General features: G+C 36.2%; 2 protein-coding genes across 3 annotated transcripts; one reads left to right on the top strand and one right to left on the bottom strand.

Annotated features, from left to right (window-relative positions):
- The first annotated feature begins 17427 nt into the window (after positions 1-17427).
- On the top strand, positions 17428-41753 carry POU1F1 (POU class 1 homeobox 1). The gene is made up of 7 exons (XM_007439729.4): positions 17428-17569; positions 22816-22822; positions 24317-24462; positions 37040-37285; positions 37452-37616; positions 38926-38986; positions 41517-41753. Exons 1-7 carry the CDS (start codon positions 17428-17430, stop codon positions 41728-41730), a joined length of 981 nt encoding a protein of 326 aa, XP_007439791.1. The 3' UTR covers positions 41731-41753.
- On the bottom strand, positions 35544-60158 carry CHMP2B (charged multivesicular body protein 2B). 2 transcript variants are annotated; one of them, XR_015796760.1, is made up of 7 exons: positions 59955-60158; positions 47878-47969; positions 47432-47626; positions 45774-45876; positions 45221-45327; positions 41450-45087; positions 35544-36769 (listed from the first exon to the last, which is right to left on the bottom strand). XR_015796760.1 is itself a non-coding variant. In XM_007439727.4 (6 exons), the coding sequence occupies exons 1-6, from the start codon at positions 59986-59988 to the stop codon at positions 44974-44976; spliced, it is 645 nt and encodes a 214-aa protein (XP_007439789.1). In that variant the 5' UTR covers positions 59989-60158; the 3' UTR covers positions 35544-44973. The 2 variants fall into 2 exon arrangements, 1 of the variants encoding a protein (XP_007439789.1); XM_007439727.4 differs by having other exon boundaries at positions 35544-45087.
- Between the last annotated feature and the right edge of the window lie 5935 nt (positions 60159-66093).

Genomic DNA, 66093 nt, shown 5'->3' on the forward strand with positions numbered 1-66093 from the left:
TGAGAAGACAGCAACAGACAGCAAATGCTGACTCTGCAAAGAAGCTGAAGAAACAGTGGACCACCCAGTTAGCTGCTGCAAGAAGATTGCACAGACTGACTACAAACAATGGCATGACAAAGTAGCAAAATGGTGCATTGGAATATCTGCAAAAAATACCATTGCCTGCAAGCAAGAACTGGTGGGACCACAAAACAGACCAAGTGATAGAAAATGAAGAAGCTAAAGTGCTCTGGGACTTTAGAATTCAAACAGACAAGCACCTGCCACATAGCGTCCCAGACCTAACAATTGTTGATGAGAAAGACAAAAAAGCCTGGACAGGGGAGATTGCAATACCTGGAGACAGCAGAATAGAACAGAAAGAACTGAGGAAAATCACAAAATGCAAAGACCTGCAAATAGAAATAGAATGACTGTGCAAAAGAAAGCAAAGATAGTGCCAATAGTAATAGGCATCTTAGGTGCAATCCCAAAACATCTGGAGCACTTGTTGAACACCATCGGCATTGACAAAATCACCATCAGTCAACTGGAACAGCTTACATCCTACGACAATACCTTTAACACCATCAAACAACATCAGCCTATCCCAGGTCCTTGGGAAGGACTCAATAGGTGGATAAAAATGCCAAATCCAGTCTAAACCTCTGGCTGACTGTGTGACCAACAATAATTGAAATGGTGAAACTGTCAAGCTGCCATTCTGTGGTTGCTTTTAAGAGCTTACATTTAAGTCTCTTGAAAGTGGTGATGGTGAAAGGTAGCAATATGACCATTTTACAACAAATACTTTCTCCAGGGGCTGTGATCATGATTGCATGTTGCAGTATCTACATGACTACATGACACAGGCGAGAGGTTATAATTTCTTACTGTTGACTTTCTCACTTGGTGTAATGAAGTCATCCTTACACCTTTGTGTTGAGATCAGATAGCAACATTTGGAAAAATCTTATCTCTGAGTTCAGAAATCAACAGTCTGGAAAAGCCTTATCCTGAAGAAATTCTAATTCAGCCTTCAGAATTAGAATGCCTATATACACTTCATTCATTTTGCTGGCATTCCCAAACGTAGGACTCCAACACTGAACAAACCCACCAAAAACTTACTATGTCATGAGGCCAAAGCACAGGGATGAAAGCAAAGAAGCAATACTGGTTTGGGATCAGGGTCTTTGGCATCTGTTCAGCTAGGACAAGAACGAAATCCAACACATCTTCATATTTTATATCTTCTCTGTCAGTTTTAAGATTAAAGTTGTAAAGGTGGGGAGGCCATGAGGTTTTGGGGGTTTTTTGTCATAGAAGTGTGCTATTACTGTACTTTATTGTTTAGTCCATTAGATTTAGAATGAAAGATTGAAAAATATGAATGAGGCTACATAGGATAATTTATATGTGTGTGTGTGTGTGCGCGTGCATGTGCACACAATATCATTTATACAAATGAAACCTTTTAAAAAGAAATACAGGAACATATTTATATATTTAAATATTAATTACTTTCCAGCATAGCTCAGCATTGGATTTCCTTCTGCCCCCACCAATGTGTATTTCTAAAGACTATATTATAATGCCATCTGCAGGTGAAAAGATAAATTGCCATATTCTTTAGAGTTATCCACTCTAGTATGTAAATTACACTTAGTAAATACCAATATCCTTGTGCTGAACTGAATGAGTTCTTTGTATATAATAATATTTCCTATTTCTATTAAAATAGTTTTTTCCATGCAGTTTACAAAGTTATTAAGACCTAAAAATGCAATATTAATACTGCAGCTTGAAATTCTAAAACTACTTTGTCTTTTTTTTAAAAAGCCTCATTAAACTTTTAATCATTGGCAGTACAATTCTGATGTTAAACATGGAATGCTCCAGTGTTAGAGACTCTGCACCTATTTTGGGCTAGGGCAAAAGTGAAGGCAGAGTGCTGTTCTCTTATTTTGTCCTTTCCTTATTTTTGCTTTGCTCTGTTTCAGACTTTTCAAAGCAATAAAAGAGAGGAGGGGGTTTTAAAACTAAAACTAAAGCTAAATATTCCCTGATGAGAAAGTGTTGAAGATCCTCCAGAATCACAACTCAGTCTTACACAATACCTCTTACCCAGTCTTTAGAACTTCAGAGGAAGCCAATATCTGGAACAGCAGACCTGTTCACCAACAATGAGGTAATGGAGAACCAATGCATCTGATTCCTCCTGGAAACTGTGCTTTTGGTCATAGGATGACTGCATACCTCTATGCCCATGCATGTTAAGTAAATAGCAGGGAAATCAATTAATGCCATAGAGATAAATTCTGGATACTGAATTTGGTCATAGTTAAATCATTAACAGCAGGGACACAGCTGATTCTTACTGTTGTACTAGTTACAGTATAAGACTTTAAAAAAAAGAAAAAAAGCAAACCACTCAGCCTAATTGCAGTACTCGGAATAATTGCTACACTCAGAACAGTGGCTCTTGAAACTGCCAAGTTTTGCTCCACATTTAAGATGCAGCACTAAGTAACTGTATTGTAAACTTGCTTTGCTATCACTAGATTCACTGAGGAATGTTATCTTCTGATATGGATTGACATGACTCATAGCTCCCAGACTGTTGATTGCAGTAAAATTACCTTTGGATTTTCTGAATTTTACAGTGCTGAAATAATATGCATGCAATGTTGATTTGGATTAAAAGTATGCTAATCTATCCTTCTCTATATCAGGACAACTTGTATTATTGATAGTTTGCAGTTCATATATTATCCACAAGATGGCTTTATACAACATTTGAATGGAAAGCTTGCAGTGATAAAAGATATACTGTAGGTGTGTGTGAACTTTTTATGTAAACAAGCACGAGTATTTATATTGAAAGATTCTAGAATATGCAATATGAGTATTATGAGGGAAACTTCTTTAAATAGGTTTCTATAAATCCTATATAATTTACCTACAACTATGACCTCTATACCCAATAGGATTTGTATCTGAGCATAATATTGTCCTGTTAATATTGCTTGATAAATATTAGTTTAAACTAGAATATTCTTTGAACAGGTATTTATGTTCTATTTTGTTGTAATTTTATCTTAAGTGAATTTATTTAAGTAGAATTTTGAAGAAGTTAAGAAGTTTTAATATATACAATTTGGCACTGTATTTAAAAGGATCATTTAAACTTTTAGAGTTGTAAAACTTTTCATGATATTGTCTGGAATAATTTTGTTGCTGTTATCATTATTAAGTTTTCCATAATAAGTTTTTGTAACAGCTATAAGTTCCAAGCAAATCTTGAAGGATAATTATGTACAGTACATAGGTTTTTAAGATGCTGTAGGTAAATAAATGACACATCTTGGTTTCTCCCAGTGAATCTTTATTTTAATGTTAACATTATTTGTAGCAGCAGAATTAGAGATGTAATCAGTGCTTACTGCTTACATCTTGAAAATGTGGCCAGTTTGGGTTCAGGTTATCCTTTGTGGAAGCTGTTTCTCAATCATTTGTACATGGTGTCTGCTATTTTTCTCATTTGGGATTCAACAATTTTCACTAAGTATAAATTCCCTGCATTTATGCAAAATAAACCCTATTGGCTGGGATACATGTATATATACATTATGAAACAAGCCTTATGGCCAGAATGACAGGTAGAAAATGCTTGCAGGGGGTGCCCACAATTATTATAAATCTGCTAATTCCTATTATTTAGCACATAGCAAGTCTTGAGTTTCAGTGAGAAAACATTTACATTCTTACCATTAGGTTTGATTTTCCAGTAAGAATGTATTGTGTTAGAGCTCAAGATATTTTACTAAACAACTGCTAAGCTTATATTTGTGCAATAGTTCATAAACTAATGAGTGATTTTATTATTGCATATTATTTTGTGCATCTTTCTTAGTTTGTAAATGACTTTTTTTTTTGCAAAGTTTATTTGCAATTTTTAACAATCTGTTAAAAGAAAACATTCTGAGTCCTAGTAATTTGAAGTATGCTAACTTGATTAGGAAGTATAGTAGGCAAAATAGCTCCATGATGAAATAATTGGATGCAGAATGCATATGAAGGTGTGGAAAGATTAGTTATAGTGATGACATAAAAGAGAGAAAGAATGATACTAAAGAGCAGCAGTGAACAAGCCAATGCTGTGATGTTTGGGATTTTTCCATATTTTTATTTAGCAAGATAGTGCCCACTTTTTGCCACATATATAAAGGTCTGCCTAGATCCATATATCTTGCAAAAAAGGAAAATAATTTCCCACAGCTGAAGTTAATCTCAATCAACAAGAGTGAAATGGATTTCACATTTATTAACATGCTAAGAAGACACACTATGCAACTTTGACTAACATAATTTCCTCATGAGTCTCCCCTTCAACTTTTATAGTGTTCATTGAAAAACATCAGCATATCTATGAATCAGATGCAGTTTGAGTTGACCTTGAACATCCATCTTAATGTGTCTCTCTTAATAGTGAATGTAAATTGCTTTTGGAAGATTTGCAAAAATATGCTGCTATACAGATAAATTCAGACCTTGAAATTCAAGTTTCCATAACCTGTTGCTAATAATTATTTGAGTGGGAAAAGTGGCAATGAAAATGGCTGAAATGTTGTGAACATGGATGTGTCTAAACTTTCTGTAATCTAACTTTGCATGCTTGTACACCTTTAGTCATTCACAGTTCATTTTTATGTCTATCTGTGAAGTGTAGAAGAATCAAAATGTTGTAAAATGTATTGAGTTAAGAATTAATGCTGTTAACTATTTCTGTAAACCATGGGCAAATGTTATTATAACAGTCTTTATTACATTTTTATTGGTAAATTGTTGTATTTCATAAACAGTCATTATTGAAGATTCTCTGCACTGTTTACATGTGTATATGCATGTGATGAATACAGGTAGTCCTTGTTTGCCATTCCTCATATTTATGACCTTCACAGGTCTGTAAACAAAGGAAAGCTGAAGTAAGATATAAGCACAGTCACGGTTTCACTTAGTGACCTCTTTGCTTAACAACTGAGTTGCTGGACCCAATTGTTTTTGCTAAACAAGGACTACCTGTATATATAAATTTAATTGTGGCTGGAACAGTTACTCACTGCTTTATGTCTTAACATTTCAAAATTTCTTTTGCATCATTTTGCCATTACATTCATAAGACCTTAGTAGGGAAAGAACAGCAAGTTTGTTACCATTCCTTACTTTTCATTAAGATTCTGATTACCATTTTGAAGCCTTTTTTGCCACCCTTAGGTGGCACAAGCTAGGCTCTAACGAAAGCCCTTACCTGTGTCTAGTCAGATTTGTTTCTATTTTTCTGTCAGTGGTGCCTTAGGCATCTATTCTGTCACTTCATCTCCTTCAGGCCCGCTGAAAACCAAGTGGCATACTGGGTCTGTGCCCAGAGAGGGTCTGCATAGGCACAATCCAATCTAAAGCTGCTGTCACCACCTCATTCCAGGCAGCAACCAAGGCTTCAGTTGAAAGGTGTACCAAAAAATCAAGAAAAACACTAAGCTCCCTCTGAAACCCCATGGGGTCCATTAGCAGCCTGGGACAGGCCAATCAAATACGTCTTATCTTCCTGAAAGGGTAGGAGTGGGAGCAGAGGGTGCTGCAATAAACTTCAGTCACCAGTTAGTGATCTGCCCCTGAGAAGGGACAGATGGCAATATCCCCCAACTCCAAATCATATAGCCACTGTCCCTAAACAAAAGCCAGGTCCAAAGTGTGCCCCTGCTGTGGATCAGAGCCACAATAAGCTGGGTCAGGTCCATGGTTATCATAGTTTCCATGAACTCCCACTCCATCTCTGAGTCTACTCCCAAAGAAGGCAGATTGAATTCACCCAGAGTTGTAAGTCTGGGGAACTCCACCACCAGCCTCGATGAATTGTTGCAATGCAAACAAAATGAAATAAATGAATCTTTTTTGATCAAAATAAAAAAAAAAGAATCTGCATTATCAGGTATTCAGGTGTAGTGAATTGGATATTTTTATTAAAGGAAGAGTACCTAAGGCCTTTTTTTTTTTTTTTTTGGAGGTTAGATACTAAAAGCTTTGGGCTAGAGTTCTGGTATCTTTACAGTTGATAGAGACTATAAAGCTCTTTACAGACTTTACACAACAAACTATTCTTTTCCCTAAAGAATACTGTTTTTACCAACAGAAGCAAGGTATTTTTAAAAAGCATAATGAACGCTGGTAATGAGATGGCTTAGATCTCTTATGTTATGTTCTGGGAATCGTTTTATTTAACACTAAACACTCAATAAAAAAATTCTCTGGCAGGTGGTGACTCTAAGTAATATCAAGTAGTCTTCCATTCAATTATGAAAATATTCATTTAATAAATTTATTTATTTTCTATTTAGAGTTTGTTAACTGCTCAAAAGCCATGACATGCATAGAGCTGTACACCTTATGACAGCTCTGATACTCTGCATGTCCTCCGTGCAAAAAGTTTCAACTGGTTTGGAAAGAAATTTTAAAATGGTGATATTTAGACGATATAGAGAGGAGGTTTCCAAATGTTGGATGAAGAACAAGACTAAGTGTTGGATTTTGAGACCACTTCTGTCCAGGTATAATTTTTTCATGTATGAGCAAAGGTTGCAGTGTATTGCCAACAGCTAGTGTATTTCCTATCTTTATCTTCTTATTAGGGTATCTGTTAGAGCAACTGCATGCCTCCTGAATTTAGCTATATCACATTCACTAGCAACTTATTAGAATAACAGTGCGAGAAGCTAATTCACAAAGCAGAATTATTTTGTTTTTATTTGATAGTCCGTCTGAGAACTGTATAGCATGCTACATGCTTGTATAAATGACATGAGGATGATCATATAAATGGTGGAACAGTAAATCAACTGTGTCCTGGGAAATTGATTACATATCTAGTTTCTAAGATGTTATTATTATTTAACACACACACACACAATCTTCCTGCTAAGTTTTTATATCTGTACAAATAAAAACAATATTTGCAGTTGTGGTCAGAGATCAACATATTAAATATCACGAGGACATATTCCCTTTAGGCAACTCAAGTATACATTAATGAAGTGGAGCTTCAAATGCCAAAAACGTTGCCTTTTTTTAGCAACTCCATCATCCTGATCTGACAGCAAACTATTAAATGCTGCTCTTGAATGTTTGCTTTGAAACAAAGGCATCAGAATCTTCATTTCTCCATATAGGGGGCAGTGCAAGAGACATGACCAGCCATATCAATTGTTCAAGATCCATAGGGATCACTGTATGACAATTATCCTTCCAAAACTGCCAATGGCAAAAGTTACAATGAGCCAAGATAAGGGGTCTTTTGGTATGGTTATACAGTAGAGATATCTTGCTGGAGCACAACCTTTCTTTCCCATAAAGACTATTAAATACAGATGCTAAGCTCAGATGTCTTTGCCACTTATCTTTTGTTTAACAACACATTAGCTTTGTCCATCCCAAGCAAATTAAAAAAAAAAAAAAAGTTGAATGAGCTTAGTTTTGGAAATCCTGCTCTAAAGATTTCTATAGCATAAAATGAAATGTCTTGTACAGAACCAGAGACACCAAGCAATTCTAAGAAAATTTATTTCTCTGTATTGCGCTGTAAATCAATATATATAGCAATACAGAGGCCTTAAGAGTGACCACTCTTGTCTCCAAAGGAAGATACACAAGATCAGATCAGATATACAATAGGACATTGCAAGGTTATTGCTTAGAAATTTAGACTGGGAATTCTCTTTATACATGCAGTTTGTAAGCCACATATCATGTGATTTTGGGGAGGTGAATTTTGCTTCAGATTTTCAAAATCTGAACTCTTCATGACCAGGGTCCAATGTGATTATTGAGGCTTGACATACTATCTGTGGACTCTGATCAAATGGATAATGTGCTATCCATTCCATTTGTAGACTAGAACCATGATCATTCTGGCTCCTCCAAGTGATGGCATGATTAGTTGGATTCAAGAAATGGTTAGTGCCTCACTTTAGGAGAGAGTTATGCCAGAAGACTTGAAGAAAGCTGTGGTCTGCTCCCTCTGTAAGAAGACTTTCCTGGATCTGGTCATTCTTGCCCACTATTGTGCTGGCTCCAACCTCCTCTTTTTAGAGAAGGTTGTTGAGATGATTATGGGGAAACAGCTGAAAAGCACCCTAGGAAAAGTGAATTATAAAGAATTTGCTCAATCAGTGTCAAGCTTGGGCAGGACTGTGTTCTCCAACTGAAATCAACCCAGTTGATAAAAGTATCTGGCTGTAGTTTCTCTTTTGTGGGGTGAGGGCAGCTGAGGCTTGGAGGGACTGTTTTTAAGTGAGCATGCCTACTCTACAGAATAGTTTTCCTCTGAATATTAGACTATAATGTTCTTTGGTAGTATTATGGACATTGGTTAAGAAGTTCTTCCAAAGAGCATTATGGGATAACATGGATGATAACTCTCTATGGGTATTATTGCTCCATAGTTTTATTCTATGCATATTTGTTTTCTTAACTTGGAAGTTTTAAATTGTATAATTATGTGGATGTTTTATTGTTGTAAACTTATAATTACTTGTAACTTACAAGTTAGCTTCCTATACATTACCCAAAGCATATCTCATGATTTATTTTTGTATAAATTGAATTGATTGTAGGCAAGCACGAAGTTTTGATATGGATACTTAACCTAAATAAGTTTTAGTGAACATTTACTTGTAAGGGACACAGGCAACAGTAATGATAACAATTATGCAGGGTATTGCTGACTGGATGAACTCTTAAATTCTGTGTCACCTTAGAGAATTAACTACTGTATGTAAATCATCCAGAGTTTTCTAGCAATGTCTAGGGAGTCAGGCAGCCCTACAAATTGAATGAATGAATGAAAATGAAGAGAGAGAGGGATGGATGGATGGATGGATGGATGGATGGATGGATGGATAGATAGATAGAGTAAAATACACAGCAACTGACAGCACTTTCTCAACAAAAAAGTAATATATTTTTTGTTAAAGATTTGTAGCCATCTAATCCGGACCTTGACAAGAGTCATTTTGGATATTTTAATAGTCATACCATTTATGATCCTATAGTTTTCACTTTGAAATTCCATTTTAAATTTATATTTCCTTTATATGTACATAATTATGTACATAAGCTAGAGATGTTCTGGAAAACACAGCACATGTGCATGCAGACACAAGCAAACATATACACACACACAGAAATAATAAATCAAAGTACTTCTGATAAAGCATGACATCCCAAAAGTAGTTGAATCACTAATTATTGTTCTATTTTGTGAGGACTCCTCTTTTATCTCTGAATCCTCGGCAATCTATGGTTTCGGAGGCTTGATGAACCAGTTCTAGATCAGATTCAACTTCCATAACTCCTGGTGCTTCTAAGGGAATTCTGCGCTGTCTTCTGAAAAGCCTTGGGTTAACAAGTGTTTGGGGCTTTGCTTCATCAGAATGCCTCCTTCTGTGGTGCTCAACTTATTTAAATACAGAATGAGACAAAAAAGAATTGTGATATGTAACTGAGTACTTCTAATTTGTAGAAAATGACCTGAGAAATAGGGAACATAGAATGCTGCTTGATATCAAATCAGACATTGGTGAATTCAGTCCAGTATTTTTGATGCTGGCTGACTAAATTCCATATAGATTTTTTTTTCAATTGTATCTGAGAATTTCAAATACAGTACAAGTGGTCCTTGACTTACTATGTCAATCGGGACTAGAATTTTCATTGCTAAGTAATGCGGTCGTAAAGAGAGATGCCATGTGACAACATTGCTTAGCAATTGCAATCCCAGCACCCCTGGTTGCCATCAGTATCTGAGAATTGCAGGTCATTAAGCTGAGGGAGTGCCAAGTAAGGCGCACAGGGGTGCCACAGGGGGGTGGGGGAGGCCCTGGGAGGCCCAGCACATGCTGCACATGAGTTGGGAGGGTGCTGCAGTGTGGTGCAAAGCTGCAGCATCCCTGGAAGCCTCAGCTGCCCCAGCCTGGCCCAGCAGCACTTACGACTGCAAGGGTGCTGCAACTCCCCCCACCTGCCTATTTTCTCCCATCTATGCTCTTTTGGCCTCCCTGCACAGTGGCACATGGCACCAGCAGCACCAGGGTTGGGGCTGAAGTAGAGGCCCAGGGCCTTCAACAGTGTCAGCCAGCTGCTACTGCCCCCAGGCCTCTACTTCAGGCCCAGTACAGCTGCTGTCACTGAGAAATGCCGTCTCAAGCCCCACACTGGAGCCAGCCACTCCAGCACCACTGTGCAAAGCCCCAGTTGCCCCTGCTGCCCTGCGATCCACAGGCTTTGCCATGCCCAGCTGACCTTTGCTGTTTTCCTCCTGCTGCTGACGAGGCATGCCCGGCCTGACCCTACTGTATGCAAGGCAGCTTCTGGCCATGCCAGGCCTTCTTCCTGAGGCTGCTTGCGCCATTCCTTCTCCAAATTGTGCACCTCATTCCTTCTCCAAATCATGTGCCCCATTCTTTCCATCCTTTGGAAACCTTCTGGTCTTCCTCAGGTCTCGCAAGAACAAGCAATTTGGAGAAGGAATGGGGTGCACATTTGGAGAATGAGGTCTTCCAAAACACCATGAGAATGGCATGAAGAAGGCCTGGTGTGGCCAGCAGCTGCCTCACATACAGTAGGGTCAGACTGGGCATGCCTGGTCAGCAGCAGGAGGAAAACGGCGAAGGTCAGCTGGACGTGGCAGAGCCTGTGGAGTGCAGGGTAGCAGGGGCAACTGGGGCTTTGTGCAATGGTGCTGGGGTGGCTGGCTGCAGCACGGGGCTTGAGGTGGCATTTTTCAGTGGCAGTGGCAGTGCTGGGGCTGAAGTAGAGGCCTGGAGGCAGTGGCAGCTGGCTGACACTGCTGAAGGCCCCTGGCTCTACTTCAGCTCCTGCCCCAGCACAGCAGGGCAGCCAAAAGGTCATAGATCAGGGGGAGATAGGTGGGTGGGGGGAGTTGCATCCCCCCTGCAGTTGGGTGGGTGGATTGCCAAATGCCTGAATATTTGTCATGTGATTGCAGGGGCACTGCAACAGCTGCAACTTTGAGCACAGATCATAAGTCCATTTTTTTCAGCACTGTCGTAATTTTGAACGGTTCCTGAACAGAGGATCATAAGTTTAGGAGTAGCTGTAGATGTTTTGCATGCAAATCACTTGCTTTGCTTATAAGGTATCCCATAGCCATAAATTATTCCAAAGCCATCAACTTTCAAATTGTGAACTCTTCATGGGTGAGCACAACAACTGTGAAAACAGTAGTTATGTACTATGGAAATCTATACAAGAGCTTTTTTCTTATTCTTAATATCAAAGCAAATGTGTTCAATGTATTCTGTTTAGCTGTTAATATTTTGAAAGATGGAGGAGGTCATATGTTTCTGGTCATCTTAATGATAAAAGTAGAAAGGCACTGAAAGTATATACAGGGGCATTAAAAATGAGTCTTAAAATTAAAAATGCCCTGAAAAATCTGAAAATCATTGGTTTTTGCTGCCTGTTTCCTCCAGTAGGAAAAAGAAGAAAGAAAGCATGCAGTACAAATTCTAAAAGAAAAAAAAAGCACACTCATCTATAAGTAAAATATATGATTGCAAAGTTTTATTTTATTGCCAACCCTTGAAAAGTTCATTAACAGAACTTTATCCTTTTTTCAGATGAGTTATTACTCCTACAGGAAAATTAAAAAAAAAACATTATTTTTTGAAGAAATTTCAGTGACCTTCAAACTAAGCTGGTTTGGAGCTTGAATATGCTGATGAAATCACTTATGTTGAAAGTTGTTTTGTTTTCTAATGAAACACTAAACGACCAGCCATGCTGAACAGATGATGTTTTCTTCATTATAATCTAATATTCATTAATACACTCTGTAACCAAAGTTCAAATATGAATATAAATGAACAATAGGATTTGCAGGGCGCTCATATGATAATCTCCATTCGGTCTTTAACTTTCTATTGTTGGTGTTTTTCTAAAACCAGCATGACCTTTATTTCATGCTGATTTTTGAAAAGAGAAAACAATATCTTACCATGGCAAATACTGTAGCAATTTCTTTCTCCTCTGATTACTGCCAATTTATAATAATTATTTATAATTATAAGTTAGCCTCCTATAGGTTACCCAAAGCATATCTCATGATTTGTTATTGTATAAATTGAATTCATTGTAGGCAAGCATGAAGTTTTGATATGGGTACTATTTTCTTCTCTCCCTCTCCCTCTCCCTCTCCGTCTCTCTCTCTTTTTCTCTTTCTCTCTCTGGTTGTGGTAAATACATTCTGCCAGAACTATCTGATGATAAATTGAGACAAAGGGTAGGCATTCAAGACTATACTTCCTTGATGAGTCAAAGGGAAGATAGAGGACATGGGGTAGACTAGCTAATAGAGATGTTTTTTCCATAAGCATTGAAAAATAAATGATACACACACATACAAAACAAACAAAGTAACAAATAGGGTCTTTGGATAGTAAGGGATCCATGTTTTTCAAAACAGAGTTTCACTGTTTGATGCTCTCTCTCCTCATTCTTCTCCATCTGCATGTATTCCAAATTTGGAATAGACTTCAGAGGACAGAGTCCTCTGGAGAAGGAGTCTGTTCATCTGGCCAAAGCCATTTGGTCATCAGATGAACATCATTTGATAAAACCTGATACATCTACTACATTACATGAATTGAGCTGCTGTATATGTGTTTGCACTTATATGTACATTTCTTCAAGAAAACCATTCATTTTTCAGTAGACATCTATTTTGAATGTTCATGAATATTATTTGTTAACATTTTCAAATGGCTATTCTTTCTTTATTCAACATAGTTTGGTCTCTTTATTTGTGGGGGAGAGGGTTGTTTCCTTTTCCATCACTTATTCAGAACAAATCGGATAGCATATTAATTGCAAGATAGGGAGATGCCACAAATGATACTTTTATTATCACTTTCCATAAAAGTAAGTATATTAGCATTGTATCCACTGTGGATTGTCAATAACATTGAAACTTGTATTCAAAGCATAATAAGTTTCATATTAATTAGGGGTAATTCTATTTTTCCCCCTGTAGTAAACAAAAGTATGGCACATACTTTATAGAGACATATTATTAGCTTTCTAGGGATTCTGCAAGATGAGGTAAATGAATAAGCAAGGTTCCTAATAATCTGAATTTTAAAAATTAGTTGGGCTGCTTGGTTATCTATATACAATGTATTTGAAAAAAAAATGGTGTATGCCATTTCCAAACATAGAATTTATGGAAACTAGTATTTTACCTAATACACTTGTTTCCCATTCATTTGTGTTGTGAGAAGCGTGGGAACATCCTTTTCTTGACTACCTGATATTGAAGCTGTGATATACATTCAAAGGTTGTTTTTCAGCAATCTTGTGTGAAGCAGGTGTCCCAGGAAAACAAATTATCTTACATTTTTATCCTTCAGCAAGTAGGCCACAGCTTACCTCAATCAGGCTTTAAAACTATTGTCAACTATAATGCAATTATCCTGGTTATAGTCCAAACCAAATGAACCAAGGCTTGGCAACAGGAGTTAATATGCCTTCTATATGGTTTTAAAAGCTATCTACGCTGCTTTCATCCATGGGAAAGTGTTTTCTCATAAAATCTCTTAATCCTATCTCTTTATCAGTTTTCTTGGCTACACTGGAGGTGCCCGTCTTTGATATGGCTTGTTAAGAAAATCATTCTTTTTGTCCCAGTAATGTAAACTGTTAATTACAGTATTCTTCATGCATATAAATAAACTACCAGATTTTTCTTTTAGACTAATTTGAATATATTCTGGTGATTCATGACTACTGTTTTACTATTGCTTGATCAAGGCTTCTCATCTTAATACACTATTCGTATTCTAGATGGCTACAATCCTTGGCTCCATGACAGGCTTTCTGAATTCTGCTTCTACCCCCTCAAACTCCACATCCCCCCATCTCAATAATAATGTGCTTGCATTCCTATCTGATGCTCCATCTTCAGACCTGGTTTTGTCCATTTCTAACCTGATATAATTATTCCATATTGACATTGTCTTTTATCCTGATTTCAGATTGGAACAATGAAGTTATGGTAAATATCCATCAGTTTTGCTTGCAATTCTCTTATAATGTAGGGTAAGCTTCTGTGCAATGAAGGAAACTCTTCTGTTCATAACACTTAGGTATGAATCTAAAGATTTTCATTAGGTTTAAAACCTTTAAAAGAAACTTTAAATTTAATAGAATTTATGTTCACATAGGAGAAGATTCATAACAGATATCTTATCTGTGTAGACTGTTTGGCACAATCCTAATTTTATATTCTTGGTAACATGAAGCTTGATGCTGTGGGGTGTTTTTTTGGTGAAGAGATGTAGACATGCAGCAGAGAATGTCCGTCTGTGTGTGTGTGTGTGTTTGTGAGTGTGTGTGTATACATTCATCTGAAGGTTTGTCTATATGATTGGTAAGAGTTGACAACGATATGATGGCACATTATCTCTCCATCTCTCCCTCCCTCCCTCTCCCTCTCCCTCTCCTCCCTCCCTCCCTCCCTCCCTCTCTCTCTCTCTCTCTCGTAGGTATAACATTTTTTAACTTTTCCCAAAACCACATAGGTGGAGTTTATCATACATGCACCAGAGTGGTATGACTACAATTCCCATTTATGTTACCCACTAGTCCATATTTGGAATGACTTCACCTTTACCTTCACCCTTCATAAGCATTTTCTTGACATTCCTGTAACTGCCATATGGGGCTTGGAAATAAGGAATAGATATTTTCTATACTTACTAACATTTATTGTAAAGTAGAAATTATCCATGAATGTAAACCTACTGCTTTGAATTCCAAATGGGAGAAAGCCATGAGAGAACTGTAAATATTTATTCTGGAATAATTTGATCCTCAGCTGAATTCAGCTGACCCATAAGGGAACAGGTAGGTAACATGTATATATAAGGAAAATCAGTTGTATATCCTGTTGATAGTATTATATTCTAATTGGTGACAGTATTTTTAATTCATATTTAATACATTTGTCAACACAATATTTTATGCATAAAGAATGTAAATATTATCTGATACTTCTAAATATGGTTTATCAAAACAAAGTCCTGTAATAACCATACAAAATGGATATATCCATTTAAGTAAATGGGAAAATTCCTTGTTGGTGGTCATAAAACAATGTTAAACTCCGAAACACAGTTTTTGAGCATTGGTTTTACTTAAACTGCTTTTGAGGTAATATCCTGAGGATTAGTAGTGATTAAGTGATTTGTCTAGGAGTGGGGAGACTCAGGTTCAAGTCCATGGCTATGGAAGCACACTGTGTATCTTTTGGCCAGTCACTCACTAAACTTTCTCATAGGGTGTTGTGGGAAAAACAGAGAAAGAACTCAAAGACAGCCACTCAGAAGTCCTAATGAAAGGCAGACTATACATCAGTCAGTCAGTCAGTCAGTCAGTCAGTCAGTCAGTCAGTCAGTCAATCAATACATACATGCATACATACATACATGCATACATACATGCATACATGCATACATACTCCCTAGACTCTTTACCATCCCTTTGAAACCAACATAAAAGTACATCTTTATCAGGAGCTATGTTTGCAACATTTCACAGGACCTTTTTGGCATGAATCTGGTTTTTTTTTTTCCTTAAAAAAAAAAAGAGGTGGAAGGAGAGAAAGAGTGCTGCAATCTTATGGTTCTGTAACAGTATTCTAGAGGGCACAGGATTATTTATGTCTCTTCCTCCATGATTGGAGATTAAGCTGACAAGATGTGGGAACCATCAACAATATTACTTGCATCATTTGGGTTATATAAATATATTTTCTCTCTTTGTTTGCAAGCATTGTTTTTACTGGCAGAATTTTTGGTCTGTGGTCATGCACTGGCCAAGACATAATTTTATTAAGTGAAATTAAATGTGCACAAAAAATTGATCAAGAGAACAGCTGATATTGTTCCAGTAAGACCTTAATGTAGCAATTCTGCTCTTCAGTTGGAGCATTCCAGAAGTAGAGTGATATGAAAAATCCCACACTTTTGCCACCAGAGAGGGAGGGAGAAAGGAGAAATATTCATTGTGGTGGGATATTTTAAAGAAAACAAAATCCCTCTGATTGCTTGGTTGGTTGCTAGATTCATTCACAATATTTTTTCCTCCAGTTCTATCCCTACAAGAACTGTGAGATGATGACAATGATGACAATGATGATAATAATATATTTGATGTATAAGGCTGTGAAATAAGAAAGAGTAAAGGCAGCATCCAGAGTTAAAAGCTCATGCATTGAAAAAATATACAAACATAATTCCAATCACCCATCATCAATCAGGTAGCTATGATGAAAGAGTGATTGATCCAAAGTCACCACTGAGCTTTCATGGCTAAAGCAAATCCAAATCCAAATTGCCCCAGTTCTAGTGCTGTAGTCTAAATAGTCCACCATCTGGATATCCTGTTGGCAAGGGGAATATAAAATGTAGTCCAGCAAACTAGATAGTCTAATCTTGGAACATGGATTAGATTGTTATTATTAGGATTGGATGGATTTGGATCTAAATTTCCCCCCTTTCTTGCCTCTCTGCCCTGGCCTGTTCTCAGCATGCTTCTTTTGAGATTTTCTGAAGTTGGGATTTTGTGATTTCTAAAAAAGTGAGATGTACAAGCTGGCAGGACTGGGAAATCTTATGTTTTCTTGTGTCCTAAAATAATAAAAACTGATACATAAAACTATATATCCTATATACCTGTTTTTTTCCCCCAGACTCTAGAGTATATATAATATTCTTTCAATTTAATTATTCATATTTATATTCCACAACTATAAAGGAATAAATCAGATCTCTACAGTCTGGGATTTAATATCATGTATAACATTTCAGTTTCTCAGCATTTCCTGGGGATGGGGGAATCCTAGACAGGTGTTCATAAGAATAGATAACACTGAGGAGCTTTCCTCCCCATCAAGAGCAGAAATTGGGGTAAAATGACTCCTTCCTACAGCTTTATCCAACATTGTTCCTTCACAAAAGCCAGCTTGGAAGAATCTGCAAAACTCGGTCTCTTGTTTCCCCTCTTTAATTGGGTGTCTGTTGCCTTTGGGTGGGAAAGAAGGAGTTTCCAGAGTGATCAAGCAACACAGCCTAGCAAAGCCCATTAACATGGATAAAAAGATTTCCTGGTGGTATAAATGCCTGCACACAACTCACTGTGCACCATAACCCAGATTATGTATATATGCAAGTAATGAAGTTGGCCAACTGAATTTGAGCTGCTGTGAACTGTATAGGACAATCTTGGGAGAAAAGCAAGGCAAGGCATATCTTCATTCCTTTCTTTTGCTCTCACTCTTTCTTCTTGTTTTTTTGTTTATTTTTGGTGGGAATGAGTTGTCAAGTCTTTTCTTCAGCTGACACCTTCATCCCTTTGACTTCTGACTCGTCTCCCACTCTGCCTCTGATAATGCATCATAGTGCTGCAGAGTGTCTACCCGTCTCCAATCATGCCACTAATGTGGTGTCTACAGGTACCTTTTCTCTTATTATAAAATTGCTACTTTTATCAATGTGCCATTTTACTGGCTTCAACTTAGCATCTTTGCTATGCTATACAAATACTTTAAGAAATTACTTAAGCAAAATCTGTATATAACTACTACTGTATTTAATTAGCTTATGGTATCTTTTAATTACCACATTGATTTCACATTACAGTTTGAGGTTAATCTTGTGATCAATATTTGAATGACCATCAAATTCATGTCATTCTATGCAATATTTAATGATTTGAACTGAATGAGGTAATGAAAATAATGCAAACTTTCTGCCTTATTACCTTTCTAAAAACTCCTGGCACAGAATGGAAAAAATGGAATCTTTACATTTTATGAAATGACAAGTAATGACTTAAATGACTGGTAGATATCCATGAGTGCTTCAGTCCTGAACTAATCTATTCTGATGCTAATTATGCAAAACTGGTTTATTTCAAGTGATGTGAAATGACCTTGCACCTGCATATGATTTTGATTATGCTTCTTTTCTAAAATGGATGAAATTAATTCAATCCATAAAATATAGAACACACTATAAATCCATTGGTATAGAAAGCAAACTGTCTTGCTATTCATGTAAAAACATTGAATTTTTTTCATGAAAGACTATACATTAATTGCAATGGAATGAAAATTTCACTCTCCACCTTCTTCTATCCTGTCTTACGATGGTTTTTTAATATTTTAGTGTTTTTCAGTGTTAACTTTCTATCCATGTATACCTAATTTACAAGCATGGATAAAAGATAAAACTTGAGCAATGCCTTAAAATAATAATACCAATGCCAGTAATTACTTCTAGAACAATATTTTAAAATATTAAACAATAAAAATTATATACAAATTTAACAGTTTTTATATTTTAGTATGTTTATTCAGAAAAATGTTTTTCATTTCTATCGTCTACTGATTCTTCAAAAGGAATGTGAGAGACGTGCTGATATATGATTTTAATATATTTTATATAATACTTCACATCAATTTAATCTCTGGAAGCAATGACTGCATCTGAAATAAGTGTTCAGAAGTTCAGAAGTTCTAGTTGCATTGGAACTACAAATTTTGAAATTCTTGAATGCATCTGAGAACTTGGAAAAGTAGGAATTGTTACCCAATACCTCTTATTGGTACAAAGCTGGAGATCGTGCCTTAATGTAGTGTTCAACATTGATTCACATATTGGTATATAAACTGCCTTTTATAATTAAAAATCTTCAGAAAATAATGTTTAAATGATTCTTAGAGAAGCGATACAAAGTATTTTCTTGCTGGAAGATTTTAATTTAGTCTGTATTTTATTTTATTAAACAATACCTTTACTTCTCAGTGCTATGCTTGTTTACTTAAACTAAATCCCAATGTATTCAAAGAGATTTAATTCCAAGCAAGCATACATAGACTATAGCCTTAATTGTTTTCCTTCTAGTACAGTTTTCATCATGCCATTGAAAAATTAATCTGTAGATGATTTTTTTTGCTGTGTTCATCAAGATAGCAAGATATTTTACACATTTTGAATTGTGTTTGTCAGTGCACATTCATGGAAGGGAGTGCTACTGAAATTGCTTCCATGTAATGAAGTTCATGAGCAGGATGCTGAAATGAATGAATAGAAACTATCCACACTAACAATTTAATCAATTTGAATAAGTGATTTTAACCATTTAAAACAACAACAACAACAAGATAAGTTTCCTAGAATAATTTCTAAACTCTGTCTTTTGTTTAACTTAAAACACCAAAATTTGCTGTGATAGCTTTTTGGAACTGGTAAATGATGCAAAGGGTCAGGATCATTCTCAAGGTGTTAGAAAATACGTAGGAATTGAGGTTTGGGGTATCTTTTAATCAAAACTTAGATTAGAATTCTGCACTAAGCTTGGAAGCAAATCAAGAGTTATCTCTCTACTGATAAGGAAATCTATATTGATAAGGAAATTGATAAGGAAATTGCTGAATTAACATTTAAACACATTTACATAGTTTAACATATAATCTGCTACAGAGTTGTATCCTGTAGAACCAGTTTTCAAAATAATATGCTCAAGGAGAACCAATAGGTTTGAGACCTGTTGAAAGGTGGTTGTCTGTCTGTCTGTCTGTCTGTCTGTCTGTCTGTCTGTCTATCTATCTATCTATCTATCTATCTATCTATCTATCTATCTATCTATCTATCAAATTATCACTCCAGGAGAATTACTTATGGCATTAGTTGGTGGAAATGTCCTGATGTCCTGATATGCAACATGTGGGTGAATTGTCCTCAGCCGGGCAGTAGCAACAATGCCCCATCTTAGGAGCATTCTGATACTTTCTGTGATTCTCGTCAATATAGATTGGTTAGGGAGGCTTAAGCATAGTGTTCTTATTACCTTAATTCTGCAATTCCCAGTTTGGCTCAAATCATCATCACTGTCAGAACTTATTATTTCCTTTAATTCCTCTTTAACAATAATAGTACAGAAGACATAGTAAGTCAAAATGATTTAAGAAATCAGTGGGAATCATAATAACATTAAGTCTAGGACAGATTCCCCACCCCACAAAATCTAGCAGTTTCCAGCCATGTTGAGACTGAAACACACATCATTCCAAGTTCAAATGGCCAAAGTCTTTTTCGCTAAAATTGTGATCAAAGCACAAATGGATGGTGGCAGTGTGGAAAAGGTTAATCAGTGCTATAATTCTGTTATAATAATAATAATAATAATAATAATAGTAACAACAACAACTAATTACCTGATCACTACTAAACTAGTAGCCCAGTGATTCTTTCCAGACAGGGGTGTGTTCTGACCAGAGACAAAAGCTTCTTATATATACAAACAGCTACTACACTTCTTAATTAGGGGCATATGAGAAAGGCTAAATCTCACCATCTTGGCTGTCCTGCCAAGCAAGACCTTTAAGTATGCAGTCAGTTCTCCCTGAAAATCCATGGGAAAAAAAAAGTCCAGCCCAATAAAATGTCACTGATAAATGATTCCCTTATCTTATAACTCCCCCCTGAATTATTTCAATGGTGCATGAAAGTTACTATAGCTAGAAAAAACATGCTTCTCCTTTTCTGTGAAGACAAATTAAATGCTGCTTCTTGAAAATTGTATTTGATTCTTAGATTTCTAGCTTTTAATTTTAAGGTAGTATTAAGACTTATGAAGCAGACAAACCTTTTTTAAAAAATAATTTTATTAAAGATTATATTATACAGATAAAACTAGTACAAACTACAAGATAAAAATATGAAAAAAGAAAATTAAAAAAATTAAAAAGTGCAGAAAAAGATGAATTAAGAATAAAGAAAAAGAAAATAATCTTCCCCTTCATTTGCAGCAAGTATAAATATCTTTAACAACTTATCACCATATCTTAAAATGCCACAAACCGTCTCTTCATCTCATATCCCACCCCATTCTCTATAAACAAATTTTTAAAGCCTCATCGTCTTAATCAGTAAAAGTCCATTAAAGGTTATCAGAAATAACATATCTATACAAACTAAATCTAATAAACCAACTTAAAATACTTCCTTTTACATTCATATCTCACTTTATATCTTTATCATTCAAACCTGGTAATTAAAAATCAAATAAAAATTACCAGAAATAACCACGTTATTTTAGCACTATATTGATCTTAAATAAATAAACTTAAAATGCGACTGACAAACTTTCTTTCCCATATCTCATGTCTTATAGATAAACAAAACCTGTAAAATATCATCATCCAGTTCTAGTCAGCAAAAATCCATTAAAAATTACCAGAGATAACAACCCATCTCTTTTAACCTTGATCAAATAAACCAACTTTATATTATTTCCCTTTTCTCCCCACAGTATTTAATCTCTTCAGATAATGTCTTAGCATCTGCTTTCTTTTCATATTCTCTTTATCTCTTTTCACAAAATCATTAAGAACTTTAACAAGTCCCTTTTGTAACCCACTAAGAAGATTATCCATTTTGCTCTTCTGGTTTAGTATTTGTATGTCTTTTCCAGCTGATTTCATTTGTATATCCAGTATTACATTTTTTTGTATATCCAGTATTTCATCTTTTTCATCTCCTTCTTATAGCCTGCCATTTTAAAATCCACATTCAGATAAATTTCAGTCTTTTCCAATAAAATTTGTTCCCCTTCCATAACATCATCCATATCAATAAAAGTGGATAACTTTGAAATTACATTCTGAGCCCACTGTTCATAGATCTCTCTTAATGTATCCAATTGATGCATTTATTTCCTTCTAGTGCGTTCTAGTGTCCAACCTTCAAAGTCATAATTTCTTATCAGTTGTTTACAAATATAAACATAGCCAATTTCCTATGGGAAAGATTTTTTAAATTAAATTCAAAGTCTTAATTCAAATCCTTCTGAGCCCTTAATTCATTTAAAACTTTCTAAATCAACACGCTGATCACCCTTTTGTTGTATATTCTGATTTTTTATTTTTATTTTTTGCAAATCTTTAAACTCATAATTAAAGCTTCTTTCTTAAAGGAGTGAATAAAACTCACCCAGGGAATTCAATGAAAGTTGCCATTCTGAAGGTTCTCAATCTTTAAAAAGCAGTTAAATAAATACATAAATAAATAAATAAATGATTAAGAGGTGAACTTGGTTGAACCTTGAGTCCTTATAGGCTACATTAACAGCTCTAAGCTCAATGGAATCCCGCAACTCCCAGCCATTTGTGAGTTGACAAAAACATAGGTTCTTGTCAACTCACAAAAAAAAAAACAGCTTTCCAGGGTACATCTGTGTAATATTGAGATCTCTCCTTTCTCTGGAGAGATTTCAGTGGTCTGGATCCAGCATCCAGATGCTGTTTTCAGCCGAAATGTTGTCCCTCTCTTCCAGGAACATCAGTTTGCCATAGCACTCACTGGAAGACCCCTTATATTATACCTTTTAAACATTAAGTTCTGGTTTGTAGTTACAGCAGAAAACTCATTTTGAAATCAAAAGAAATAAAGAAGCAAGTAAAGCATTGCATGGATATTTTGATTTACTGAGCTCTTCCAGGAGTATAATTTATTCTGTTTTAATTATTTAAAACCTGCTTCATATATGTAATAATTGAAATCAAGAGTAGCCTACCATAGAATTGTTTATTTTCAGTTGGTGATTTGTTAATTATCATATGCATTCTTTTTGAATAGTGCAGTGTATATTTGGATTGTAGATACAAATATTCTTTAATAATTTTACTTTTTGAAGTTCCCAGGATAGGATCAGCCCTTAAACTGAACATATCTGTTTGCAAATTTGCACAAATGATTTTAACTAAGAATGTTGGTTTAAAATAAGATGTAATGAATAAAAAAGGATGATTGATGTATTCAGGAAGACATTAGCCCAATTAATTCTTAACACAGCCCATAATATATTTTTTATTTATTTTGTTTTATATTATATGCTTAATTTGTTATAGATCACAGTACTGTCCTGTCTTAAACTTGCCCTATTATTATGCTTCAATGCATAATCTTGAATGATTCCTGGTATTGCTTTTGCTCAGCATTTCAATATGTAGTAGTAGAAGAAGTGGAGGGAAAACTAGCAGGAACTGGCTGTGGTTACCTGCAAGATCAAGTCTGGAATAATCAAACAACTTGTCATTCATTATACAATTGACATATGTTAAAGAAAGAATAGAGTTATACTCATCATGACCATTCCTAATCTTTACATTTTCAAGGTGCCATTTATACTGAAAACAATATATTTAGACTGAAACATGTAATCAAAACCTTCCAGTTTTGTAGGATACAGATTGCTCAGATGTTTCCATGCAGGTATACTTATTATCCTATTTGCAAAAAGGATCTTCAAGTCAAAGAGGCTATGGGCAATTAGTCAGTTGATTCCAATCATTTTTCTATATGCAGATGCATACTTTCAGTGATTTTATCTTCATTGTATTTTAGAGTAAATCATTCTTTCAAAGTGTTTTACAGATAAAATAATAACATAATTTAAATTTAATCTTAGAGGAGTATGATTTAAAGCAAATTACTGTGACCAAAAGTTCATCACAGAGAACTAAATACAGCTGTCATGGTATTGATCTTTGTCATATAGTAAAATACTTATTTTATGTTACATATTTGAAAAGTAACTGATTATTTTTTAAAATGTTTACAATGTGCTGAATAATAATAGTAATAATTATAATAATAATTTATTAAATTTATATGCCGGCTGACTCCCAGCAACTCAGTACTACTACTACTACTACTACTACTACTACTACTATAAAAATGCCAAAGCCAAATCCAGTCTAAATATCTGGCTGACTGTGCAGCCAACAATGTTACATTTATTGTTTAGATTATAACTTTTTTTTTTTTGGTATAAGTCATGTGGAAACCAGTTCCCTAAATTGATATCTAAATATATGACATTAATGGAAATGTACATAATTCAACATGTGGTAAATGTTACTTTCATTGTTTCACCATCTGTCCAGTTTCAACTTATTCCATGTCCTAGCCTACAACTTTAACTGGGCAGAGCAAATGTAATTGAAATGAAAACTGGGTCTGTAGTCATTAAATTGGATGACTGAATTGCTGCATGTACAAATCAAACAATATCATATTCTTAAGATGTTCAGTGAGTAGAGTTCAGACTCATGACAGATCCAATATCTAATTTTCATATATTTTGATAGAGATAATATTTTATGAATCAATGAATATATTCTTACTGGTCTCATCTGTTTGTCTTTGAACCCAACCCCCCTTAAATGTGCCCATACATGCTTTTCCATGCCAACTATGGGAAATATGCCATCAGGTCTTCATTATTCCGTTCCTTCTTGCCATTATGGAAACCAGCAAACCGCATATGGGATGATGGCAGGTAAGAAATACTTTCTGAAGCATACATACCGTAGCAAATAAATCTGTTACATTTTGGATCTGTGTGGAATAATAAAGACTATTCCAAGAGATTACTCATTTAAGCTATGGCTTACCTGTTGCATTTAGAACACTGTATAGACCAGTGTTTTTTCAACCTTGGCAACTAAGATGTGTGGACTTCAACTGAGAATTCCCCAGCCAGCACTGAAATGCACATATCTTAAAATTGCCAAGGTTGAAAAATACTGATGTAGACCTTTACAGAATGGTTCATAGTTCTTCTGATTATTCAGCTACTCTGCATATCATGGCAATTCTCCATGTGGAAAAATAATTAAGCTTCCTAAAAAGAATCTTGGCATCCATTAAAAAAAAAATGCTTCCAGCTGTAGCTAAAGTTAAAATAAATATGTAGATAAGAAAAGAAATGTCAGTGCACTAGCTGAATTATGTTCCTGGTAATCAGAATCTGGGTCTTCAGTTCCTCACTAGAGCTTTTTACATCTCTCCATGACTAGCAGAAAGAAAGTAAAGGTAAAGAAAGTAAATATATTACATTTATGCCACATATTTCTCCAAGCGTCTGAAAGCATCATGGTTACTGATAGTTGGATGGTTTGATTTGATCTATATTCCACTTTTTTACTGATTAAAGCTGTTTTTCTTCCCATTTTATCCACAACAGCCAGTGAAGAAGGGGGGACTCTATAGCAGGACTCAGATCACCATTACCCTGCTCATTAAATTCCTGCTCACTGCTGAGCAAGAATTTGAACCAGATTTTGGCAAACCTCTAATCATGCTGTTTGATACAAAATAGTAAATAGAATGTGTGAATTTTATTGGTCTCAGACTGGGAGTTATCTTGATGTAGTAGGACTGTTTAGTAACTTCAGTGACACTGAGAACAATGCCAGTGGGAGAAGGAACTTCTGGTAGGGTCAGGTTAGCCAGTAAAATCTAAGAAACTAAGAAGAATCCACAGTGGAGAAGAGGGAGGAAATATGTCCCAGGTATAAGAGACTTCAACAACCTTAGAAGAAGGAACTGCAAAATTAAACCCAGAAGAAGAGAGTTAGATCTGGAGGTGATAATGTGGCCAAACTAGTGTTGAAAGGAATCCTGGTCATTAATGGCATCAGTATTGAAAAATGAGTTCTTAAAAGAACACATTCAATTGGAACTTGGAATGTGAGCAAAATGACTCAAGAAAAATTAAAATTATCAGAGCATAAATTAAGCATACTGAACTGAAAGTTTTAGGAATAAGCCAATTTGGATGGATAAGAATGGGCATTTAAAAAAAAATATCTAATGATTACTTGATAACATTTCATCATGATTCCATGCTTCAAGGTATGCATGAGACCATATGAACATATGGGATGGCAATGATATTCAAAATGACCATTAGTAAGTACTTGGCTTTAGCTCAATAAATGGTAGGATCATGTATATTAGAATTATTGAATATTCAGTGAATATGAATGTTATGCATGGGTATATTCACCTAGTACAGACACAGTGGCAGAAGGCTTTGAAGAATTCAGTGGAAAACTGGAAGAGGTGCTAAATAAAACCAGAAAAACACATATTACTAATAGGTGATTGGAATGCAAAAGCTGTAGAAATGTAGGAATAGGAAATTATAGAAAGATTTGGATGAGATTATTGTCAACATCTATGTCAAGCATCATGAATATAGATAGACCTTACCTATGGACATATCCAGATATTCAATCCAGTCAGTCCCAATACTTTCAGATGCAGATTATGGAAAAGATAATGACTTATTAGTATCAAATATATAGGATAAATTTATAAAATTAAGAAAGTATAAGTTCTTCCTCACTGCAGCACAAAAGTGATGTTATCAATTGTACCAACTGGCACAAAATATGCTATCTCAGATGTGCTAACTGCACTTTGGAATCCTATTCTGCCTCCTGAGAGAAGAAGAATAGGAATACTGTCCATACTAAGAGCCCCAGGGGAGTAGATGGGTGGAATGGGGAGTGCTTCATTTGTTGACAGTTACTCAGAGCAGAAGATCAATCTGTCTTTTGCTGTCAGTTCTCCATTCCTCTGTGTGGATTGGAAACCTGGCACCAAAGAAGCCATTTTCTGGTGCTTCTCTCCCCTCCCTACTTCTCCACCCTCATTTTTCCTGCTGCCCATGGCAAGAGAAGTGGGGAGAAGAAAACCAGCCAACCTTCTCTTGATATGGATGGCCACTGAAGTGTGGGGGAGAAGAAGGGGAAATAGGTCTTCTCACCATTTCACACAAAAGTGCAGGTGCAGGCTGCACATGTTGGAAAACTGGTCTGCCACCTGACTTCCCTACTTGAAGAAGGGTAGGCAGAGAGTTTGGGAAGTGGTTCTGCCACCTGCACTCCCGTATTCCCCAACTGTGCAAGTACCAGAATCACTTTTCATGGCGTAAATGACCCCCTAAGCATTGGGCATGATTGTGCTTAAGTTGCAAAGAGTATTTTAAACATGTACCCAATAGCATACCAGCTCATTGCTGGAACATCATGGTGACAAGTGTCTCTCATATGCAAAATAACCATATCATAGACTAGTAAAAATAACTGTTGTTTGCAGGATTGAGGGTAGTAGAGGAAGGGGAAGAAAATGCATTATCTGGGTGGCTGAGATGAAAGAAATACAGGATTGTTCTTGGAAGAGCACAATATGTTCTCTTTCTGTACAGAAAACATCTATTCCTTATTTCCAGGCCCCATATGACAGTTACAGGAATGCCAAGAATATGCTTATGAAGGGTGAAGGTAAAGGTGAAGTCATTCCAAATATGGACTAGTGGGTAACATAAATGGGAATTGTAGTCATACAACTCTGGTACGTGTATGGTAAACTCCACCTATGTGGTTTTGGGTGGAGATAGGAAAAAGAAGAAAGAAAGCACATTTGCTGGAGATAAGTCAAGATGGCAAGCATTTGTCACACAGTGATGGAGAATTTAGCCTGACTCAGTGGCACCTAATTCTCTCTCTACACCTCACTTTTCTAAATTTACCTACAGAATAAGAGAGGGTATTTTAAACTGAAATATGCCTGAAGTACTATGTTAAATTTCTAGGGGGTTTCAGACTGACAAATGATGCACTAGATGGATACAATATAATACATTTAAAAAAAAAAGTTGCAGGAATGTTTCTTATTTATTAATTCTACCATGGGCTAGGACTAAGGTGAAATTCTTCATCTATCAATTGCTATTCTTGCAGTCTCCTCTCCCCCCCGCCCTTCTCTAATAGGCCTCAAGCCTACAGCTCCAGATATGCTGGCAGCAAGCCTCTCTCAAAGCCGTATTTTGCAGACCTGCAGTATGTCTCATCCCAATGTTGTGAATGGAGTTGGCACTTTACAAGGCAAGTCTCTCTCTTCTAGTGAAGTTGTGCATATCTTATTCTACTTACTTACTTACTTACTTACTTACTTACTTATTTAATAAATTTATATGGCTGCCCATCTCATATACATGATTCTAGGTGGCTAACAAAACAAAATAGGGACAAAATAAAGACAACTAGGGGTTAAAAACGTAAATAACATAAGACAGCATAAAAGAACAGCCAAGAATAATCAAACATTGCACAATTAATATAACAAGACAACTGGCTAACCCACACTACCAGGGCCCCTGGCTTGATGTTAAAGCCAAGTTTTTAATGTCTTGTGAAAGGCCAGCAGGTTTGGGGCAAGTCTGATCTCAGGGGGATGATATTCCAGAGTGAGCACCATGGCAGAAAAAGCCCTCCTACTGGATCCTGCTAGATGACATTCTCTTGTGGATAGGACTTGGAGCATGCCTTTCTTGTTGGATCTAACAGGATAGGTAGATACCACTGGGGAGAGATGGCCCCATAAGTAACCCAGCACCAAGCCATGAAGGGCTTTAAAGGTAACCACCAGCATCTTGAATTGTGCCTGGAAGCATACTGGCAGCCAATGCAGCTTGCAGAACAGAGGAGTCACATCTGTCAAGCAACTAGCACCCATAACAGCCCACACCACTGCCACATGTTTACTATTTATCTGATTAATTTTTTTGCTCAGGGATTACATATGCTACATATCTACATTTGTAATCAGGACCAGCCCTATGTAGACAGCATGAGCAAAGAATGTGAAGTGACAGATACTGAGTAGAAGATCATTATCTCTAAAACTGTTCAGGGTGGGGAAGCAAAGTTGTGTATATCACAGAATCTCCTCAGGACTCCCTAACCTAACCTGCTGTTTTAGGTGCAATAGAGGATTACTCATCTGTGATAAAGCTAGCTAATTTGTACAAATGGGGAGAAGGCCTCCTCTTATCTTTTGCCTCAGGAAGCAAAATACTTTTAACTAGCTCTTCCTGGAATCACTTATATTATGAATTTAGCTATAGTAACTCTGCATATCTTGGAATCAAAATTCATAAATTGTGATTTTGTTGATCATCAAGTAATGATTTCATTAGTTCTTGCTCTTTCAGCATTACACAGCTCATGAATTGACTGTTCTCATGACTGGCTATTTTTGGTAGTTAGCTAAAATATCAGTGAAACTATATTTAAGATGTAGCTTTAAGATGTAGCTAACTTTGCATCTAACCCCAGCCAGTTAAGTTTTTAAAGTCCTATTGATTTTTTTTTAATGTGCCTTTTGTCTCAACTCTGTATAGAATCAATACAATAAAGTATTCTATGGGGGGTGGGGAAACTAGTTTGGTGCTTTTTAGTTACAGTAAAATAACCATCTGTATATTGAAGTCCAAATAACCATCTGCTACATCCTATACTTATCCATCCTACACTGTTTTATCAAAAGAGAAGGTATAGTTAACTTTTTCATATGCCATACTGAGGTCTAGGTATATTGCATCCACAGCATTCCCTTGGTCTACTAATCTAATCATTTGGCTAAAAAAGCAGTAAGATTTGTCTGGGATGATTTATTTTTAACACACCCAAGCTGGCTTCTAGTAACCAACATGTTTCTTTCTAAATGCTTGCAAACCCATTGCATGCAGATCTTTTCTAGGATTTTCCCAGGTATGGATATAAAGCTGATTGGTCTATAGTTTTCTGTGTGATTTATAGTTTCCCTTCTTATATTTAATCAAGTCCATCAACCTTGTTGCTGGTTGTTCTCTTTTTCTATTTCCTTCTACCTTTCCCAGTATTATAAGCTTCTCATTAAAGCTAGGTCCTTTTCATAATGTGCTGAAAATATAATTTTGAGCCTGGTCATTTGGGCCTTAAGTGAGAAATCTGAATTGATTTATTCTATGATCCATTTATTGTTATTTGGCTATCTATGATATTTTCAGAAGCCTTCTTCAATACCAACATTCAAAGGAGTCAATATTCTTTTTAACCTGTTTCTTCAAAAGTCTTTCGCGTTCACTTCCATACAATATCACAAGGAAAACCATTGCCTGAATGATACTGATCTTTGTATGGATAAACTCATCATGGCATCTAAATATCTTTCCAAGGCCTTTATTGCTACCCTACCAAGTGCTAGTCTATAGCATATTTCTTGACTGCTTGTTCCTTTACAGTTGATAGTAGATCTTATTGACTAGTGTGGATAAGCAAAAACTATCTTTATATTTCGTTATCTTCATTGTCAATTCTAAGGCTGATTGCTGCATTTATTGCTATTAATTTGGTGTTTGTTATATTTTATATTTAATATATTTTTATTTATATTTTTTACATTTAATCTTAGTCCCATTTTTTCACTGCGTTTCTTGATTTTCATTAGTAGAGCTTCCAGGTCATTTGCATTATCAGAATATTGTTATAGGCATAGTGCAGGTTGCTGATGTTTCTTTCTCCAGTTTTAAAAGCATGGTCATCTTTATACTGGTATAGGCTTTCACAGCCAGTATCTGTTGGGCAATGTTGGGCTTCAGGGTTTAGTGACCATGGTCTAGACAACAGATTTGGCTTGGCTAAAATCCAATCAGAAGTTAGGACACATGGCTATAAAGACAGGATCCCAGTCAGTCTCTGCTCAGTTACCTGTAGTTTATGTAGCAGATCACCTTGCCTCTGAAGATGCCAGCCATAGTTGCCGGTGAAACATCAGGAAATCTGTTGTCTAGACTATGGTCACTAAACCCCGAAGCCCAACACTGCCCAACATGCTCATTATCTTTCAATCCAGTCTTGCTCAATATATATTCCGCATACAGATTGAATAAATAAGAGAGTACACAGATCTGTCTCAATCTTGCCAACCTGGAGGTAGTGTATTTCACCATGTTCTGTTTGGAATGTGGTTTCTTGTCCTATGTATAAAATTTTCATCATGACAATGAGATGTTCTGGGATTCCCATTCTCCTAAGCACACTTGGTTGACACAATCAAAGGCTTTTCTATAATCAGTGAAGCACATATTGACTTCTTTGCTGGATTTCTCAATTATCCAGTATGAATCAGCAATGATGTTTCTTCTAATACCAGCTTGAACATCTGGTATTTTCCTTTCATGTAAGGCTCTAATCTGTGTTAGATGATCCTAAGCATTGTTTTGCAAGCATGTGAAATTAAGCATATTGTATGATAATTTGTTAAATCTCCTTTCTGATAGCTGCCGTGTCGTTCTCCAGATTTGCTAGCATAGCTTGATTAGAACTTTTACTTTTCTTCTTCTGTTGCTAACCATATTTCTGTGAGTAATACATCAATTCCTGTAGCCTTCCAACTTGAGAAGGACCACAGTGCTGATTTACCTTCATATTCTAGTACTAGAGGTTCTTGTAATTAGGGAATATCTACTAATATATCTCGGATATCAACATCTCTACTGTATAGTATTTCTCTTTCCATCTTAAATAAAGATAGACTTTCTTTGAATCAGTTACTATATGTCCATTGTTGGCTTTCCAATTTGAGGTTGCAACATCCTTCTGAGTTCAGAGATCTTTTGAAAATCTTCACTTCTTTTTTCATGTCTGTTTCTATCTTCAATGTCTTTACAGATGTCATTATAATACTGCTTCTTGACTCTTCTAACAGTTCTCTGAAAAAGTTCTTTCCTAAAACCTTGGCTTTCTTAGCTTTAGCTTCTCTTGGCAATTTCCAGAGTTTGTTCTGACTTCTAGTTTGCTTTCTTCTGTTGCTTGCCTTTGCCTATTTTCATATTCATCCTCAACAATTTCTTTGATTTCAGTTCAAGACCTCAAAGCTATTCCTGATTTTCTCTTTGAAAATGGTGGATATATATACAAGATCATATTTTGAAAACTGGTTAAAGTTTAACTTAAAGTTAACTTGGAATTTGCAAATGGACAGTTTGTGATCTGTTCCATGCTTAGCCTCTGACCATGTCTTTGTTGTTATAATTGAATTCTTCAATCTCCTTATGCCAATAATACACACAATTTGATTTCTGAGTACTCTATCTGGTGATGTCCATGTACATAGGTACTAATTTAATTGTTTGAAAACTGTATTAGCAATGAAGAAATCAATGAATTGACAGAGGTTTTCCTGCTTCATTTCTGTTTCCTAGACAATGCTCTTCAACTAGATTTTCCTTATTATTTCAAGATTTGGCATTCCAGTCTTCAACCACAAGTAGCACATACTGCTTGCATGTTCTGTCAATTTAAAGATTGAACTTGACTATGTAATTTATCAACCTCCTCTTTTTCTGAATCACTAGTTGGAGCATAAACTTGGATAATTGTCATTTGATAGTCCATAAAGTCTAATTAATATCAATTGGTCATTGGCTGCATTGTACCCATGTATTGCTTTTGCTCTACCCTTTTTAATTAGGAAAGCAATGTCATTTGTTTTTCATGTTCTGAGTAGCAAAAAAAAAAAAAAAAATCTTCCAACTGAAAGCATCCAATTCCAGTCCATTTCAATTTGCTAATGCCTAAGATATCAATGTGTAGTTGATTCATTTCATCTTTCATTGTGCTGAGCTTTCCCATATTCATGCTTCTTACACTGTCTTTACAGTTTTGGATTTTCTTTTCCTGCATAGCAACATAAGCAACTATACACTTTCAAAGTTTTAATCTAGTTACGAGGGAGGACCTAACCCCCCCCCCAGAATTTATTTATAAAAGATTGTGTATTTTTACATGTTCAAACTTCAGTCGCCTTCAAAGTACTCTCCATTTGATGCAATACACCTATCAAGGCGTTTTTACCACTGCTCAAAACAAGTTTTGAACTCATTGATTCTGATGCCTTTTAGTGCTTCTGCCATTTTTTGTTTCATCTCCTCCACATCGGCAAAATGTTTCCCTTTGAGGACTTTTTTCATCTGATGAAACAAGAAAAAGTCTCATGGGGCAAGATCGGGTGAATAGGGAGGGTGGGGCACAAGGGTCATGCTGTTTTTGGTTAAAAACTGCTGAACACTCAGTGTGGTTTGGGCAGGTGCGTTGTCATGCTGGAAGAACCAGTCACCTGTTTGCCACAACTCGGGATGTTTCTTCCGCAAATCATGATGCAACCTTCTCAAAACTTCCAGATAAAAACTTCGGTTGACCATTTCACCTGGAGGAACAAATTCCAAGTGCACAATCCCTCTCACATCAAAGAAACAATTATCATTGTTTTCACGTTCAACTTCACTTGTGCTTTTTTGGGTCGGGGGGATGCGGTAGTTTTCCATTGGCTGGATTGCTCTTTCGTTTCGGGGTCGTAGGTGTAGCACCAAGATTCATCTCTGGTTATGACTTTCGAAAAAAAATCAGGGTCAGCCTCTAACTGCTCCTTCAAAGCACGGCACGCAGTGAAGCAACTGTCTCTTTGTTCAGGCATGACCAAGCGAGGCATGAATCACCCACCACGAAATAGGCAAAAGCATTGAAAGAGTCTCTAAAAAAAAAACCCTCACTGAAACTGAACACAGCCTCTCACAACAACCCAGCTGGTATGCTGATGCAGATGGGTTCCTAGAACACTCACCTAGCGGGGGAAGCCTGTACTACAAGGGGCCCGCCCTCCAGAAGATAATTCAGGTTATTTTTTAGTCCCCCTTCGTATGTCATAAATACTTTTAGGAGTTCAAAAGATCAACTCTTCCTCAGTAGCATGCGGAATGCCATCAAACATGTGAGGCCCATCATCCAACTGTATATTGCCATTACTTTATCTTGTGGGGTTTTTTTTTTTTTGATAAAGGGATGTTTATGATTACCTTCCCCTACACAGTATGAATTTGTGCCTTTGCCTTTATCACTAAAGTGATTAGCCATCTCTTCCTTTATTGTTGCTTCCCAATTTAGGTGCCTTTTTAGGTGGGCAGCTGGGATGACCTTCATGCTTTGGGTGACCATTCTGGGAGTATAAAGTATACTTTTGGCATACACTCTTGGCATTCTTCTCTCATCTCTTCCAGGAACACACATGTACACCTTTGCCATGATGAAGTAGCACTGCAGGATTTGAGAGGGATATACAGTATATCCATCGGACCTTGTCAAAATGATGACAGCAGCATTGTATCATCGTACTGAAAAGTTCTACCCTTTCATATGTATATGTGATGTCACAATGCACATACAAGACTCAGTACTTGCAGTACCATGCTGCTTTTTTCACTGCCCATCCCCTCCTGCAGATGTCTCTGTATTAAAATAATTTTATTGTTATTAAAAGAACTTAATAACATAATAGAATCTCATTAGCTGAATTTAATGTTTTTATCATTTCCCTGTAGGTTGTGCACTACATACAATTATTTTAATTATGCACAGTTAAGAAAGAGTGATAAAAACTTCTGTAAGCTTATATTCATCAGTATACATTAGTTTAACTTAACAATTTCAACAGATGTCCAATTTATCATATTTCTCAACTTTATTCATTTGAAAATTATTGATCCCAGGAAGTAAAGGTATGAATCATATATTTTTTCAATATGGTATAGTGTTTAAGGCAGTTAGATTAGGGACTGGGGGGACTCACAGTTAATCCAACAATTAGCCATGGAAGCTCGCTGGTGACTTTGGACCAGTGTTTCTCAGTCAAACCTACTTCACTGGGTTTTTGTAGGGAAAAATTAGAGAACGAATGCTATGTATACTAACTTGAAGTCCTGGAGGCTGGATATGCATCTAACACACACACACCTACACCTACATATACTGTATATACATACACATTCACAGACCATATAGTTAACTATGATCTTGGCAGTTGTGACAATGCTTTTTATAGAATTGGCTGTAAGTATTCTGGAGATCACATCATTTCTTTGCACCTATGAACCTATTTGAGTACAAGGGCAACTGGCAAGAGATGGATGAGGATAAGCATCTTCACATGCTTTCTTTTTATCTGTTTCTCACCTTGCCTATTATTAGTTAAATGAGCCCTGTATTTAAGAAACAAAGAAACTTTCTGTTTCTTTCTCTCTTGTGCTTCCTTCTCATTAAGATGAAATTTGGATAGAAGTGTGCTTCATATATTTCTTAATACCTCTAGCTTTTACTACAGATATATTGAATATCTGCTGGTATTGATCGATAGCTGGACTAAACCAATGTTCTGCATCCAAGACAACTGTTATGAATGTTTTTCATTTTCTTTTTTTAAAATAATTTTGTTAAAGTTTACAAATACAAAGATAAAAGACTAATGCAAACTAAGAGAAATATAAAAAGTGAAGAGAAATAAAAGTGTAAAGAGAGAGAAAAAAGAAAAGAAAAAGGAGGAAAAAAAAAGAGAAATATAAAAAATTACTCCCTCCTCCCTCCAGGCAAGTATAAACAACTCAGTAACTTAACACCTTCTCTAGTATTTCAATAATAATAAAAAAGATCTCTTCTTCCCATATCTCATCTATTATCAATAAACAAATTGTAAAAACTCATCTTCTGTCCTATTCAGCAAAAGTTTATTGAGAACTACCAGAAACAATAACATATATATTTTAACCTTAATCAAATAAATCCATTTTGTATTCCAATTATTACTTTCTTTGAGGAATAAAGCAAAAAAACAAAACAAAACAAAAAACCTCTACCCATTTATAAACAAAACTTCAAACCCTCGTCATTCAATCCTGGTCAAGAAGAAATTCCAGTAATAGCTACCAGAAACCACAACATATATATTTTAACCCATATCAAATAAATTCATTTTTTAGTCCTTCTGTTTATTTTTAAAAAGCTTAGTCTTTAATCCAATCAAGTAATATCCCACAAGATGATTTATCATGTTCTCTTTATCTCTTTTCAGGAACAGCTTCAGTAGTTTAACATGAACCTTTTGTAAATCCAAGATAAGGCGGCTATCCAAGTCATTCTTCTGATTATTTCTATGTCCCCTTTAGTTAAAACATCAGGCAGTTTCATCTGTAAATCAATTGTGGCATCTTTTTCTATATCACTATTATAATCTGTCATTTTTAAATCTGTTTTCAAATCCACATCATCTTTTCCACATAACTCTTGTAGTCTGGCATTTTTTAAAAAATCCATTTTCAAATCCAGCCTCAGTCTCTATTTTGTCCAGTAAAATCTGTTCTTTTGTAACCTCTGTTAGATCCAGTTTTATAGTGGCAGACAATCTTGAAAATAATTTCTAAGTCCATTGTTCCCAGGCAGCCTTAATTTCTTCTGTAGTCAGATAATGTTCCATTGTATTAATGGGTCTCTTCTCCCTTAATTATAATCTTTAGTTCTCTCTGGTTCCCTCTAGTCGACCTTCAAAGTCCCCTCTTATCATGTTTGTTTTCCAATCAACAAAACTTTCCCATGAGAGGATTTCTTACAGTTAATTTCAAAATCTTCATATATACCTTTATAAAATTTTAAACAATCCACAGGAAATATTCTTTCATTTCTCTCTGTCCCCTTAACTTTCCAAAATCAACATTCTAGTCTGTTTTGCTGTTTTCCATTTTTTTTCCTTTTTAATCCTTAAATTTACATGAAACTTCTTTCATCCAGAATAGATCTTAGTGTAATGAAATTTGCCCTTCAAAAGGTTCTTAACATCCAAAAGATCAACAACAAGCAATTTCCTAAGAGAGGAAGTGAGCGAACCCAGTGTTTGTTTGAAGACACCAAGACATGGCTTAGTCAGGATGATTTTCCCCTGGCTCCCAGAGCTCTCAAACCCACTGGAGATTGCTATTTTGCGGTCTCTTTGTGGACTAGCCTCTATATGGAGCAAACTTGTGGGTGTTCCTAGTCCTCTCCTTGATCCGGAGTGGGGTTCTGATGGGCTGATCCATTCACTGGCTCCTCTTTCCACTGTGGCTGTCGGCTCTACTCTCGCGGAGCCATCTTCAGTCCACCATTGCTTCCCTGGAAGTCCAAAATTTTGCATTTTCAATGGGATGTTTTGCTATGTACTTACTATTTTTTCAGCACTTTGTTCAGGCACAAGTTCTGACTGACAAGAATTGTTACAAGAACTCTTAATTAATTAATTCAAATCACCGACCAAGTAAGTTCCCATTAACCATTCTTTACCAATATTTGATATACTTTTAACAAAATTAATACAATAAAGTATTTTATCTCCTTAAAATTGGTTCTTAATCAGAAAGCTGTACATATTTTGTTTCTGGACAGGTGGTCTCACTCCTTGCCTGTATAAATTCCCTGAGCATGCTCTAAGTGCCACTTCATGTGCTCTAGGCCACAGCTTTACTTCCATGCATCCATCTCTACTTGGAGCTGATCCTACAACCACTGATTTTAAGCAGGAATTTCGGAAGAAGACCAAGTCACTTGAAGAACCAATAGATATGGATTCCCCAGAAATTAGAGAGCTGGAAAAATTTGCCAATGAGTTCAAGTTGAGAAGAATTAAGTTGGGTATGTGACTCATGCAAGTAAAGAACTGAAATATATTTTGGTTTATTCTAAAGCATTGCATCCAATGATTGAAAATAACAGCAACTATACCTATATAGCGAACTCTGTCTCTTCTTTGCCCTTGGATTTTTTTGTTTGACTCTTTAGGCCTATTTTCTTTTGGCAGGTTATACACAAACAAATGTTGGAGAAGCTCTGGCTGCAGTGCATGGCTCTGAATTCAGCCAGACAACTATTTGCCGGTTTGAAAACTTGCAGTTGAGTTTCAAGAATGCCTGCAAACTAAAATCAATATTAACTAAGTGGTTGGAGGAAGCAGAACAAGTAGGAGGTATCAGACTCTTTTTAAAATTTTGTCAACGCTATTTTTATTCATGTGCGTATTGAGACTGTTCAGCATTCTGAATCTGAAGAGGAAAAGATGGTTCAGAACACACATGGGCACGCATGTAGCACCCTTCAGCAACTTTCTAAACCAAATGCATATTTTCCCAGGATAGTGCTATAGTTGTGTAGTGCAGCAATTTAAGGGAAAGATGCAGCTATTTTAAGGAGTTGCTGACAGGAGCAACAAGAATATCCCATTGTGCTCCAGAGAACCTCTTTCCTTTCAAAACTGAAACACCACACAGTTCTATTGCATTTTTAAAAATACACATGGAACAGTGAAAATATACAAGCAGCATTGTTCTGTTCAGACAATAATTGGCTTATTTCTTAAATGAAGAGCTGGATTATTCTCACAAACCATGTCCCAATCTAGTGCCAATATACCAAGCCTGTAGAAAAATGTCATCTTTCAGCTAAGATGTTGTATGTTTGCATTATACCAAATCTTGTGTTTGTACATAGTTATATATATAGATTGCCTTCACATTGATATAGAGCTTGCATTGTTAATGGGGGGCAGATAAGAGGGCACATGAGTGTAATTCCTCTTGCATCAAACACGTTCACTGAATGTATGGGAAAGGTTCATAAAAACATAATCAGATGACATTTCTGCAATAAGCCTCTGTGTGGCATCGCTGACAGATATAGTAAAGTCCAATCTATAGCTTATAGACAGTAATGTTAAACATGTTCCTGAACTCTATCACCTCAGGGAATTAAAAGCTTCTTTAAGAATAGTGTTTCCACATTCTTAAGAGTGGTTGCAGATAACACTGTTTATTTGCTTGACAACATATGTGAAGGCAAATTGTGAAGCATTTCCTCAGAAGACTATGAATGCGTAAAGCCTAGATTTCCATAACTGTAAGGTTTCAAAATAGGTTGCTGAAATAATGTCAGTAGAGCAAATGTTCCTGGCCAAATATATAAACTTGTTATATGCTCCTGATCTATTCACATGGGTTCTCCTCTTATGTTCATAATACACAAAATAATTCTAAACAATTTAACCTTTATTATACAAGATCATAGCAGCCTGCCAATTGCTGTATAATGTTTGTTATAAGAAAATAGTTTAGTCTGAATTTTAACACTTTATTGCCCTTATCTCTCACTATCACTTATAAGCATGTATTGTTAGTTATTGAACACAACAATTAAATATGGTACAGGTTGCACAAGATGTTTTACAATATTGTCATTAACTACTGCGAGTTAATTATTTTTGTTAATGTTCCACTGTATAGCATTATACAATGAAAAAGTTGGTGTGAATGAACGGAAAAGAAAGCGTAGAACAACCATAAGGTAATAAGCAATGCACCTTTTTTACATGTACTCATGACTGATAGGGATTCTGTCTCCATGATTTATTGTATTGTATTTCCTTGTATTTTGTATATTGTATTGTATTTAATATATTATATTTCCTTATAATGATCTACAACTTGTAGGCAAATATTTGGGCATCCCTGATTAAATCGTATGTTTCAGTGAATTTCTAATTGAACAGATGCTGACACAACTTCTATGTGGTATGAAAATAAACCCCACAAGTTTCTGCAAATTTGAAAAAAGTGAAACAATTGAAGTTGAAAGGAGGTTGGATTTTACAGGAGTACAAGAATCCAAAATATACCTCCAAATCAGTTATGAAGTACTCAATAGGGAAGGAGGGAGGGGCTTGGAACTATCCTAGACCTGAATATTATTAAAAATCTGTGGGGAAATCTCAATCATGCAATACATGTGAAGAAACCTAAGAATATTTCTGACCTAGAAGACTTCCGCAGGGCAGAGTGGGAAAAATTCCAAAGAAAGAATGGAAAGACTCTTAGCTGGTTACAGGAAATGTTTGGAAACTATTATTTCTGCCAAAGGAGGTCTTACAAAGTACTGACTGGCAGGATGTCCTAACTTCTGCACCTACCATATTTTTCTTATTCTGAATCTTTAAACAACTGCACTTAAATATTGGTTCATATTCTTAGAAAAGTATCTTGTTTATACCTTGTAGAGATTTTATCAGCTTCTGTTCACTGAAGGATCTATTAAAACACATATTTTGATCAGGGGTCTCTAAACAACTGAATCTTTTCAACAATCAAAACAACAGCCACAAGTGTTGCTTATACTATATTCTACATCATCATTAATTTTCACAATATCTGTACTGATTGAAAAAAACATATATTATTTACAATTTTATCAGAGGAGGCATACAAAATGGATGCAGTTTACAGAATTCCCTCAAACTCTTCAACATCATTATCATCAATATTTAGCAGAACACTGCTTTCATATCAAAACTGAAGTACAGTGCTGTCCTCTTGTGGTCAGAATTATTGGTTACAGTTATATTATCTTGCCTCTGAAAGTACATTAACTTACATTCTCAGTTAAAACTGAAAAGAACAATAAATGTATTATAGAAAATTTTATAGCATTTATAAGTCAAATCAAGACAATTATAATTAGAGCAGAAAAGAATGGTGATCCTTGTGAAAAACATGGACCAAACTGCTACAAAAGGAAGCAAAAGTATTTGCCCACAGAAATTGAGAGAAAGGCAGAGACATTGTCATTCTCATTTGTTCTTAGTGTTTCCTGGATGACTGGAATTGTTCATATTCATTGTTCCCAGGAAGTTAACTCACTGAAAGTGTCAATAATGACATCAAAGCAAAAGTAGAGGGAAAGAACAACAGCAAAGAATGATGATCTAAATACACACAAGCACCGATTTAGAAGTACTGAGAGAACCATGAGCATTGTCTCCTCAGACTCCTTTAATTCATTATTTTTTCTCCGTAGAGGAAGAGCATAAGGCAAATGAAAGAGATGGCTCTTCTCACTATTGTTACTGAAGTCTGGTAAACAAGCACTGACAATAAGGTCAAGCAGCAGTCAAGGGCAGAGCAGCAGTAGGTCCCTTTGTGGTATGGCTTTCAGCTATGCCCAATAATGCTTATAATTACCATCACTCCTAAGAATCTTCTATAAAATTTGGGCAGTAGTAATATAAGCACAAAATTATCCATCTCTAATGAATCTTTTATTCAATCTTATATTCTAGAATTTTTGTTCTTTGAGGACATTTTCTGGAAAAACTGCCTCAAGTGTTCTGAATTAAGTTTAAATCTGATACCACTCTAAATGACTATGTAGATAAACAGTAAGGGGACCAACAGCAACATAGCATATTAGAGTTGTACCAATTGTGCTTCACTAAAGTAACAGGGGATAATAATGCACAAATTTAATATCCATCTGGCTTATCTGGACTAGACATGTATACCATGTCCATGTTATTACTCAGTAGTGCTGAATGCTGCCTGAGAATATTTTTATAAATATTGAATTCTGACTCAAGTGTGATATAGTAACCATAGTACTTTTGTCGTTGCAAGTGTGCCATTTAAGAGTGTCATAGATCAAAAGGGAGATGTGGTTGGTGATGAAACTGTTTTTCCTAAGGAAATTTTTCAACAAAATATGTTGACCACCTTGCTTTTCTATTAAAGTGTGCTCATTTTTCAGTATCATTTTGAGACCTGCTATATGCCCTTTTCTTTTGCACATGGTTCAACACTCCCTCACTAATCTCTCTTTATGCTACTTTAGGCACTGAATGGGGTGAACATTAAAGTGTACTTCTCCAGAAGTCTTGTTCTAGTCTATCTGCTCTGTACACAGACATGTAAAAATTACATATGATTTCGTGCTTTTTTTTAACACTGAAATACTGATTACATATGAGAAGCCACCCACTGTTTTCACGTAGCATGAAGAAAGCTCTGTTACGGCTTTGATTGCAATGTGATATTTTTCTTTCCAGTATTGCTGCTAAAGAAGCTTTGGAAAGCCATTTTTCAGAACAGAGCAAGCCTTCATCTCAGGAGATCATGAGGATGGCAGAGGGGCTCAATCTGGAAAAGGAAGTGGTGAGAGTTTGGTTCTGCAATCGAAGACAAAGAGAAAAGAGAGTGAAGACAAGTTTACACCAGAACACCTTTAATTCCATTATTAAGGACCATCAAGAATGCCAGTAGAATTCATTCCACAGACAAATGGATTGCTTAACTTTAACTGCATGAAAAACTTTTTGCCCCACCTCACCAACAAAGAAAACAAAATAGCACATTACCTTTATAAATGTATTTAATAATGAAATAATTTTAAAGTTATGCACTTCCATAAGTACCTTTACTTAAAAGAAGGCATTAGAACTGTATGCTTCAAAAATTATTCAGAAGCGCTTCACACCTCTCTGCTATTCATTAAGGTAGCTCCTTTCTCCTCAGGATTCTACACCAGCCTGAAAAAAAGAGGTCCAGCTGCTTAAGAGCCACATCAGCTTTAACATATCAAGGCTTGTGCAACTTCTAAGCCCTTCTTCAAAACAATTTGTGAAGGGTCTATAGCCCTGGAAGACCCGGCAGTCTGTTGCATTATCATTTTAGTGCAGAAAGACGAGATATTTGGAAAGCTCATAGAACATGCATTTTTAAAGATTCCTGGAAACTGTATTTCCTGCTATGAAGACTACTTGGCCATTTTAGTGCCTGCATTTTTAGTTTTTGCAAGGAGTAATTCTTGGTGCTGAAAAGGTAAACATCTCTAACATCCTTTTAAAAAATCAATTAAATATAGAAATCAAATATACCAATAAAAAGCTCTCTGTATTTTTTACAAACGCTTTTTGCAAATTATATATTGGTATTTAAATAGGAGGCATTATGCAGGGTCCTATTTGGAATTTTGAGAACCAGTTGTTGGCACATGGCTACCCTGAGTGTGCATATTTCATTCACAAAATGGCTATCACAGTAGCACGGCCAGTCACAAAACAATCCCACCCTGATCCCTAACCCCAAATCAGGTGGAATCTGTAGCCTGGATGTGGCAAAAGAGAATTCCATAAGCACATCGATACCCATGTTCACTATGTGAGGACTCCAGCATTATAAACAAAACAGGGAACTTCTTTTGCCAAAGGGCTGCATTTCCCAACTTCAGCTAAACTGTATGCAGGGCTCAGGGAAAGAGATGATGGAGTCTGTATGCTGTAGTTGTTTAATCCAATACTCTATTAGCACCATTTATATTAAACTGAATTAGTAAAATAAACAACAACAAAGTCTTTCTCTCTCCTATAAGAATGAGATTTTGAAGGAGAGGTAGAAAAATTGCAGAAATTAAAGAGATTCCCAAAGCAGGAAGTGAGGGATGAGAAAAAAAAATCTGAAATTGAAAGGTTGCTAAGTTAAATTCTGCCTCATACTGGGTGCATTCTTCCTGTCTACTTCTCCTTTTAGATGTTCCCTTCCAGAAATCTGCAATTACAGTATAATTAATTTTCAAAGATAATTTTCAATATTTCAGCTGAGGTAGTATTTTCAATACTTTCCTACCAGATGAATTATTTATCCTAGTAACTAAGTTTATTCTGTTCAGATTATTAGAGATTTTTTTGCAAGCAAAAAGAACCACTTAAGAGATTTTTAAAAATTGGAAATGGGCTAAAAATTATTTTTTTCAAAAATTCATATATTTTTAATTTAACTAACATCAAGGATCCAAATATAGGAAAGTACAGATGAGATGATTAACACAATATATCTTTTTTTTTTTTAAAAAAAGGTCACATCTAGTTCTCACATGCCATACAACACAATTCTGCACATGCCTGCACAGAAGTCCCATTAAGTTTAGGTATTAGCATGTATAAAATCGCAGTCTAAGTTACTGGCTGATAAATGATTTTAGATTTTTTTCAGTAATAACAAATTAAATATATCAAATTTAAGTGGTAATGAGGTCAAAAACCTTTTACTTCATTTTTACAAAATGAAAACTTACCCAACCTAAGCACAGTGACACATACTGAATATTTTTGTAGCTATAAAATCCAATTCCATAAATACTTGAGAGTGAGTTGACCCTATGCATAATCACATAAAATAATTGCTTCCTTTTAAAACTGAATCCTAGACTCTCAATTGCTGCTGACATTCTATTTTCATGTAGTATATGGTCAAATGATACAGCCATAGCAGTTATTTTGTTATGTCATTCACTGGCTCTTCATCCTTTGCACTTACAAGATCATTGCCAATTGTACAATGCAGTTTGAAAAGATACAAAATTTTCTCTTACAACCTGCTGTTCTATTGCTATACAGTTAAAGTGAGTTATTTTTTCTATAGCACATCAAATATGTACTGCTTAACCATATTAGGTGGAATTTAATAAATCCATTAACTTCAGAAAAGCCAGTGTACAACATTCAAGTGGGTGTAAAAATGGATATGGAACATATTATATTGGACAATAAAGTATATTTTGAAAGGTAACACTTGTTTAGTGAAAAATGCTGCACGGTATCATGTACAAATGCTATTTCAGGAAAAAGACTATATTTTTCAGGTGTTACATACTCCACACCAATCATGGAGTTCACATAATTTCAGTGCTAAAGTAAGTTGAGACAATGGCTTAATATTACTTTTCTCACAATTCGAAACTTACTTAAAAGAAACCAAGCACTATATACAAAAAGGCACAGACTTCTCTTCAAGTCAGCTATATTACAGTACAATGAAATTATTCAATATTTTCCCTTCAAACATTTTTGCTAACACAAAATAATTTTAGACCACAGCTCTGCCTCCAGAAGTTTCACTGAGTATCAGTACTCTATCAGAACCTATAATGAAAACATATGTATCATTTTAACATTAGACTGAACTGATTAAATGGTTAAAAGGTGTTTAATGAAAGACTGCCTACATTTTTACTGAAATTTTTATAATCATTCTGCTGAAGATGACAACTGTCCAACTTTCAACTCAGAAAAACACGGTTTCATTTTAAGTCATGTTATTTCTTAAGAAGTGTGTTTACAATTAAAACAGCTGAAATGCCTTTAGAAAGGCTGCCTGAAAAAATTTACTAAGTGTAGAAATCTAAAGACAAATGGAATAGTTGTCAAGCTAAGTACTTTTTGTCCAAAGACTAAACTGAAGAAATCAAAATTTAGAACTTATGTAACAAATGCCCCATCAACAAAAGATCCCAATTTCTTAAAAGGTATACCAATTCTTCATCAGACATATATGTACTGTTCTCTCTCAAATTTAGTTCTTCCAGCTGTCTTTAGAAATTACTGTCACCAATAATGGTTTAGGCAAGATTTGCAATGAAATCTGGTTTTTATTGAAACCTGTACTGGAAGTTTGTGCATATGCCAATGTTGGAGCAACTGCAGAGGCAGGCTTCATATTAGCATAAAGCTAATCTACTCCCAAGGCTTTAAGCTGCCGTTCAATCTCTTCATCTGAAATTGTAGCACTTTTTGATGTAGATGCAGATGGCACGCCTCTTGCAGCTGAAGGAGCCTTCGCCATCTAATAAGAAGAAAAATAATATGGAAAAGTTTAATTTAGGTAACCAAGATAACATCTATCAACTGTAAGCCTATAGCCAAAAAGCTATTACAAAGGAGATTAAAATGAGCAGGGGAAGGACATTTCTTCATACCTTTCCAGATATTTCAATTCCAATTTCATCAAGGACTTGGTTAACAATATCCTGACTTTCTTGTTCTTCATCAGAATCATTGAAGATGTCATCTAGGGTATCGTTGACTTGAAAGAGAAATGAAAACCAATATTTAGTATACTAACTCGACAACTTCAGCACAGTCTTTCACTTTTATGTCATAGAATTTTTAAAGCATAGCACTAATGTCAGGAAATACCTAGTAAATGTTTCAACCAGTCTCACACATTCTCCTAAATGGACAGTGAAAGGTTTCACTTCAATGTGCTGCATAAATCTTTCCCAGAATGTTGTCATTCTTTCCCAAGCCATTTCCTCACTATTGCCACTTGTACTTTTTGTTTTTGCTTGTTTGAATCATAATTTTTAAAAGTGAATAAAATTAAATTATTCACCCATATTAAATTAAGGACACTCATGAGTTTAATAACTTCAATCAAAATTAGTTTGGAATCCATGCATCAGTTATATGACAGGCCTCACATAGAACTAAGAAAAAGGTTTAGCATAATATGGAAAAAAAATAGCTTACTCATTTCTTCTGTCATTTCCATTTTCATGTTTTCTTTCTGGAAGTTCTGCATAGTTTGCAGGGTCTTCTGTGGATCCATTTTTTTATTGACAGCTAGCATTGTCTACCAGTATACAGAAAGGTTGTTTTATATTCAAAAGACACTCTAGTCAAATACTATATAAAGATCATACCACCATTACAATTTTATGATGTTTAAAAGAAGAAAAATTTTATCTTGGTTGAAATCCAAGTTTCAACATCATAAAGGGTTGTTAGCAAGTAAGCTAGTTGTTAGCAACAAACTAGATATCAATAATAGCCATTTCTAATTTTGATCTGGCTTGGTCGAACAAGTTAGAATTACAGATTCACAGATTTAGAATAGGCTATTTAGAGCAGGAAGTCCAATCTTTACTCAGTGGGCAAATTCAGACTAAAATATCCCCAACAAATATCTACCCAAGCCTCTTACCCATGCTACCTCCTTAAGTAACTGGTTTTCTGCTCTTACTGACAGGAAGTTTCCCTAGCATTCAGTTGGAATCTGCTGCCCTGAATGTATGACTATCATTCCATATCCTAGTGGGATGTTTGAGAACAGGTCATGGCCTTTTTCCTTGTGACATCACTTCAGGCATATAAGAATGTTAGCATATTCTCATACAATCACCCTTTTTCATGGGAAAAAACACACCTTTCCTTCATTCTCTTTTTTTAAACAGGGTTTTGTTTCCAGATCCTAACTATTTTCATTGGCCTCCTCTAAGCATGGCCAAGTTTGTCAGAATCATTTTTAAAGTATTGTGCTTTAATCAATGCTGCAGTGTAGCATTACCTGATCAAATCTTAGATTCATAAACTGTTTCCTTCCTGTATTCTTTCTGGGACAGAGGTTTTCACTTTGATTGTAATTAACTGCAGTTTAGTATTATATCCAAACACTTAATTATGGTTATTGAAATGAGTCAGCTTCAAACAATGGCTGACAGTTGGCTTGTTTCATTTGAATATGTGTAAGAGTAACTATGATTTGTTCAGGAGCCAGAAAGTGGCAAGTCCAAGAATCACTTATAGCTAACCCACAATTAACTATTATATATTGAGACATTGTGGGATAAGTAAAACTATGAAAATCAGGTGAAACCTTAACCATATATTTATAATATACAGTTCTTACAATTTTTTAATTTATTTTTATTTTTTTATTATTTAATGGAACAGCAAGGAATCAGGAAAGTTTTAGATTTTTAGTTAGTTGCCAACTTTGAAATTGCCTTATACTGATTATTAGGTCATTGTTTCTGTACCATTTAATTCTAATCAAGAAATGCTCTAGATCAGCAGTTTCCAACTGCTGTGCCATGGCACATTTGTGTGCTGTGAAAGGTCCACTGGTATGCTGCATCAGCAAGCCAAATAAATGATAGGAAGTGGTGTGCAGCCGTGCAGCCAGAATCCCACTTCTGTGACATCACTGGGGTGACTGCCTCCATTTCTTCTCCCAAGTCCCAGCAACCTGTGACGTCATGGAACTTCCGGTTTTGTTACCTGGAAGCCGTGCCTATTACATGTGTGAGATGAAAAAGGTTGAAAACCACTGCTCTAGATTTTCAGGCAGTGGTTTTCCCTAACTATCTGACTCTGAGCACTTGGGTAAGTGAGGCTTAATTGCCTACCTTTGCTGTTGTTGACATTGCTCCTGCCATCTTCATCTGGGAATTCATCAGTTTTGTCTGAGTTGACATGGATGTAACTTTTGAGCTAACAGCATAAGTTCGAGTTTTCTGTTTTCTCAACTGCACAAGCTGTTTTGCTAGAACTTTACAGGCTTCTTTGTTTCCTGTTTTAGCCATTTTCTTTATTTCCAATTCCTATTTATTGAAAAGAAAGCTGATTTTAGTTTTTTTTTTAATTTTGCCATTAATATTATAATAAATAGCCACAGACACATAACCAGTAATTGATTAATTTCTATTTGAACATCTTTAGGTAAAAGGAGAAAATGCTGTTTTACAAATTAAAATCTATAAAATATTGATATTACAATGAAATGCTTTTTTTTCCACAATACATTTGAGTTTCTTACCGTGAATGATGAACTACAGTTATCTGATTTACTTACCAGTTGCTTTTCTTGTCTCTCCAAAGCTGCTCGATCTCTTCCTATAGCCCTCTGTGTACCTCTTAATTCCTTATTTTGTTCTTTAATTATATCTAAAACATAAAACATTTACAGTTAATTACATAGATATGAAAAACATGAATAAGACACAGATTTTCCAACAGTGAAAGAGAGTATCCTTAGCTGGGTTGCTCCTACTTGTTCCAGAATGTGAACATTTTTTCTTGAGGTCCCTAGAAAGGGAAAGAGACCAACTTCCCACCCAATTTCTGGTCCTATTTGCTCTGGAATGAAAGTCACCACAAAAACTGTTCTGCCTCTCCCTTTTAAATTTTAATTTGCTGCTACATTTATGCTCACTGATCTCTAAAGGTTCAAATAGCCGTGTATTCTTTCTGACATATCAAGAGAAAATTCAGTTGGGTGGGGGGTCACCATTATTAAAACTTTGTCTTGTGATCAATTGCTATCTTCTGTCTTCTGCCTATCAGATAAATAGAAGCAGTAATCCAAATAAGGTTTTCCAGGGGAGATAAAAGACATTCATGTTGTCCAATGTTCACATTTGTTAGATAGGAGCACATGTATATTCCCATCATAGTATTACTGGTGATATTAAGGTAGGTATATTTCTACCTAATGCAATTTATTTAAAATATGCATAGTCTATCCCAATAAGCAAGGATTTTGGGTGGGATACAGACAAAAAGGGAAAGAAAAAAATACAGCATACAATTATTCAAAACCCCAGTAAACAATAAAAAACCTCACAGGCACCGAATAACTTAAACTACCCTAAAGACCAAACAACTGCTGAAATGGCACTGCTTTGATTAGTTTGTGAAATAGCACTGGGACCAGCTAGACCTCTGTGGGGGAAAGTATTCAATAGAATGGGGGCCACTACTGTTGACTATTCCATACCTCATGTACCTTACAAAGTGCTACATGGACTCTTTTCATGACCAGATTGGATGGGTAGATTTGACCTGGCATAGTATTGCCCGTTATATCCTAGCACTGCACCATAAAGGACTTTAAAAGTAATGACCCACAGTCTAACTTGAGTCTGGAGGCCTACTGGCAACCAATGTAGCAATTTCAAAATCACTTTTATTCTAGCTTGAGAGGGTTGTCCCATCAGGAGTCTGGCTGCCACATTTTGTACCAGCTGCAGCTTCCAGTTGCCTGCAATAACGGTCCTGAGTATTACAGTAGTGCAACTGAGTGCTGATCAAGGCATGAGTTACTGTTGCCAGAAAACAAGTTCTGATGTTCTATAATCCTTGACATACACTTTTATCAGTATAGATATCTTTTAAAGAAAGTGAACATATAATTAAAATTAATTTTAAAATTACATACATATCATTTTGGATTCAGAGGAAGGGAGAGGGTTCCACTCAGTCTATCCCAGGATGCCCTTTTTTTAAAAAAATTGAATTATATATGTATACTGCAGGAAAAAAAGTAAATGCAATTCAATCAACTATCTGGCTACTCATTTTATTCTGTTGTTGCTCAAGGACAATTACATGTACAAATAATAATAACCTCACTGAAATATTATCTGTATTCACCTTAATTGTCATTATTAGTCTAATTTCTGTAAATAAATAATTCTATCACCAGAATATTCAGACTATAAGTCACAGACAGATTAAACAGTGATTTAGGTAAGAACAGTATTTTGGCAACTAACTTTAGAATGGTACATACAGTCCACCTTCCTTTTCTTAAGCTGCAGGGATTGAGGCTTCTCAATTTTTACACAGTGTACAGTCAGGTCCAGAAATATTGGGACATCGACACAATTCTAACATCTTTGGCTCTATACACCACCACAATGGATTTGGAATGAAACAAACACAATGTGTGTTAACTGCAGACTGTCAGCTTTAATTTGAGGGTATGTACATCCAACTCAGGTGAACGGTGTAGGAATTACAACAGTTTGCACATGTGCCTCCCACTTGTTAAGGGACCAAAAGTAATGGGACAATTGGCTTCTCAGCTGTTCCATGGCCAGGTGTGTGATATCCCCTCAGTACCCCAATTACAATGTGCAGATAAAAGGCCCAGAGTTCAGTTCAAGTGTGCTATTTGCATTTGGAATCTGTTGCTGTCAACTCTCAAGATGAGATCCAAAGAGCTGTCACTATCAGTGAAGCAAGCCATCATTAGGCTGAAGAAACAAAACAAACCCATCAGAGAGATAGCAAGAACATTAGGCGTGGCCAAAACAACTGTTTGGAACATTCTCAAAAAGAAGGAACGCACCAGTGAGCTCAGCAACACCAAAAGACCCGGGAGACAACGGAAAACAACTGTGGTGGATGACCGAAGAATTCGTTCCCTGGTGAAGAAAGCACCCTTCACAACAGTTGGCCAGATCAAGAACACTCTCCAGGAGGTAGGTGTATGTGTGTCAAAGTCAACAATCAAAAGAAGACTTCACCAGAGTGAATACAGAGGGTTCACCACAAGATGTAAACCATTGGTGAGCCTCAAAAACAGGAAGGCCAGATTAGAGTTTGCCAAACGACATCTAAAAAGCCTTCACAGTTCTGGAACAACATCCTATGGACAGATGAGACCAAGATCAACTTGTACCAGAGTGATGGGAAGAGAAGAGTATGGAGAAGTAAAGGAACTGCTCATGATCCTAAGCATACCACCTCATCAGTGAAGCATGGTGGTGGTAGTGTCATGGCGTGGGCATGTATGGCTGCCAATGGAACTGGTTCTCTTGTATTTATTGATGATGTGACTGCTGACAAAAGCAGCAGGATGAATTCTGCAGTGTTTTGGGCAATATTATCTGCTCACATTCAGCCAAATGCTGCAGAACTCATTGGACGGTGCTTCACAGTACAGATGGACAATGACCCAAAGCATACTGCAAAAGCAACCAAAGAGTTTTTGAAGGGTCAGAAGTGGAATGTTATGCAATGGCCAAGTCAATCACCTGACCTGAATCCCATTGAGCATGCATTTCTCTTGTTGAAGACGAAACTGAAGGGAAAATGCCCCAAGAACAAGCAGGAACTGAAGACAGTTGCAGTAGAGGCCTGGCAGAGCATCACCAGGGATGAAACCCAGCATCTGGTGATGTCTATGCGTTCCAGACTTCAGGCTGTGATTGACTGCAACGGATTTGCAACCAAGTATTAAAAAGGGAAAGTTTGATGTATGATTATTATTCTGTCCCATTACTTTTGGTCCCTTAACAAGTGGGAGGCACATATGCAAACTGTTGCAATTCCTACACCGTTCACCTGAGTTGGATGTACATACCCTCAAATTAAAGCTGACAGTCTGCAGTTAACGCACATTGTGTTTGTTTCATTCCAAATCCATTGTGGTGGTGTACAGAGCCAAAGATGTTAGAATTGTGTCGATGTCCCAATATTTCTGGATCTGACTGTATATGTGATGGAATGGAATTATGAAGGCCAGGGAGATAAGCATTTTCTTAGCTCGCCGCAAGAGCGTGGGAACTACAAGAGGATGAGACTGGCACCTCCCTGAGGAATTCACAATGTTGTGGCTGGCTGACTTGGGACCTGGGGTTTCAGTCTGGGAAGATTCTTGCTAGAGGTTGTAGCTAACAAACATAGCTGAACTGATTTTGCATTGTCTCTTGGAGTTCCTTGGGCTAGGCCTGACAGTATATATCGTAAATGAAGGCATGACATATCTAACATCCATATATCTCAAGAATAAACATAATATATTTCATAATTTTGTTCTGGCATGCATAACACATCCCATCAGGTTTTAGCAGAGGAGGCATGCTGTGGGTCTTGTCTGCCAGAGAATTACATTTCATGGGTCCCAGGAGGCGGTCCTTCTCTGCTGTGGCGCCTGCCTTGTGGAATCTTCTCCCCCCAGAAGTGAGATTAGCTCCATCCCTCTTGACATTCTGCAAGTCCCTCAAGAGCTGGCTATGTGATCAGGCCTGGGGCTCCCAGGGGATTGGGGAGGTTTTGCGATGGCTCCCTTATTTATTTTATCTCCTCCTATTTTGTGTTTTTACAGTTTTTTAATTTTATTGTTTTTATGTATTTATTCTTTTTAGTTGTTGTACACCGCCCAGAGTCACCTTGTGTGAGACGGGCAGCTATATAAATATCATAAATAAACAAACAAACAAACAAATAAATATTGGCTATTACATAACCATTTCAGGAGCAACCTTTTAGGAAAGGTTATCTCTTAAAGCTGCCTTCTCCAAGTTGGCACCCTTCAGAACTACAGTCTTCAAAATGTATAGCTAGTATGGCTGCTGGCTAAGATTTCAATGCCAAAATATTTTCCGCAGTCTAGGTCCCACCTTATCTGTTAATGACACTGTGCATGCCCCGGCTATTCTGTGAACTACAGGGATATCATGGGTGGTTGAAATTACAATTCTTAAATTTTGTCTTTTCTCTTGCTGAGCCAGCTCTGTAAGTTAAGACCAATGAAATGGATGATTTAGGTAGGCTGAGAAAGGCTATACAGTAACACCGTTTTCTCCAATTCTCTTTTGCTGGTGTGTATGAAGTATGTTTTTTATTCTTTCCAACCTAATGGAATGCTGGAAAGAAATCATATAAAAGGGCTTAGAATTCTGTTGGTCAGAAAGCTAAATCTCTAAAACCAAAACAGAATAGGACCAATTTAGTGTAGCAGGAAAAGCTGACAAAAGAACAATGAAGTTCAAAAACTAGCTAGATCTGGCCAGGGTTGTGAGGGTAAAAATCCAGAAAAACCTCCCCAATGCAGCTCAATTAGAGAGGACAATGGACAGTGGCTTGGAATGCTGCTGACTGCTCTATTCTTAAGCACCCTCCCTCCATTCTTAAGCTTACCTCCACGTGATGTGGAACAGCAGCTACTATAGGGACTGGAAAGGATTCCAGAAGTCATACTTTGTATGTTGTTCCTATCATATTATTCTTTACAGTCCAATAGATTGCTGGAAAAAAATTATGTGATGGGGACTGGGTCTGTTGATCCATCTTTTTATCATCTATTTATAATAATATGCAAACAGAATATGTCCAAGGATAATTCTCTAAAATCAGTCATTGACAAGATTATTGCTAAATGGCCTTTCCATGTTTGTTAATCTTGGGTATCCCCTTGGCTTACTGAAAGTTCTAGGAAATGAAATGACAGAGGAGACAACTAGAACATCAGTGGATAAAGACTTGACTAAACATGGTACAAAGTCACCACAGCAGCAAAAGCTTCTACTTCTCTGCATGTATTTCATTGGTGGACAATGACCTAGCAGCCTTGTTTAGAAGGACCTGTTTCCTTTTTGGGGTGAGATCTGCCAACAAACTGCTGTGAGGACAACGTGGGGCAACATTTTGCTAATAAAATCATTCAAATTTGCTCAAATTTTGACTCCAAATGGGCAGAATCTATGGAAATAGCAGAAGCACAGACTTGCAATATTATTTGGAATCATGATTTTCCTATGGATTCCAAGGAAGTAGGTAGGATGCTAGGCAGTGTGAGTGCCACCACATTTGAACCAGATGCTGCTCTACCTAGATCCATCAAAAGATGAGGGATGGGGTAACTGACTGGGTCACAGAGGTTATTGACACATTTGGAAAAAGGGTAATACCATATGACTTGAAAGAGGCAGTGGTGTTCACCCTCTTGAACAGGGTTGCCCTCGACCCAGCTGTTTAAGATAACTGCATAGAGTCTTCATTTACGGGTAAGATTGTTGAAAGGATGGTGGATCTTCATGTATAAAGCACCATAAAGTAAATGGACCATTTTTAATCAGGTCCAGGCATGGGCATGGGTGGAAATACTGGTGGATCTAAGGCTGGTCCCCAATATAAGGAATGCACCCATTCTGGTGCTCTTAGACCTCCAAGCAGCATCCAGAACTGTAGACTGTTGATATGTTTCTGGGCTGCCTGAAGCGGAGAAACAGGCTCAGACTCAACCTAGGCAAGATAGGGTGGCTGTTGATTCTAAAACCTACTGATTCTGAGGTGATATCACTTTAATGAGGTTGTAAACCCCCTGAAAGAGGTGGTTTGCAATCTGGGGATCCTCTGGGACTCATGGCTCCTACTGGAGAAGTAGGTGGAGTCCGTGGCCAAACCATTTTTCACTGGTGTGCCAACGGCAGCCTTATTTATAGCAGAGTGATCTGAAGACTCATGCCCTTGTCACCTAATGTCGGGAATACTGCAATTTGTATTACATGGGGCTGCCCTTGTAGACCACCCAGAAACTTAAAATGGTGCAAAATGTACCTGCCTGTGTGTTTTTGGACAATTATGGTATTGCCACATAACACTGCTGCTACAGAAGCTGCATCGGTTTCCACTTTGTTTCAGAGTGCAATTAAAGTACTGGTTGTTGTTGTTGTTATTGCCCTATATGGCTTGGGGCCTGGATATCCCATCCAAAGTCTATGTGAGGAACTGTGCAAAAGCTGAAGTAGAGGCATCTGGATATTTCTCTCAGAATAGGTAACTCAGTCCTGCAGTTGAGAGAGATGGGAAAAATGAAGCTGTGCCTTAATTAACTCGCTATAACTAAGTTTGGGAATTCCCCCTACAGTTTTCAAGATTCTGCATTTACTCCTAACTAGCATTAAATATACCTTAATGAAATTCATGTCATTCTTGCTTCCTTTGGTCTTTATCAGCTATTTGTGACTATATGTTCTATTCTGCCCACCCAATCAAGATCAATAGGAAACACCTGCTAAAGGTTCCTCTCTTAACAGGGTATGACATGAGGGGATACAAAGGTGGATATGGGGCCTATCACCTTTCTTACGGTCTTCTGGAGAACAGTGAAAACCTGGCTTTTCTAGAAGGTTTTTGGTGATTTAGCAGGTAAGATACACACTCTTATTGTCCAGTAGCATTATAACTTCATTGTTTTTATTATGTTTTATACTGTGGTTTATTTTGTACACTGTCTAGAGCCTCTGGAGTGAGGCAGCTGATAAATTTTAAAAATAAACAAAAATACTTATTTAGGTTTTTCATGTATACCACTATGAATCTGTGTAGAATGTGGCAGTATATTAAATAAATATTCTATATTGAACATAAAAATACGACCTTCTTCCTGTCTACACATTCGTTTGCAAACTAATTACTTATATGGACTAATTTATGAACCTAATACAGCATTTTTTTCTTGGTAAATACTCCAGCATCTTCTAAAAATATTGCTTTCTGGAATTAGTGCAATATGAAACTAGTGTTCATGAACTGCTAGGATATGCTCGTTTAGATAAGATGGTATGTTATTAACTATAAACAGAATAGGTAAGAATACTGGTAATGTTTTTTTTTAAGCAAATATATATATTTTTAAACTACAGTATTATTACTTGTTACAGTTAAGCTGACAACCCTAACTGTATCTTCTTTGACTAAAAGAAAATCAAGTGACATTCTCATGGATTAGAAGCAGAGCTACAGCTTCTAAAGAAAATGAAGTTTTTAAATTATACAGCTGCCAGTCAATGATTACATTTATCTATTTCTTCATAAAAAATAGTTTGTTGGGGTTTCTTTTTTTCCCTGAGGCCATTTCAAAGTAACACACAATAAACCCAAAATAATTCATTTGTAGCTGTTCAGAAGACAATTTCCTCCTCTCCTACAGAGAAAAGAACAGTCTTTTTCTATTAAAAATCCCATTTCTTTTGAAAATGAAATATTTCCAAAGTAAGTTTCCATCTTGGTTTCACAATCTAAGGAAAAGGACAATCAATAATGATAGGAAGTGCTCCTGCTTCCCCCAAGCTAGATTGTGAAAAATGAATAAAGTATGAATTGTAGCCACAGATTTATTTTAAAGCTTATATTAACCTTTCTTGAAATATGATTTGCCATACCAGTAACAATTCTAAAATAGTCCAGAATAAAATTATTTCAACAATAATAAGGTGCAAACAGATACTGTTAGCTTGCAATGATTGGATTACAGTTTTAGGAATGATTGCATCCATCTCTCCCTCCAAGGGAGAAAATTATTTTCCAATGCACAATAATTTAATTTAATTTAATTTAATTTATTCAATTTAATATGGGTGTCCACCCCAGCAGATTCTGGGCATCTTACAAAATCCATAAAAAGGAGTAAAACAGTTAAAACAATTAAAAGCCACATAAACAGGCAGCCTGGAATAAAACAACTAGAAAAACAAACAGTACAGGGACTATAAGAGTTCTAAAGCAACACATTCAAGAATGAAAACACACATGTACATACACAAAACTAATCCTCTTAAAACCTTCAGTTCAATTTATTGTGTACATACTTTGGCCCAGGTTAAACAAGTATTACCATGCTAATTTCTGATGTTTGCAAACTATAAAATCAATTCTAAATTCCTACTGAAGACTAACTAGGGTTAGGTCAGGAAATCATGCTGGTGGTTGGGTCTTAAATGAGTTTTTCAGGAGAAGCCTTGAATTCACTAGATGCAAAAATAACCTCTGTTTTTTGACATGATCTTGTATTTGACACAAAATGTTTTTCTTCTGCCAGTTCAATGACAGAAACATCGAATCAAGGTTTTAATATAGCGATATATTAAATACACCACTATAAACAAATTCAGAGTGATCAGAGAAAATCAATTAGGAACATATACCAAAGCATGTTCAAGACAGTAAGTTCCTTCTTTCAGGATATAAATATAGACAATTGCCATCATTGTATTCTACACCTCAGGGTTCAGTTAGGGTTCAGGCCCAGAGACAGCACTGGTTGCTCTCTTGGATGATCTGACATTCATATTATTCAATTTAATATGAGTCTCCACCCCAGCAGATTCTGGGTGTCTTACAAAATCCATAAAAAGGGAAAAATGTGCCGCCCCCGGTCCTATTGGACCTGTCAGGGGTTTTCAATACAACTATGGGGAGTGGGAATTGGAGGCACAGTTTCAGAGTTATTCCATTACTTTCTCAGTGGATGGTTTCAGTTAGGCGGGGGTGGTGAGAGGTCAGCCTGTTGGCCCATGGTATCGGGATGCTAAAATAATCAGTCCTCTCTCCCCTACTTTTCAATTTTTATATGAAACCACTGGGAAGTTTGGGGTGTGGTATCATCAGTATGCTGTCAATACCCGACTTTATATTACCATCCTTGGCTATAGTGGGGATATTACTGACATCCTATCTCAATTCCTGGAGAACAGGTTGAAGATGAAACGAAGACAGACACAACTGTTCTTTATATGTTGAGACCCTCTGTCAACACCAGCATTATCTCTGTATGGGCAAGCAGTACTCAGGAAAAAGCTGATTTGTAATTTAGAGGTCCTTCTAGACTCATGGGTCCTGCTTGATCAGGTGGTGGATGCTATGACTAGTGGGACCTTTGCCTAGTTCTTGTTGATGCACTTTATGACTATATATGCTGCAGGAGGACTGAGGTACAATAGCTTATACCTTCATTATCACCCAGTCAGTCAACCCAATACACTTTACATGGGGCTACCTTTAAAGTCTTAATGGAAACTGCAGCCATTCCAGAATGAAGTGGCCTGTGTACTTACTGACTTCTTATAACTTAAATCCTGTGCCTTCTTTTACTTTTCTCTATTTTCATATGTTGTTTGTGTGTGATTTTGGGTGTTTGTGTGTGAGGAGTTATGATGGTGGTGTTTTTAACTGTACTGCGGATGTTTTAATTTTGTAATATAATACACTGTGCAAGTTGCTGAGAGTCATCTGATTGCTGTGAGGTTCACATTCAATAAAAATTAAAAATAAGAAACTTGGATTCTGTTTTAGGTTTCACATCACTACAGAGGCCTTGAACTTTGGAATGAACCTCATCCCTGAGAACTATTATTCCTTTTTAATACTTCTTTTAAATTGGTTCTTATGAGAACAAAGCCACAACCATTTTTCTTGGTCTTCAGATTTTCTGCTCAGATTTATTCATTCTTACTGATACTGTTATACCATTACTAGTAATACATTTAATATTGTGTTTGTTTTATTACCATAACTGCTTTGCATGCCAGTAGGATGAATAAAATAGGACAGCCTTATCATCTGATTGGTCCAAATTAATTTTTAATAAGCAATCAAAGAAATATCTATTACTTGGTGAACCTGCATAGAAAACTAACTCGCCTGTGCCATTAAATCAGTACTGAAACTCTTCCCTAAACAAGTTATGGAAAATACTACATTCATGTTTTGTTCTATTTAACCCGTGGATAGTAATACTGTGGGATGGCAATACCATCAGAACTCCAGAAAGAGTTTTACATATAATGCCTCTAGCATTGTAGCCTCTGAGAGTTTTAAGTGTTCTGGGAACCACTGATACCATCTGTACAGTGAAATCATGGCAGCAAGAGCATTTAGTGGCATAGAAAAAAGAAATATGAAAATCACCTGCCTCCCCTCCCCTCATCTTTACTGTCACAAGCTTTCAGAAGCCACATTAGATTATCAGTGATAGTTTGGACTTATCTCTGTCAGTTTATTTTCCAGTAGACTTAATTGTATAAGTTGAAAGCTTATTCTTAACAAGAAGAATTCATATATTGTAAAATGATGCTACTTTTCTACAATAATCTATTTTAAAAATAAATCAATATGAAAATTGTGAATGTTATAAAACTCACAGGTTTAAATAGTCCATGGCATGTATAAAATATCCAGTTTTCAGTAAAGACATTCCAAAGCACCAACACTATTGTAATTTAAGTCTCAGTTCATAATTGCCATATGATACCAGCACTTGCTTCAGTCATAATAAAATTCCCTTTTGCCCACAAATAAATCACCTGCTTTAAAGCAATTCAAAACACGGGGGGGAGGGGAGAGAAAACTAATGTAAAATGCAGAGACTTCCGCCTTCTGATCCTGTGATTGTTTTATTACTATAACCAGCTTGTCAGTTTGTGTGTGTACTCTACATATACCTGGAAGAAAATGAAGATACACTTTTTCTATCAAGATCAGCAATGCTAATACAGGACATTATTTTTTGGATACTAACTTGTCTTGTTTCTTGAAAAAAAGTTGTTGTTTTTAAACTATGCCAACACTGTTGTGACCTGGAAGTTCCAGAGTAAAGGTTTTTTTTTTTTTAAACCCTTTGAATGAAACCCTACATTTTCAAGACTTAGAAACAGTCTAAATACAAGTTTTTCTAAGTCAATTTGCTATAAAAAGTAACTTTTAAGTACAGTATCTCAACACCCCTTTAAATAATCCCTTTTCTATTTGAGCAGTTTAATTCTCTATAAAGTTTACTTAGAAGTACATACAGTATTCATCTGAAAGGGATTCTAGCTTCCTCAAATTCCTTTAGATTTAAATTAGTTTTGATGAGAAAAAATTTTTTAGTCTAATTTTCAGTCTAAATTTATTCATTCAACAGGGTTTATATTTATAAAATGTGCTAGAGATCACAACTCTAAAAATTAAACAACTGGTATGTTTGTTTCTATTAATTTACATAACATTTCAACATACCATCATAGCAGGAGTCATTCCACTTCTTCCCACCCCACCTTTTTACTATTGCAAATAAACTCCCAAAGCCACCTAAATATTTAAATCTAAGTACAAGCCAAGCTGAAAGTGAGAAACATGTAGCCCAAAGGGCAAAGAACCCAACCCAGAAAGTATCATGACTGCTATTTAACATCCAGAATACCTTAGCAATCGCGGGGTGGGGTGGGGGCAGGCTGGATAATCATAGGGAGGAAGCCAAGACAGAACCTCGCCAAGAGTAGTACAGATAATGATGATAAAATAAAAATAGGCAGATTCGCTCAGAAGCAACATCTGAACTAGATTTCTATCGCCCCCATATTACAGAATGCTGTCGCAGATCAAACTCGTTAAAATACACATCAGTTCCCTAAAAGCTCTCGGGAAACCCTCGAGCGAAGGTAAGGAGGTCCTGGGACCTGTGCGCCTCTGACATAAGAAGTGGGCTGCCCAGCCGAAGGGAGCTACGACGAGGAGAGGCACCTCTGTGACAAATTAAGGAAACCTCCCTTGCAAAAGCCGCGGCAACCACACACAAAAGCAAGATTCGGCCGCACTCACCGTCCACCGTTTTCTTCTTGAAAAGCGAAGCCATGGCAGCGGCCCAGCGGCGAGACGGGTCGAGCCACCGGCCTCCTTCCTGGTTCTCAGGTGACCAGGAAGCTGCTTCAGCGCAAGGAGGCGGGAGGAGGAAAAACCCGCCTCCCGTACTCTGAAAACGCCGAGGCTGGCAGCGAGCGGCAGCGCTGGAGGAGGAGGAGGAGGAGCTGGAGCTGGAGTTGGGCTAGGCGGTGCCTCTGCCGCCGCGGTCGCCTCTCGCCTGCCTTGCCCTGAGCTGCGGCTTCGCTGCGCGCAGTTTGGCGAGATTAAGAGCGCGCTGAGCGTGCGCTGGGCTGCTCCGGGGGCGGAGTGGCGTCCGAGGTCTGGTTGACGTTGGTCCTCCAGAACGGTGACCCCTCAGGAGAAGCGATAACCCGCTTCCTGTACAAGCACAACGTATTTGGGAAGGCTGCAGTAGCACACAAACACCCTCACCCCCTTTAACTGCATTCTCCGTCCCAAAGAAGAAATGCTGTCGAAATGCACATCCAGCTGACATTTTTAGAAAGGAAGAAATTTAACAACCTATGGACTTAAATCAGGCTTTCTTACAACTTCTTGTAAAGCAATAGCTTGAAGACAGAAAAAATATACCTTGGATAGAGAAAATAGCAGCCAATGTTCACAGATAGTCGTTGAATTTTGCAGACCATCTCTCTCTATAATGCTCTATTTTGATTTTCAACACCTGTAACTGAAGCCTTTCTTGCTAGGTGATGGGTTCATGAAACAGCCCTTCCAGCTGCACGTTCACCAGAAATTAGAAGTGATCCTGTACAAAGCCTTTCCTTTTCTGATGTAATGTCAGGTACTCTTGCTGCCTAATAGAAGGATCTTACAATAATATTTTTATAGATGTTGGTGATAGATGTTGGTATGCTGGTTATCCTTGGCTGAAGCGTAGATACTTGAAGGTCACAGTTATGCAGTGTGCTTCATAACTGCAATGGAGGCTGTGCAAATTCCAAGCAGGCATTCTGCCTGGTGATATAAATGTTCTGTGCATTAGTCAATAGAAAGATTGACTGTGCATTAGTTAATACAATACAAAGATTGACTCAATACAGACTATACACTTTTGAAAAAGCAGAATTATTTGACAAAGGGGTTAGCTGGAGTATTTTTTTTTAAACCTCCTTTTGTATTTAATAAATTATTAGAGTGCGAATTCAGCATATATGCTGACAGGGAATTGCCAACTTTCCTCTGCTGCTAGAAGCACAAAGATTCTTGCTTTTCACTTGTCAGCCTATTTGGGAATGATTTTTGTAAATATCTTCATGAATCTGTACAAGCCATATGGTATGCAACAAATCAATTGACTTAAGGTGATGATACTGGCGCTTAATCCCTCCAAATAAATCAGTATAACCAAGGAAAAAACTTGGTGCAAATAATATTACACTTTGGGATGATATATTACTGAACAACCATGAAATGAACAATGATGAATTTATATTCATATTTTGAAAAGATCACCAAATATAAACTACAACACAGGATACAGTAATTTGGAGGAAATGAAAATGATTTTTTTTAAAAAAATGATAGCAATAATGTTCTTAGTATCTCATAAATGATATATTTTGTCTTTCCAAATAAGTAGATAATAAATGTAAAGAAGTCATGCACTAGGTATTAGTCATTACAAGATTCATGTGATAAAAGATAATCATAGTTTTTGCTGTAAAAATATTTTCCACTGTAATTCATAATCATAATCACATTTCAGTAACATATACTAAAATATGCAGGCATATGCCAAAAACGTAGTAAAAATATTTTTTCAGTATAACTTTGCTATATTTTAAAAAATCATTGCAAGTTTTCATTCTTATCTTAGTAAGATACATTTAGCTGCTGTTTTCAAAATACTCTAAGAACAAGACTCAAAATTAATGACATAATTACCTTAGAAATAGGTAGTTCTTTCGTGTTCTGATATCCAGCTGCTTTCTTGATATTTCAGGGCATTTTTTGTTCTCATTGTCTATAGCTGGAAGAATACTCTTCATATTCATATTATTTTGCAGCATACTCTGAAAGCATCTGATTGATATAGCTTTGTAGCCACCTTTATTTTGAACGTTTGTATCTAGCCATCCATCCTGTTTTCGAATCTTTAATGTAAGCCTGAAGATTTGGGTTCCCACATATGTCGAAGTGCATTCACCAAGAGAGCTGCTCCGATAGATATGCAGGACAAGCCTTTCTCCATATTACTCTCAATCCCTGTCATGTCTCAGGCACATAGAACTGTTTCAATATAGTTAAAGCTTTGACCACTGAAGTACTCTCTATGCTTCATAAATTATATTTGTACTTTCTTGTTATATTTCCTGAATTTTCAAAATGTGTGAACTGCCAATTCAGGTAAAAGTTGAGTTGCTAATTCTTACTTCTGTAGCCTATAATTTCAGTTCCACTGCTTTGCATGATGTTACCATATCACATGTGACAATAAAAGCTATTATATAATAACAGTGAGCTGATTCTTGATAAGCAAGGTTTGTTCTTAATTCAAGGAAATATCACAACCTCTTGTGTCATTTTGGTGTTCCATTTGTCGAATCCATTGTAATAAGATGCATTTGCTGAATCAATCCTTATAATATTTTCTACAGTTTTAGGTACTATTATAAAGGACTAAGGCACCCTGGGCACAATGGAACTCACTTGAAGAAACTGCATAGGATTGCACAATTGATTATTTCCTTATCCCAAAACTTTTCCTGTTTGCTAATGTCATACAGTAAAGAGAATGAATTACAATCCAAGAACTCCTGCTTCAGAATTATATACATACATTTTGCTATTTCTTCTCAGGCTAAGAAACAATATGCAAAGCTTTATAAAAGAGTAAGAAACATAACTGAACCTTGTTTACATCAATGCTATTCACTGTACAGGACCTCAGCATACCTTGCTATCCTTGGAAACATTCCTTGCTTCCACCATGTCCATACACATATTGATACACTGCCTTTGTTATTTAAGCTTCTCACCCTCTTTTTGAGATATCATTAACTCCACCCAACCCCAACTCTCTTACTTTCCCTTTCCTCTCAATTTTTTTTTTTCATGTTTTTCAGTTTGATTCTCATTCATTTTCTCATATGACTAAACCACCTCAGTGTACTTTTTTCATATTTTTATATTCAACTTACATTTATTAAGTACCCATTGATTCTTAGGACCCTTCTTGTTCTACCACAGAAAGTTCTTATGAAACATTTGCACTGCATTCAGTTGCAAAGCAACCATGTTTCTTTTTCTGACAAACAATCTCTTACAACATACCATATACTGTCTACTACCTTTCTACCAGCATTTGTACATCTGAAAATTTCTCCATTCTCCCAACTTTAGCAAACATTCTACCAAGGTACACAAATTCATTTGCTTACTCTAGTTTTTCCCTATTTAAGGATAACATGCTAAACCCATCCATATTTTAACATTTATTCACTTAGATAATTTATACCTGCAATCTTAATTTTTTCAGCATTCTCACAAATGATTCATACTTTCCTGCAGTTAGGCAATGCTTGCTAAGCAACTCTTCTTATGTCTGAATCTTCTACCGGAGTGTGACCAAAGGAGTTTTGGAAAGGTTATGCCTATTTAATCATTGTGAAGCATTTTGAAGTCAGAAATGTTCAAGCTTAAGGATGAAATGATACTTCTTTACAAGATAATACTAAGTTATATCAACACTTCTATATAGATAACTTTATGCTGTTTTGTTCCCTAGCATATTGTAATAATGAATTGTTTTACTAGAAGCAGAGAAACTTGTGTACAAATCTACTTAGCCATGAAGCTGATTGGAGCCCTTGGGCTAAGTACTGAACATTTCCAGATGGTGATTTGATGTGATGCAAATTTCTGAAAACCTCCAATTCCCCAACATCCTCAGAAAATCTATTTGGGTTTTTTTCTGACTTGCTTTTCAAATGAATGAAACTTGGTATCTAGAGATTTCATCCTGTGCTTATAGGTATCTTTTTTCCAACTGGAAAGTACTTAGTGCCATGTTCCCTATTCTCAACAAATAGGTGATGTTTCGTACAGCCTATTTTAGTAACCTGCTGGGACCTTTGGTCCTGGGGAAAAGTCTTGAAATTCAATTTTTTTTCTGCTATGCTAGTCTTGCTGGGTTGCTGCATGTATATTTCCCTGGATTTGCCAGAATCCTGCTTTACAGTGCAATGGCACTCTGGTGAATGGAAAGTTCTTGTGGTTTCTGAATACATTTGTTAATTGCTTTTAAAAGTAATACTGCCATTATGGCCTACTGGAAGGATCATTTTGCAAATTGCCAGACAAATGTACACAAATATATGTGGACAAATTATTATTATTATTATTATTCATAAATATTGTGTGTATGGGGCAGGAATCCTAAGAGTGAAGAGCTGTTTGTTAATTCAAACCTAGAATTCAAACCTAGAATGTGTACACTCTCTCTTATTGGTTAGTCATCTTGAAACAGAGAAGTTGAGCACTGATTCGCTGGCACTCTGCTCAGTAATTGGCCATTATCAAAGAAGGTTTCTCTGCAGACTCCAAATTTGCAGTCATCTAGATGGTAACAGGTTAGAAACATTTGAGGTCTTCAGTTGAAGACAAGGTAGAGAAGTACAGATTGATTTTAAAGTATATTGGACATTATTGGTAATAAAAACACTTGTCATGTGACAGATCTAATTCATAGAGTAGTTGTGCAGATACATTAGGACATCTATATCTAATATATAGATCTAGGCATAAAATTAGATATATAGATAGCTGTGATCCTTGGAAGAAGCTTGAATAAAAATTCTTGTTTATATTTACAAAGAAGCAAGTCCTATTGTGCTAATTGTTTTTAAAACCTAAGATAAATGCTGTGTATTCCTAATTGTGATCAATTCATGATTTTTAAGAATCAATTCATGATTCAATGTTCAAATTTGCGAGTGTGTGAACCTTTTTGCCAAAACTGCTTATCTTTTTTATTTTTTGACATTAATCTTATGCAGTTGTTTCCCTGCAGCTGCATATTTTTATTTATGGTTGTTTTTGCATTTTTTAAGCTGTTCATAAGCTGCCCGGAGTCATATACATGAGATGGGCAGCTATATAAATTAGAAAAATACACACACACATACATACATACATACATACATACATACATACATACATAAATTCATTCAGAACAATTTTGCAATCAAATGTTTCAACTTCAAGTCAAAAGTTAAATATCGTTTGCTTAGTATACATTAAATTAGTAATATTGGCCACAAATAGAATACTAGTTTGACTTTAAGTTCTCACCATCATAGCCCACTAACTGCAGCATGAATATGCTATGCTGTTTTTAAATGACATGTCTTCATACTGTTGCCTTCTTTCTTTCCCAGCCCATGGAGAGAGTTTCATGTTATCATTAGCCCTTCCACTTTTAAAGCGGCTCCCTTCTCCCAACACAATTTTGGTCAAGGACAGTCTAGTATACTTTGTTGATAGTGTGGTTGGTGATGCTCTCGAGATGTCAGATCTGATAAGGTCTTATTGGCTACTTTAGGCTGCTGCGGGCATGTACCTCTCCTTTGGTCACTGGGAACTGTCCTCTGGCATTTTAACTTGGGCTGATGGAGACACTAGTTGTGCAAGCAAAAGGCAGACTTAAATTGAAAAGTAAATCTAAAAATACATGAATCTAAAAATTAATTTAATACAATAATACTTTTTTTAAAATATATGTTGTCCATAAAGTTCTCCTGTTCATGTAACATAGCCTTACTATCTGGAGGCTGAAATGAATATGTAAAGCTGTACATATTAATTGGTTTTCTATACATGATTAGGAAACCTGCTTTCCCAGAATTGCACTTTTTATTGAACATTCCCTCGTGCTTTACCCTGTACCCCTCATCTAGACCTGGCAGTTCACAGGTACAGGAGAAGCATGGGATGAAGCAACAAAGAATCCTGCCCAAAGCTCCCACACCATTCCTGAAAGACCTAATTGTAACTTCTGTGACCTGTCACTGGTGCTATTTATGAACGTGAGCCTAGCGTGTTTTTTTAAAAGAGATACCTAGACTCTTTCTGG

The sequence above is a fragment of the Python bivittatus genome, unplaced genomic scaffold (assembly GCF_059951505.1).
Source record: "Python bivittatus isolate LINGU-HERP-01145 unplaced genomic scaffold, Pbiv_v1 ctg000350_np1212, whole genome shotgun sequence".
In the NCBI taxonomy this organism is placed as follows: Eukaryota; Metazoa; Chordata; class Lepidosauria; order Squamata; family Pythonidae; genus Python; species Python bivittatus.

Excerpts from the sequence above, each read along its gene's own strand:
- POU1F1 (XM_007439729.4), top strand. The coding sequence starts at position 17,428 with ATGAGTTGTCAAGTCTTTTCTTCAGCTGACACCTTCATCCCTTTGACT. Across the intron at positions 37,286-37,451 it reads GTTGAGAAGAATTAAGTTGG|GTTATACACAAACAAATGTT; the intron begins GTATGTGACTCA and ends TTCTTTTGGCAG. Across the intron at positions 37,617-38,925 it reads GGAAGCAGAACAAGTAGGAG|CATTATACAATGAAAAAGTT; the intron begins GTATCAGACTCT and ends TCCACTGTATAG.
- CHMP2B (XM_007439727.4), bottom strand. The coding sequence starts at position 59,988 with ATGGCTTCGCTTTTCAAGAAGAAAACGGTGGACG. Across the intron at positions 47,970-59,954 it reads CAAGAAGAAAACGGTGGACG|ATATAATTAAAGAACAAAAT; the intron begins GTGAGTGCGGCC and ends TTTATGTTTTAG. Across the intron at positions 45,877-47,431 it reads CAATGTCAACAACAGCAAAG|ACAATGCTAGCTGTCAATAA; the intron begins GTAGGCAATTAA and ends GTATACTGGTAG.